Below are 72,089 nucleotides of genomic sequence, written 5' to 3'. Positions count from 1 at the left end.
GCTGCGGTAATGGCCTCCTCTGTACCAAACCCCGTTCAGGTTCGAGTGAGCACACATGTGGTACCACCAGCCCCCCTTTTGGTAATGAGCACAGTTACCTGCAGGAGGATGCACAGGAGATTCGACTCCGTCATTCAATTCAACAACATCAGATCACATACCACAGAAGACATGTACTGTATTTGAGTTTATACTGTATATGGAAATGTGGGTGTGTTTTTGAGTCACATTTGATCTTCATTGCTAACACTAACTAGCCTTCTGATCTAAACTGAATTAAAAGATTACTTAGGTGTAATTTTGAATCAAATTTTACAATGGAATCCAGTGATCAGTACATTTACTGTTAAGAAGGGTTAAGTCTGAGAAGTGAATAAAAAATGCTTGGCTACCTGAGTACGCGTCCTTGTCGCGGTCGAGTGTGGTGAAAGCTTTATTGCTGTGCCAGGAGAGCGAGTCACCAGCCGTGCCCTGGTAGGATCCCAGTCTCAGGCGGTACCAGTCGCTCTCAGGCTCTATGTTGAAGCTGTCGTATTCTGCGAAAGCCTGCCGGCCCTGCCAGTCCTCCATGTGCACGCGGAGCTTGTAGGAAGCCTGTGAGGTCAGCCAGTAGAGATTCTCCAGACCCAGCCAATACTCACCATCCAGATTTCCAAATCCTTGCTGCGTAAAAGCCGGAAATTTCAAACTGTGGTTAAATTTAAACAGGGTATCACCCTGTTTCATAAACTGCCCTCAGATTGTTAAAAGAGCATAAAAGTGAGAGAGAACACAAGGGTAAATAGAAAACGCCCAGAGCCATATAGGTGCTTGTGTTAAGGTATTTGGTGTGCTAAGGTGTCCGGGGAAGCAGACTAATTGTAAAACATTACGTCTTAAACATGTCCACAAACAATAACGTTGAAAGCATCAAGACACTTATATGCTTTCAATTATTCTCTAGTATAAATGTTAAGAGTTTTTATTAGATATGTATATATATGTCTGGCCGTTGCAGGCTAGACCAATGGTTTTCAAAGTGGGGGCCGCCAGGAGGCGCCCGGGGGGCCTCAATAATTTGCTGTGCCCATCCCTCCCACTAGTATGTTTTCTCTTTCTCACTCTCAGACAACCACACACACACACACACACACACACACACACATACACACACACAATCAATTCTTAATTTAATGTCATGTAAAGATGTAAGATGTAATTATTAATTTTAAAAAAGGGGGATATATTCAGAAGTCTATTTTTAATGTGTTTTAAAGACATCTTGCCAAAGCGGGGTCTCGGTCAAATGTTAATGGTAAAGTTTGGGAACCCCTGGGCTAGACCACTAGCATTTATCCACTGACAGGATGGCAAGCCGTAAGGATCTTTTAGAGTTACACCATCTGAAGGTGTTAGTTTAACCAAATATCACTTCCTGTCTTTTAGTGGCAATCCATAGCAATAAATGGATAACATTTAAGCTAATGTCAATCTGAATCCTAAATAAAATTCTTGATAGATTAGTCAGATTATCTCCAAGTAGCATCAGGTTGCACCTACTCAGGTCATTTTGCGTTCAGGTTTCGTGCACATCTTTTCTTTGTTTGTTTATAAACACCAAAGGAGACTATAACATATTGAATATCCCCATTAACTAATTTGCCTGTATAAAACCTGTGTGGCCTGAAAGAAAGTGAGCTGAGCCAACCTTGTACTGATCCCAGTTCCTGAAGAAGTTGACAGAGCCATCCAGTCTTCTCTGGATGACGGTCCAGCCTCCCTGAGCACGGCTCTGGTCACACCATGCCTGGAACAGACGGTTGGAGTTGTGTGGACGCAGCAGATAGATAGCACTGGTGCTTTCTCCTGAGTCCAGTACATGCTGGCAGTCTTGCCATGGCCCTGCAACGATAGAAGACATATTTGCCAAATTAATGATATGATCAGCCCATGAAAGAACTTGACATAGCACTTATACCACAGTGCTGTTGAATTCTCCAATCTGATCGGTTAGAAGGTGTTGATTGCCAACTGCAAGACAAATCCTAGGTTTATATTAATGTACTCGTTCTAATCCATTATCGTTTCTACACTACATATGGTGGACGTCATTATAATGGGACAAATTTAACAGTAGACATATGCAGTGTGGAGACAAGCTTTGTCCTGTCCTGTCAGCAGTGGTGCAGTAAAGGGAGAAAAGCTGGGGATGATTTCACAGGCCCTGAGGGGCTCATGGGTAAAAAGGACCTTAGGTAACAAAAATTGTCAAGGAGAATGAAATCTGTCTATTAACCTGTCAGCGTATTTCTACTGGTGGCTGTGGCTTAAATATGGACATAACACAGGAATCTGGCCTGGTGTGTGACTCACAAATATATTCAGCAGCTTTTGCTTCTCTTGTTGTGGTTTAACAGTGAGCCACTTCATCTCTCAAAGATATCGTTCACAAAAGGCCTAACTGACAACGTTTTATTCCGGAATAAATGATGTGAGCCAGAGAATCAAACTTTTTCTTCACTGAAGCACTAAAGGTAATAGACTGATCTTTGGATTGCATCTCAAACAGCGTGTGTAAATGATTCAGTATTATAATCGGCAGTGTTTTCTTCTCTTTTGGGGGTTTATACATCCTCTTTCTTTCTCTTTTCATTATGGACCAAATTCAAAGTTGCTCAATTGCTTCAAAAAGTATGAATGAGACACTTTCACTGCAATTGCTGCATGAAACTTTGGTTTAATCGAACATTATGGCTTCCACCCTCCTAAACCGAGATCATAAAATCATAATATGTGTGTGTGTGTTGGGGGGGGTTGGGGGTTGGCTATTTTATCATGCTTTTAATCTGCTGTTTTGAGTTGCCGAATTAATGAAATAAGGCCAAGTTTTTTTGTTAATTCCATATGCTCGCTTGTAAAGAAAATGTGCTCGGGGTTTGAAGGATAAGCTGACTAAGCATTCAGCTACTATGCTTACTAAGCTCACTTTACACACAGGACTCCATGAGATAAGCAATGTCTGTAAGAACTTAATTCTAAAGTCATCTTAAAGCATATTATTCAGTAAGAATTATAAATTACTCTGTACCTCTACTGAAACTAATATGAGTCAGGAAGTAATTCTGGATTCACTGATAACTCATGAGGGAGTTAAAGACACTATAAACACCAAATATCCGATTTGGGCCTCGGTATTGCATGATATGTGGATTTAATCCTCTTTTAAATATAAGCTAGTGTTTGGGTTTTTTTTTTTTAGCTCAAAAAGAAATCATTCACATTCTGTACATAACATTAATCATACTGTGAACACTGACCATTCATGGATCGATTGCTGAAGCTAGTTTGCCTAAACGTCTGTCCTAAGGAGGTTGTGAGGAGACTGTCTAATGAGTGGATGGTGTAAAAGAGCCAAGCCACTTAGAATTCTGGGATGTTTATTAAATCCAAGGCAAGGTCGTGCACTGTATACACTCAAGCTATCTCTTAGCCTCTGCTTATCTGTGCACCATGGAGGAATGTTAAACATCGCTCTCCCACAAAGCCAACAATCCCTGATATTGAGCATCATCCATCACCCACAGTATACACACACGGAGAGAGAGAGAGAGATAGAGAGAGAGAGATGCCTGTGTTATCTTCTGGCTCTCCCTTTTAGTTATGCAGTCATAGGTAGACCTTCTAGAGTGCCTGCTTTCCTAATAAACCTAATAAACTGTTAATAAACTCTCTCTCTCTCTCTCTCTCTCTCTCCGCATGTTATTCCCGATCCCTCATGAGATGCCATGACCCTAACTCATTCTCTTCCTGGTCCATCCTGATGCTCTACTTCTACTTGGAGCTTCCTTCACCTAAGAACACTCACTGCTGCTGAAGATGACCCTACATGGATAACCTAAACATTCCTGTGAGATTTGCTGTGGCTTGATGGTTTTCACTTGGATATCCCGAAGATTGCACTTACTGAAAACACTTTACACTCATTCATTACACAATGGATAACTTTACTTGAATACTATAGACGTAAAGCTCAAAGCTCTACTGAAATAAAAAAGACCCCGATGTTCAAACTGAAGATTCTTTCAGCACACTCAGTAGTCCTGTTTGACTTTAAAGCATGCAGTTATTACTACTATCTCACTATCCGGTGTTACCCAGAAGAGGATGGGTTTCCTTTCGAGTCTGGTTCCTCTCAAGGTTTTTTCCATCATGTTTTCTCAGGGATTTTTTTTTTTTTTCGCACTACAGTCACCTCTAGTTTGTTTGTGGATCTGAAATGTACATCTGTACTTCTGTAAAGCTGTAGAGTATAAATTAAAACTAGAATTTAATTGCTTTGAATTATTTATAGATAAAGCACAATAATAATTATTATTATTTTTATTTTTTCATGATTTTTTTTTTTGTACTTATGGAAAATTCAGCCAGACCCCATCCCCATGCATAAAAGCTTGGGGATGGGGTCTGGTCTGGGGTCTATTATTTCTCACACCCATCTCACTGCTGTTGAGTGTCATGTGTGTGGCTGCCAAAATGAACAGCCGTGTTAAACCATCTGCCCTGTAATTTCACAGTGTTTTAACACACGCAAAGTCACATGACTGGTGTCATCAGGTTATAGTACACTGTTTTTGGGTGGATTCTGTTTGTTTATGTGTGGGGGGGGGCTGGGCATGTCTAGGTCACTGACATAAAGGGTTTCTACAGAGCGCATAAGGAGCACTGATACAGCTTTACACACACTCACTCCTTAAATACACCAATTCTAAATTCTCAGTACAGAAATGAAGTATTCATATTTGTACTGATTTGAACAAGAACTGTGATGATAAATATCTGATAGCAACTTACACTCAATATTGACTACCATGAGAGTCGTTAGGAGTTTAGTGTTTAAGGCTCTATGTGATATGTGAGTCCAATATCTACCATATTAATACATGTACATGTCATAATTGTTCCTAAGTATTTGTAATCAAATCTCCCTAAGACCATTTATTACCACAGTCTATACATTGATTGATGAGGTGTTCCCATAATAAATAATAAAATGTCATTCGACTCAGATAAAGGCTCAGAACCTACCCTGAGTAATGTGTGATCACATGATGGGGGGAAAAAAAACATGTGAAGGTGCATTTCAACATGTTATGTAAAGACACACGACATCAATACGTGGACAATTTGCGATCACATGCTTAAAAGAAGTATTGAGGTGAGACAATCAGTGAAAATGAATTAATTGTGCAAATATTATATCGGAAAGCACGTGGAAAATTAACTGTGAGAAATCACACGTGCATGTGCATATTGGAAACTGATTACATCTGATGATGTAATAAATCTTTCACAGTGAAGTTCGCATCTCTCCAATGACGTTTTTGAGTATCATGTATGCGTTTCACAAACCTGGAGACTTAGTGGCAGGGAAACTGATGAACGGTGCGTCTGTAGGGAGATCTGTTGCCATAGTGAGGAGCCCATGTATCTCCTGCAGTTCTTGTTTCTGTTCCAGAGGGGCACTTTGGTCTCTCTGAATGTTCCTGACTTTAGGCTCGGAGCTCTCGTTCTGCACGATGTTGGACTGAACGTGCGCCGATGATTCAGCCTCCTGCATCAAACAGTCTGTCTGACTCCAGTGACATAAGACATACAGTACATATCAAGCTAATTATTACCCTATAATAGAATGATGAAGCTTCTCACCTGCCGTGGTTTGGTGACCATGTTGATCTGACACCTTTTTTCCAATTGTGTCATTAGTTGACTCTGGTTGTTCACCAGAGAAGTGAGCGCCATGTACTTCTTCTCCAGCTCTCTGTAACTGTTGGATATATGCAGCACCTGATGCCAGAGAGATCAGAAAATAAGGGAAACACACACACACACGCACACACACACACACACACACACACAAAGTAAGGGAATTGATGCCAAATTGCTGACCTTGCTAATAGCACAAGATAATAAGGGTTTCTAATTTAATAGTAGAGATCCATGAAGACTGGCCTTAATATTAAATGTGAGGATTAAAATCTAATATCGGTCAATATACTGTATTAGCTCAAGAGTGAGCTACAGGTCTCGTTAATGGTCTCATTAATGGCATAAGAAGTATGGCTAGAATATTGTACACACAAACACTCACACACACACACACACACACACTTAAAGACAGGTTAGGCAGCTGTATTTGTGATTTCAAATGTTTTAAATGTTTCAAGTCTGTAATGCTCGACTGGGTTCATGCCGTCTTTCCTCCGAATACCAAACACAGTAAACTTTTTGTTAAAAAAAAAATAGCACTAAACTTACAATTCTGCCATCTGTGCTTTTGTTGGATTGGTACTTTGATTGAGTCTACAGTGTGTGGCCAAAAGTATGTGGACACCCGACCATCATGGACATACAGTATGTACTTGTTGAACATCTCACTGCTAAACCATGGATAGTAATATGTCCTGCATTGCTTCTGGGAAGGCTTTCGACTAATTTTTGGAGCGTGGCTGTGGGGATTTGTGTTCATTCAGCCACAAGAGCATTAGTCAAGGCACCGATGTTGGGCGAGGAGGCCTGGGATGCAATCGGTGTTCAGTGGGGTTGAGGTCAGGGCTTTGTTTAGATCACTCGAGTTCCTCCACTCCAATCTTAATGTGCCAAGTCTTCATGGAGATCAATTGCACAAGGGCATTGTCATGCTGGAACAGGTTTATGCCTCTTAGTTTCAGTGAAGCAAAAGTGTAATGCTCCAGCATACAAAGACATTCTATACGATTGTGTGCTTCCAAGTTTGTGGCAACAATTTGGTGAAGAACCCCATATGGTTAGGTGTCCACATACTTTTGGCCGTATAGTGTACGTTCTTTTGGTTTCTCCTCCAAAGGAAACTCCGTGTTCATTACACTGATGACAGGATCTCACACGTGCCTTCTTAATCATCTACTGATGACGCTCTGTGAATGTTAGGATGATAAACACGAGCCCAAATGGAGATTAAATCTAGGGGGCGTGTCACTCTGTGTAATCACCCAACACAACTGTCATAGTCTGGGCTGGAAACAAAAATGAGCCCCAGAGATACTCTTTCATACCATTCTGTGTATTTTTCTCATCAGTTCCAAGAAAGTCCCAAAATTCCACCTCAGGACATTCATTAACAGCGAATAATGTAAAGTGCATGCCAAAAATGAAACCGTACACTGAACTGCTCTGATAATTATTGGAAGCGAATAAAGAAATCTACTCAGTGCTTGTTCTGCACTCATAGGGAAGGCTGAGTCTACCTGTAAGGTGGTGTTCAGTAGCAGCTCCTCCAGACGTCGCTGCTCCTCCGCCTGCTCCTGCTTGTTAATGATCTCGTGCAGCAGCTGGGCGTACAGCTGGGTGATGCGGGCGTTCATGGTGCTGCTCTCTCTGCGCAGGGTGCTCACCTCACTTGCCAGCGCCCCGTCCTGCTCCAGGCGCATGCGCAACCTCTCCAGCTGCTCCTGCTGGTTACCGAGTTGAGCACGCAGGTCAGCGGTCTCAGAACCGTTGGCCCGCGCCGTCTCGGTACTCACACACAGAGCCCCTTTCAGTTTCTGCTGGGGAACGATGAAGGTGTACGAGCAACGGCCCGCTTTGGGCTCAGAGGAGCGTGACGGTCGTTTCGGAGCCCCTTCGCTCTTAGAAGTGCCAGGATGAGATCCATCTCTTCCAGCATTTACGCCAAACTTCACTAAGCACACTAACAGCAGGAGGACAAACAGAACACGCCGTATGTGTGCCTCCATTGTTGTGTCCAATGTCTCTTCTTGCTGAAAAAAATAAAAGACATGGAAAAGAGCACTTTGGGTCACAGTTACACTCTCAGCTCAACTCTTTTCTGTTTTAATCCAGAGGCTTTGCAGCTTTGACGCATGCCAGATGTTTCTGTCCGACTCCAGCAGCCAGGAGCTGATTGCGGGGTTAATTAGCATGTCAACATGAACAGAACTGCAGTCAACAAAAAACTGCAGATAACCCTCATCCTCATTCCATGGTCAAAGGTTCACAGTCAATGCACTTCCAATGACACGCCTCGGCATATATGCACAAATACACACTCGGCGCGCTGAATACTGACAGATCACATGATGCATATTCAGCTAAACTGAAGCTTTATGCTGAAGCTAATGAGAAAAGTAAAGATTCCATGTAAATACACTTAGAGATTCCTGTGTGTGGTTTCTCCAGAGATTATAACCTCAATGTACAATGTAAATTATGTGTAATATAAAACAAAAATCTCAGTAGATATATAGGAACAGATATCTAAATACGGCTCAAAGTCGAAAATATCGAGTAATAAACGAATCAGTAAATACATCAAATACATCAGATAAGTACACACATGCACATACGAGTATGTAATATTAAATATATCGTAGGGATTTACTTCACTGTAAAACCGGATAAGTTCATTGAAGTCAAAAAATTTGAGGAAACTAATTACCTCAAAATTTCTAAGTTGATAAATCAATTTCTTCAAGCCAAATACACTTAAATATAACAAGTTTGAGCTAAATTTTTGTTAGATTTCAGTGTATTTGGCTTAAAGAAATTGATTTATCAACTTAAAATCCATCCATCCACCAATCCATCTTCTATACCGCTTATCCTTTTCAGGGTCACGGGGAAACTGGAGCCTATCCCAGGGAGCATGGGGCACAAGGCGGGGTACACCCTGGACAGGGTGCCAATCCATCACAGGGCACAATCACATACACACTCACACACCCATTCATACACTACGGACACGCCAATCAGACTACCATGCATGTGTTTGGACTGGGGGAGGAAACCGGAGTACCCGGAGGAAACCCCCGCAGCACGGGGAGAACATGCAAACTCCACACACGCAGGACCACGGTGGGAATCGAACCCCCGACCCTGGAGGGTATGAGGCAAACGTGCTAACCACTAAGCCACTGTGCACCTCAACTTACAATTGCTGAGGTTTACTCAAATTTTTTGACTTAAATGAACTCATCCGGTTTTACAGTGTGGAATTACATTGCATTGTATATCATATCGTAGTTAGATAAATTCATAATTGTCTATAAAACACATAGCTTTCGGATTCAAATTTGCTCCATATGACTGCAAACGTTTACATCCTGATTAAAAGACAGCTGTGCATCTATATTATGATTTTTTTTTTTTAAATACATTTCAAGAAATTAACCATGAAATGTAAAAATAAAAAAATGAATAAATAGCAAAAAAAAATAAAAAATCTTAAACTTTGGGTGAAATCACTAGAAAGAAAGTTCTAGACCTTCTCAGTCTGCAGACCTGATCTGAAAAATGCAGCTTAAACCATCTAGGAGACTTAGAACAAAGAGAAAGAGTTTAATTTTTACAAAAGGGAGGAACAAAGAACTCTTTAAGGAAATGAAAGAGGTTGTGGGCAGTAATAGATGGGTTAGAGACAGATATACATTACAAATGCAGTCATTGTAGAATATTTACATCGCATACAGAAAGGGAAACGGAAAGTTTTGAGGAGAACCCCCCCCCCCACACACACACACACACACACACACACACACACACTATTTAATATCTTTCTTAAACTATTTGGCCATTTGGTACTTACAGTGATCTGTGAAACCTAACAAATTAACAGTTGTATCGATATAAAGCACAGTTTTATACCGCCTTCTAAATATTGTCATAAGGGTGTGCAAACTTTTGCTCTCAGCTGTAAGGGTATATAAATTCTTACCTTATAACAAGTAAGAAACTCCTGTGAATTTCTGTCCTCAAGGAGCAGGTTAAGATGAGGTTGTGTCACGCTGCACTCTCAATGCAGACCGTAGGTGTTCAAACAAAGTAAACAGCTGGAAGGGGAATCCACTGCAGCGGTAAAGTTCATTCAGAAAAATGAAGAAATAAAGAAAAGTAATAAGGCAAAGCAACAGAAACACGACAGAAGTGACTGCTGGTTTCACTGCACTGTCTAAACTGCAGAGAGATTCATGACTGACGGGCAGGATGGGACACACACACACACACACACACACACACTCAAACACACACAGTCACACACACACACACTCACACACAAAAACACTCACATAGACACACACACACACACACACACACACTCAAACTGACAGTGGGGTCTTAAAGTAATAAAATCACTCCCCTGTCTCGGTCTCTCTAAACAAAGGGCAGAGTAAATTACAAAGCAGCCTGATGGCACATCGTCTCACTCCTCCTGACCTCCCTCTCCATTCCAGGACCAAGAGGATAGATAGATAGATAGATAGATAGATAGATAGATAGATAGATAGATAGATAGACAGACAGACAGACAGACAGACAGATAGACAGATAGATAGATAGATAGATAGATAGATAGATAGATAGACAGACAGACAGATAGATAGATAGATAGATAGACAGACAGACAGACAGATAGACAGATAGATAGATAGATAGACAGACAGATAGATAGATAGATAGATAGATAGATAGATAGATAGATAGATAGATAGATAGATAGATAGATAGATAGATAACTTTAATAATCCCAGAGGGAAATTGACACTGAACACAGAGTGTAGAATAAAGAAGACAGTACATGACCAAGCAAAGTAAAAGTTACAGTACACCAAGGAAGAAGCGTTTAAAGAGGAGGATATGTAGTAGATACGCAGTAGATATGCAGTAGATATGCAGTAGATATGCAGTAGATTATGCAGTAGATATGCAGTAGATATGCAGTAGATATGCAGTAGATTATGCAGTAGATACGCAGTAGATTATGCAGTAGATATGTAGTAGATACACAGTAGATACGCAATAGATATGCAGTAGATACGCAGTAGATACGCAGTAGATTATGCAGTAGATATGTAGTAGATACGCAATAGATATGTAGTAGATATGTAGTAGATTATGCAGTAGATACGCAGTAGATTATGCAGTAGATATGCAGTAGATTATGCAGTAGATACGCAATAGATATGTAGTAGATATGCAGTAGATTATGTAGTAGATATGCAGTAGATTATGTAGTAGATATGCAGTAGATATGTAGTAGATATGCAGTAGATTATGCAGTAGATACGCAATAGATATGTAGTAGATATGTAGTAGATTATGTAGTAGATATGCAGTAGATATGTAGTAGATTATGCAGTAGATACGCAGTAGATTATGCAGTAGATTATGCAGTAGATACGCAGTAGATATGTAGTAGATATGCAGTAGATTATGCAGTAGATATGTAGTAGATATGTAGTAGATATGCAGTAGATACGCAGTAGATTATGCAGTAGATATGCAGTAGATTATGCAGTAGATACGCAATAGATATGTAGTAGATATGTAGTAGATTATGTAGTAGATATGCAGTAGATATGTAGTAGATTATGCAGTAGATACGCAGTAGATTATGCAGTAGATACGCAGTAGATACGCAGTAGATATGTAGTAGATATGCAGTAGATTATGCAGTAGATATGTAGTAGATATGTAGTAGATATGCAGTAGATACGCAGTAGATATGTAGTAGATATGCAGTAGATTATGCAGTAGATATGCAGTAGATACGCAGTAGATATGTAGTAGATATGCAGTAGATTATGCAGTAGATATGTAGTAGATATGTAGTAGATATGCAGTAGATACGCAGTAGATTATGCAGTAGATACGCAGTAGATATGTAGTAGATATGCAGTAGATTATGCAGTAGATATGCAGTAGATTATGCAGTAGATATGTAGTAGATATGTAGTAGATATGTAGTAGATACACAGTAGATACGCAATAGATATGCAGTAGATACGCAGTAGATACGCAGTAGATTATGCAGTAGATATGTAGTAGATACGCAATAGATATGTAGTAGATATGTAGTAGATTATGCAGTAGATACGCAGTAGATTATGCAGTAGATATGCAGTAGATTATGCAGTAGATACGCAATAGATATGTAGTAGATATGCAGTAGATTATGTAGTAGATATGCAGTAGATTATGTAGTAGATATGCAGTAGATATGTAGTAGATATGCAGTAGATTATGCAGTAGATTATGCAGTAGATACGCAATAGATATGTAGTAGATATGTAGTAGATTATGTAGTAGATATGCAGTAGATATGTAGTAGATTATGCAGTAGATACGCAGTAGATTATGCAGTAGATACGCAGTAGATACGCAGTAGATATGTAGTAGATATGCAGTAGATTATGCAGTAGATATGTAGTAGATATGTAGTAGATATGCAGTAGATACGCAGTAGATATGTAGTAGATATGCAGTAGATTATGCAGTAGATACGCAGTAGATATGTAGTAGATATGCAGTAGATTATGCAGTAGATATGTAGTAGATATGTAGTAGATATGCAGTAGATACGCAGTAGATTATGCAGTAGATACGCAGTAGATATGTAGTAGATATGCAGTAGATTATGCAGTAGATATGCAGTAGATACGCAGTAGATATGTAGTAGATATGCAGTAGATTATGCAGTAGATATGTAGTAGATATGTAGTAGATATGCAGTAGATACGCAGTAGATTATGCAGTAGATACGCAGTAGATATGTAGTAGATATGCAGTAGATTATGCAGTAGATATGCAGTAGATATGTAGTAGATATGCAGTAGATACGCAGTAGATATGTAGTAGATATGCAGTAGATTATGCAGTAGATATGCAGTAGATATGTAGTAGATATGCAGTAGATACGCAGTAGATTATGCAGTAGATACGCAGTAGATATGTAGTAGATATGCAGTAGATTATGCAGTAGATATGCAGTAGATATGTAGTAGATATGCAGTAGATACGCAGTAGATATGTAGTAGATATGCAGTAGATTATGCAGTAGATATGCAGTAGATATGTAGTAGATATGTAGTAGATATGTAGTAGATACGCAGTAGATTATGCAGTAGATATGTAGTAGATACGCAGTAGATTATGCAGTAGATATGTAGTAGATACGCAGTAGATTATGCAGTAGATATGTAGTAGATACGCAGTAGATTATGCAGTAGATATGTAGTAGATACGCAGTAGATTATGCAGTAGATATGTAGTAGATATGCAGTAGATACGCAATAGATATGTAGTAGATTATGCAGTAGATATGCAGTAGATTATGCAGTAGATACGCAGTAGATTATGCAGTAGATACGCAGTAGATTATGCAGTAGATATGCAGTAGATATGCAGTAGATATGTAGTAGATACGCAGTAGATTATGCAGTAGTTACGCAATAGATTATGCAGTAGATTATGCAGTAGATATGCAGTAGATATGTAGTAGATACGCAGTAGATTATGCAGTAGATACGCAGTAGATTATGCAGTAGTTACGCAATAGATTATGCAGTAGATTATGCAGTAGATATGCAGTAGATATGTAGTAGTTATGCAATAGATTATGCAGTAGATTATGCAGTAGATATGCAGTAGATATGTAGTAGATACGCAGTAGATTATGCAGTAGATACGCAGTAGATTATGCAGTAGATATGCAGTAGGTACGTAGGAATACCTCCCTCATGTATTTAAGTAAAAGTGTCCTTAGAGACGGGAGCTGCTGTAACCGGCTGCCAGGAGCACGGCACCATCTCGAATACATGAGAATTATGATAAACTCCAGAGTGTTAATGACACTATCAGGAAGACTGCTGCAGCCTATTGGGGATTGAAAATCGGTTTATTTGGGGATCGAAAATTTGTTTACACGGAAATCAGAATGCTTTATTAATACCTTTATGCATTTATTCATGCAAATGTCCAATGTACAGCTTAAACGTTCATGTGATGAAGCATTAATGATGTCTGAATGATAAATCATGCAATTTATAATATACAGAACTGTTTAAAAGTACAAGGCACAAGTATATAAAAATGCTATTAAGCAAAAACACATTTAAAAATAATCAAATTAACTTTTTCTACATACAATCAATCTATATTAAGAGGAGTAAACTGCAACAAACTAATTATTATTATTATTATTATTATTAAATTTGAATGTTCATTTTGGTCTAGAAATTAAATTAAAATATACACTTTTCACACGTGCCATTTTTAAAAAACGTTGAACCCCTTTGGTCCGTCATATTCCGTACTTTCTGACTATTACCAACATTGATATATAAGAGAGGGGCTGTTCTCCTTTTGTCCACCTGGTAGCGATAGAGACAAATGCTCTGGTGATTTCTTCTTCGCTTTCTCCTCCCATTCTGCAGCAAGCATGCGCAGTACACTCCGTAACTCGCAGCGTGGTCGTTCTCGTTATTTTTCGAACCCGTATTCCTGAATATTTAAATACGCGGCTTTACCAGCCAATCAACGAACTTGACTGTTGACTTGAACCAATCGGAATGAAGGAGGCGGACATGAATAACCAATCGTAGAGCAGAAGACCGGGCCTGTCAGAATACGGGTGATGAAACACGCACAGTCGTGCAGCGTGGTTCCTCATGTGTCCTCGTTTTGCCTAACCATGAGGGCTGGCGACGACAAAGCTGTTTATTATCCATTAGAACTTCATGTTATAGTCTGATTTTTTATTTTATTTAACAGTTGTTGTTTAATTTATCAGTTGAAAAGATGGGGAAAAGAAAGGTAAGAGTAACTTAAACAACATGTTTTATCGGAGGAGCAAAGCTGAATGCTAACGCGCTAGCTGAGCTTCTTCAGGCTCGAAAGTTAATTTCCCTCCACGTGGAATTATTTATTACCTTTATAATTATTTTCAAAAAAGTTAAAGATCCTTAGGAATAAGGTGTGTAGTTAATCTTTGCTGTGTGAGTGAACCCTGAGCACTTAGGCTGAGTTTCAAAGGCAAATTAATTATCTTTAAATCCTTAATTAATTGAAATTATTATCTATTATCTAAGGTAAATTATTTAGGTTATTATATTATACATCTAATATATTAGATCATTTAGATTATTATATATATTTATAGGTATATATATGTATATGAGTGTGTGTGTGTGTGTGTGTGTATAGAGATATAGATAGATGTGTGTGTGTGTGTGTGTGTGTGTGTGTGTGTGTGTGTGTGTATAAAAGCTGTATACGTATAGAAATATATAATAATCTGGAAATATGTTTAATAAAAGATGAAACTTTTAAAATAATTTTACTAAGAACTAGTGTCGTTCAGTACAGGTTTTAGTTGCAGTAAAAGTTAATCATCGTGACCAAAGTATTCAGAGAAACAGGACATTTTATATGTATGTATTATACATACGCCTTATATAATCCTAAATGCTTCCTGACTCCGACCTTGAGAGGGAGACCGTTACGTCACATCAGATCAGACAGAGCCGGATTTATTTCATCATCAATGTGATTTTTTAAGGAGCGAGAGAAAAATAAAACAAAGGGTCAGATTAGCAGTTTATTATGGTGTGTAATTACAGACAAATCAGTGTGTACGGGGTTTTAATGCTATGGCTGTTCGTACACTCAGGTAAAAACCTTAATCTTTTAGGAGGTATTAGTAACCTTGTGCAATAATTCATCAGTTAGTCAGATAATTCAAGTTAATCAGGTAGATAAAAACAATTTCCCTTTACAGACAAGCTAAACAACTTGAGCTAAGAAAAATGTTGTGTGTCGTTAAACCAAAATGATAATGGTTTTTTTTTTTTTTTTTTTTTTTTTAAGTTCTTCAGACTTTGACACATCTGTCTGATGTAATATTACTTTTAATCCTGTAGACTAAAAACCAGAAGGCGGCCCGCGTCGCTTCGAATCACGTGGCCGAGGAGAAGTACAACAGCGTGCCGCACTCCTTCGTCTTTCACCGTGGCCAAATCGGGAAGAACGTGGAACAGCTGGTGATGGACATGCGGCGTGTCATGGAGCCGTACACAGCGCAGTCCTTAAAGGTCTTTACTCCAAATCATCACACGTTTAATGTTCAATGTAGTTTTGCTGTGCCTGGTTACTACGGCACGGACGGCGAAGACGGTGTTCATATTGTCCGGTGTGAAAGTGCTTGCTGTAAGTGTTTGTCTTTTTCCTCCGTTATTATGCAGGTTCGAAAGAAAAATGTCTTAAAAGATTTTGTGGCCGCAGCAGGACCGCTGGGAGTCACGCACTTCCTGATCTTCACCAAAACTGACAATAGTGTTAACTTGGTAAGTAGCAGCACAGACTTATTGGATTTTTGTTAAAAAAAATGATGATATGAACCACTCCCCAATGTATGAATAGTTATGTACGGTTTATTCAGATTATATTGATTGTATCTGAGCAGTAAATCTTTTGTGGTACTTTTTTTTTTTTTGGAGAATATTTTGTGATCTCTCAATCTCAAAATAAGACTAACTTTTCATTAAGGTAAAATCACAGTTCTGATTTATTTAGATATATCTGAGAATACTGCGATACTAAACGAGACTCGGAGCTACTTAACTAAGTTATTTGGGATTGCACAAAGATGTGGAGATGTTTGCACGTTGTATTTTAAAGCTCTGGCCTTCTTTATAAGGGTAATGGTGTCAATGTTCCAATGCTTTTTTTTTTTGTAAGCAATATCTTAGGCATATTAAACAATATATTGTTCAGTGTTAATACATTTGATCAGGTGCTGAAATCCCAATGAATGCATATGAAGGTACAATGTCTTGAGTTTAATGAATGTCTAAATGTTTTTAAATCCAATTTCGGATGCATTAAATACACCTTTTGCAATTAAAGTGACCGTTCTTCTCCCTCCTCCCACAGAGACTGGCCCGGCTTCCTAAAGGCCCCACTGTCCATTTCCAGATTTCTAAGGTACGCTCGGCTCTGTTAGTATTTGGGTGCTCTTTGTAAATTTAAAGGCGTTCAGATACAGGTGATGCGATTTTTAGTGTGTTGACTGCGAAGTGATTGTTTTGAAGTAAACGCACTGATGTATCTGCTGATTAAGCGTTTAATAATACACTGGATTTCCTGCCTCTTATTAAATAACGAGCGTGTCTGTTTTTGTTTATTCGTTTTCAGTACACTCTCATTAAGGATGTAGTTTCATCTTTAAAGAGGCACCGGATGCACGAGCAGCAGTTTGCCCACCACCCGCTGCTGGTGCTGAATAATTTTGGGCTGGAGGGCATGCATATCAAAGTGATGGCTACCATGTTTCAGAACATGTTCCCTTCCATCAACGTGCACAGGGTATAAAATCAGGAGTTGAGCAGGAATCTGTGTAATAAAAGTAACATGATGAATGTATAGGTTTCTGAGGTTTCCTCTGATCTGACTTGTATTCTGATATGCTTTCTCAGCTGCCATGTTTACTGTTCATACCCATTCCAGAATAAATATTTTCCTCTCTCTCTTTTTTTTATTTTTATGTACGTATATTTTATTAAGGTCAACCTGAACAGCATAAAGAGGTGTGTGTTGGTGGATTATGATCCTAAGACTCAAGAAATAGAGTTTCGGCATTAGTAAGTAACATTTCTGAGTGGCTCTGTGCGGTCATAGCATATAGATGGTGCACATGATGAAAGATTTACACATGAGAATACAGTGATTTTTCAAAGTAAACGCACTGATGCACCTACTCACTTATATTGCCATTGGATGTGTGATTGACATACACACTCTCCATTAACAGTTTTTTTGTTTGTTTGTTTGTTTTTTTAATTTTTAATTCTCCTCTCTGCCCTGCAGCAGTCTGAAGGTGGTCCCTGTGGGCATGAGCAAGGGTGTGAAGAAGATCCTGCAGGAGAAGTTCCCTAACATGAGCAGACTGGAGGACATCAGTGAGCTACTTCTGAAGTAAGTCATGTGAAAGGAGGGTTTGTGAGCTGGGGAGTCCTTGTTTTTATAGGAGTTGCAATTCTCTTCACAGGCAGCAGGGGGCTCTCTTCTGTCTGGTTTGTACTTCTGTGAATCTACACGTGTTTTTGAGATTATAGCATGATTATGTACGTTAGTGACCGTGACTTTAAAGGTGCTTATTTGTGTGTGTGTGTCTTAAATCACTTTTCATAATAATCCAACAACACATTACACAGTCCCTCTAGGATTAAGTGTTTTCCGATCGCAGAACTTTACTATACTTTACCAATACTTCCAGCACATGGTCCATCAGTTTTCTTCCATTTCAGAACAATAAAACAATTTGCTTGTGAGCATGCACATACATTATTATATGGCCAAAAGTTTGTGGACACCTGATCATCACACCTACATGTGGTTCTGTAGGTGGTTCTGTACACTGTTGCCATAAAGTTGAAAGCATACAGTTGTATTGGATGTCTTTGTATGCTGTAACTTTAAGATATCCTTTGACTGGAACTAAGAGGCCCAAACCTGTTCCAGCATGACAGTGCTCCGTACACAAAGTGGAGTCCATGAATACGTGTTGGCCTGGTTTGCAGTGAAAGAACTCGAGTGACCTGCAAATCAACCTTATTGAACACCTTTGGGATGAACCGGAACACCGGCTGCACCCCAGGCCTCCTCGCCCGACATCGGTGCCTCATCTCACGAATGCTCTTGTTGTTGAATGAGCACAAATCCCCACAGTCGTCTTACATGTTTGCCATTTTCTTTTATGACTGTGTGTGTGAGGTCTTATGAGAATCGGCTGAAAGGACTCTAGGTTAGATTTCTCAACCGTAATGAAAATGACAAAGATTGGTCTAACACTGATTGTGTGATCTGATTGTATGCAGCCACAGATGAAGTGGGATGATGAACGTCACAAACAATAGACAAATTCATACCCCAGTTCTGAGATATCGATGGTGAAATATCAAATTATATTTGAACAGGTCATAAATCCCCTTATATTTGGTCACTAACAATACAAATTTTTCCTAGAGCTAGGCCAGTTCGTTAACAGACACTAGCTAGGACTGGTAAGACTGTTGGTATGGTTACAGTGTGTGAATAAAAACCAGACTAATAATTTCCAGCTCTCTTGTGCAGTGTGATGCAAATGATGACACTTTAAATGTCACTGACTGCTCAGTGATCTTTCAAAGTAAACGCTCTGATGCCTCGGTTATGGAAAATCTAAAACATGACTTCTTTTGAAAATGTACTTTAAGAGCCGGTTTAAAAATGTAAAAAAAAAAAAAAAAAAGAATTTTTTTTTTTTTTTTTTTTTTTTTTTAAACCCTGTAAGGGGTGCAAACCTTTCAGAGAGCGAAGCAGAGCAGGACGGCGAGCACAACATCACCGAGCTGCCTCAGGCGTACTCAGGCCGCGGGAACATGAAGGCGCAGCAGAGCGCCATCCGACTCACTGAGGTGAGGAAGAGGATGGTTGATCAGACTCATTAGAGCCATTCCTTACTTTAAATTTGCGTGACCGATCAAATCTTCTTCTTTTTTAAAATTTTTTTTTTTTTTTTATTTTTTTTTTATAAAGATCGGCCCCAGAATGACCCTGCAGCTGGTGAAGATTGTAGAAGGCCTGGGAGAGGGGAACGTGCTTTATCATTCTATTAGTGAGTTCCATCTTAATATAGGCTGGAGTACATACGGTCTGTGTGTACTTAAGTACTGAATAACTTTTTGTTCTTTGTAGTGACGAAGAGTGAGGAGGAGATTCGGGAGATTCTGAAGAGGAAGGAGGAACGTCTGAAGGAGAAGGAAGACCGCAGGATGAAGCAGGATGAAAACATTGCCCTGAAGAATCAGAAACGAGAAGCGAACAGGTAAATAGCACTAGGGCGTTCAAGTCGTGTATGAGGTTTTGCCAGACTTTTTTGATATATACTTTTCTGAATCAGCAAATGTGCAGGTGTCATGCACGTACTGTGAATATGTCCACTAGGTGGTCAGTGTCACATTTGACAAACCAGAACATACATAAAATGAAAAAATGATCAGAAGGTCATGCATCACTCGGTAGGAAGGAAAATGAACGGAAGACGAGTTACTGGGCGTGAAGAGCTTAGTTGTTTACGTTGTAATAGTGACAATATTGTGCTTAAAATTTCTCTCATTGCCTTCATACACACGTACAGGCTGTAACTCGCTTCCTCCAAAAAATTCATTCATAATTCACATTTCCTCCAACTGATCCTCAGACTGCACCTTTTAGATATTGTGCAAGTACTTGGGTCATCAGATTTTTAAAATATGTATAGCTAAATATTAAGTGGCTTTGATGTTTTCAACTATTCATTAGATTAGCCTTATTATTATTATTATTATTATTATTATTATTATTATTATTATTCGATTTGTAATGCAGCCGTGAGGGGAGGAGGACTGCGATCATAGCATTAATTTATATTCCTAGCGATTAGTGGTCAAAAGATGCTTTGTTAAATTACTCTTATTACCATACCAGTTATCTATATGCAACCATACTTTTGAGCGGTTTGTTTCCTCTGTTGCTGATTGTGTGTATGCCGATGTGATCTTTCTACCTTGCCAGAGAGAGTGAGTTGTACACAGTATTAACCACTGTGGCATTTTTATTCATTTCAAGTTTTCAAAGAATCGTTATCAGTCTGACGCACATTATAATTAGTTCCTGTTTGGGTATTGGGTTTTCGGTGGCATATGTGATTAGGTGTGTGTGTGCGCAGGAAAAAGAGTCTGGAGGGCATGAAGAGGAAATGGCAGCAGGAAGTGGCTGCGTCTGATGACAGTGAAGTGGAGGATCCTGGGATGCAGGAGGACAAGCCTGAGGCTGAGGAGTCCGAAGATGAGGCAGAGTATTACAGACAGGCTGTCGGGGAGGAACCTGATGAAGGTAACATCTCTCATACACTTTGGATAGCCTTTTATTCACACGCTTCACACGTTTCTAAAAGTGTTCGTTTTTGTCAGTTGTCTTAAAGATATCACTAGCTATAGATAACCCTGGATAGTTTCAGTTCACATATTTGATTCCCCTTTAAGACATGCAATGAGACATAACTACAAAAAGATAATGAGAGCAGAGTAATAACTTAATCAGGGCTGTGCAATATGACTATAATATTGATATTGTGATATGTTGTTCTGAGACATCACATGATTTTTATAACAATTACAAACTCTGTGGTGCTTGTAAAACAAATTAGTACAGATTAATGTAAAATTATTGTAATTAGTTCAGATTAATGTAATGTAAGACTGTTGGTTTAATGGCTGTTTGTGAGCAAACCTGTATATCATGATGCATGTTATATGGTAGAAATGTCTTCAGGAAGCTGGTGTGGTTGCAAGTTTTCATTCCAGCCAAGCAGCAAGTCAAGATCAGCTGATTAAATAGGTGTAATTTGTTTGTGGCTCCTGTTTGATTAGAATGAGAACCAGCTCCCACACCAGCCCTTTGCAAATGAGGTCGGAAACTGTGCTCTTTGCAGATGCATCACATACTTTTGACGCTTGTTGTAAGTTCTAGGGACTACCATCTGCTTCTCTTTTCATATTCTTTCAGACATGTTCCCCACCGCAAAGAGGAAACATGGCCCGGGCAAGTCACCTATGCCTTTCAAAAAGAGGAAAATGTCTGCGTCAAAAGCTTCTGATGACGATAAATCAAGATCCAGACCTAGTGGCAAGGTTTCTTTTGGTGCCAAAAACTTTGGTGGTGGGAAGTTTGGTGGGAAGAACATGGGTAAATTCGCAGCAGGAAACAAAAGATTTAGAGCGGGAAAAATAACCGGGGTCAGCAGCCGGTTTGGGAAGAGTAAAGGAGGAAAGCAGTTTGGAGGAAACAAAGGGGAAAGGTTTGGAGGAAACAAAGGGGAAAGGTTTGGAGGAAACAAAGGGGAAAGGTTTGGAGGAAAGAAAAGTGGGACACAAAGTTCAAAGGGGAAAGGACAAAGACCCAAAACCGGCTCTGCATTTAAAGCAGGCCCGAGAGGAGGACAAACAAAGAAGGACTTCAAGAAGAAGAAAGAGAGAAGGTGAAACATGAGCCAGGATCTACACCGCAGTGACTGCACTGGATGAACACATCCAGGTGGTGGCGTTGTTTTCAGTTCGAACTGCTAATCTGCTAAAGCAGCCATGAAAAGACTGCAAAGATCTGTCGAAAGATAAATTTGTGCTTTGTAAAAAAAAAATGTTCATAAATGTTTATTGCATTTATAGCAATAAATGAGTCTTTCATAAAATTGCCATGATTTTCCTGAAATGTGGCCGTGTTGTAATGAGATGAGAAAAGGGTTGTGCAGAGGAAATGAAACTTTTGATCAGTGAGATTTACATGTCACTGGAAAGTCTGTAGTTTGAAGATGTTGGCTAATTGTACAGAATCTGAACATTTTATAAAGTAACATTTAATACTGATAGGTAGACAAATTCAACATCATTGAGCTATTAAAATATTTGTTGGTCAGTTTATGTTAGAGTTTTTATTGAGGAGAAAATGGTTCAAATAAACTGCCCTTTATAAATGCTTCCTGATTTTCATTTTACTTGGTTTTGGATGAACTTATGTTACTGATGGGAAATGTATTTTATTGGTACTGAAGGGATGTGTGAACTGTGCGTTAGTTGCCCCAAGTATGCCTGTGTGTCTGATTTTTGGAGAATTTTCTAATTTGCCTTCAGTAAGTTATTCGGTAAATATGGTATCTAACAGTCTGCCATGGTTATTAAGTAATATAAAGTAACTATATAAAGTATACATTGATAAAATAATATAAAGTAACTTTAGTAATGAAGTTAAAACCACTAGGGCTACAAAAAGAAAAGAAATAAATGTAAAATTGCCTAATGGAATGAACACATTTAGCATGAAGCCTACAATCAAGACAGGAAAACCTACGAGAATTTAAGTATTTTGGAAATGGAGTCTGGTAATATTGCAGATTAAGTAAATAATTGCAGTGTAAGATCTGTATTTCTTTTTGTAACCAAACTCCTTTGCATCACTTAGACATTTTATTTATCAAAGCACAGTGTTAACACTTGTGACCAAACATGTTCAAGTATACATCTTTTAAAAGCATCTGAAAATACACACAATGAATGCTGGGTAACGGATATGGTTACTGGGTAACCACTATTTTGCGATTAAGTTTTAGATTTTCATTTGACAGTTTCTGAAAAATTGAAGCTTTGTAGTCCAGCCTATAAATTGCTCAGTTAATTGGATTCTTCTTTACACCTACGATTTTTGTAGTTTAGATGACAGATACCAATTTAATCAAGTTTAGGAATCTATAAAGGACATTGGGATGCCGAGTAACTTCCTTCTAATTAATTCTACTAACACCACAGGTAGCTGAAAGTAAGCTTTCTAATATGTAGTAAAATTTCAGTTCTATCATGTGCAGCAATGAAAGACCTTGGCGGGATGGAGTTCTGGAGATATGCTCTGGATCCACTGCAGCCCTGACTAATAGAAAAACAGTTACTGAAGATGAATGTGTCATTAAATCAATAAACCGAGGCAATGTATATTGGAAGAACGGTGTTTCATCCCTCCAGTACAGTTCCAGAGATTAGTCGTGAATGCCCCAATTTAAAATTTTATCATAAACCTTAACAGAGACATTTAAGAGATGCAAGACATTACAAAGAGGAAATATCACACACACATCATAAAAAAAAGGGAACCTATGGCCAAAAGCTTCTGGTGAAGAAAAAAAAAAAGAGTCTGCTGGTACAATAAGACTACTTTGAAATGGCAGAAGTCTGCTGTCAAAAAATTTGGAGTGAAGAAAAATGTTTAAAATAGGCCGGAGCAGATACAAGGAACTTTAATAATGAGAAAGGTGAAGAGGAAAAGAGGATGCACTAGCAATGTGTGCACTATTACAACCAGGAAATGAAAAGCCTCTTTTAAACTTCTAGTAGACCACAGACTGTCTTCACAGAATCTGTGAACAGGCTACTGGTGAGTGAGAAGATAAACAGTCATTATTATTATTAAAATAGTGTCATTAAATGTTAAGGTATTGAAAGTTTGTTAATGGGACCGTGTGGGAAAATGTTAGATTCTAAAGTGTCCATTTATTCTTTGAAGGGTCGCATACAACTGGCAATTGTTGAAATAGACTGCACATGGGTAAATGCATTTTTTAGACTCTGACTATTACATTGCTAGTATGACTCTGATCGCAGAGAGTTTTCGGAAACCCACCCTAACATCTTTGAACTATATTCTATCAAGAGAACAATTTAAGACAATATTACATTATTCACAGGGTTAGCATATTTCATTTGTATTTTATTTGTTGGTAAATAAAATTCGATGCACCAAACCTTTGCATCAAGACTAGCTTAAAAAACACTTTCCATATAACAGTGATTTCTGTGCACAGCGGAAAATGCTAATTTAGGGAAAATTCAGAAACGAGAAAAAGATGTGGGGACTGAATCTTTGTTTGCCTGGATGTAGAGTGGTGCAGGTGATTTTTATATTCACACACAAGGAAAAAGGATAATATACCCATACCACTCATTGCTCTTTAAGTGCGATTACTTTATATTATGTGCTGTTTGTATGCACCAGCTCCCCCCCACAGTATGTTCTGCTGTTAACCTTACAGGAGGTCTAGGTGGCATTATTAAGCATTTGGTTTTGTTCTAGTTCACTTCCTTTGCACAGTTTTCAGCCTTCTTCTACATTCACTAACAGTACCTCACTACATAAATAATAGACCTGATCCTGATTTTGACTATTTCCAGTAACTTCCATGTCCTGAAATATTTTATTCCTCCTCTTATACCACAGCAAATTGCCAAAGATTACACTTCTTCGATTTATTAAAGAACATGTCACAATTGATCTGTTTATAGCTATATTTAATGTTGGGGAACGTTCTTACCTACATTATAGTATTACTACTTAATTCTCTGTTTCTCTTTCTTTTTAAGTTAATAAGACAAAAAGCTTGTCATATTAGTTAATGTGCATTCTTTGTGTGTGTGTGTGTGTGTGTGTGTGTGTTTGTGTGTGTGTGTGTGTGTGTGTGTGTGTATTTTGATACTCAGGAGCTAAAAATATGCTATACACTGACCAGATGGAACATATTACATAATACACCAGTAGTTCTATACAATTGTATATATTTCTCTATAGTTTATATATAGATTTTGCAATAGACTGGCCTGTGACCACATATTAGCATCATGCAACTGCATGCTGGAAACATCAGTTTCCTTAACTGAAGTAGCGTTTCTATTTGGCCATCTAAATATTACAATTTACCAGAACAGGTTTGAAAACAGAAATGTAAAATTCTTTTAGAAACTGAAAAAACCTGTAAATGAAATGAAGTTTCTTAAAGCTTAAGTGCTAAGAATACTAAATAAATGGTTCGTTATAACTTCTTAAGTATGTAAACTGCTGTTGTTCAAAATTTTACAATATACAATATTACAATTATAATATTATCACTGTCTCAATACATTTTGGGAAAACAGTGTTATAATTTTGGAGGATTATATGTTTGAATGGTTAACCTGTCTAATTTGTTATAATGGTGCGTTTGGGTTATGACTTGATAATAAACAACGAATGTGGATCCAGAAGCAAGACTAGAAGAAAATGAGTATCATACACTATTCATTTAATTTATTCTAATACAGATGCTTTGTATTGCTGTTTTTAGGAGGCTCAGTAAAATGAAAATGAACTGGTGCTGTAACAGTACGTTTCAAAAAGAACTGTTACCTCCCATCTACGGTGTGGAGATGTGTGTGGCGCTGGTGGGGAACATACTGGCGCTGTGGCTGCTTGTGACTAAGGAGAAGAAGAACTGGCACACGGGAGTGGTGTTCTCCTGCAACCTGGTCATCAGTGACATCTTTTACGCCCTCAGTCTGCCCCTTCTTATGGACTATTATTCAAGAGAACGGCAGTGGATATTTGGTGATGCTGTCTGCAAAATAGAGCGCTTTCTCTTCACCTGTAACCTCTATGTCAGCATTTACTTCATCATGTGCATCAGTGTTAATAGATACCTGGCCATCGTTCATCCCTTCTTCGCACGCCAACACATTCGCCCAAAACACGCCAAGATCATCAGTGTGTTCGTCTGGATCTTTGTGGCAAGCATTTCATCTCCACTTCTCTACTTTTCAGGTGTCTATAGTGACAAATGTTTAATATTTGCAAATCTAGATAAAAAATCAAGCCTAAAGTCTACCTACAGGGTGTTTATGGTTGTTATAGGCTGTTTTGTCCCATTTGTAGTTACTTTTGCATCCTATTTTGGTGTTTTGTGGGTGGTTTTTAGAAATGCAAATATCACCTCACTGGAGAAAAAAAAAGTGGCTCTGATTGTTGGTGTAAGCTGCATCCTGTACACTGTGTCTTTTGTCCCCTATCACATTCTACAAATATGGAACTTTGAACTGAGGGAAAAAAATAAATCTGATTGTTCTGTGCATGATGAATACCAAGTGTCAAAGGCATTAGCTTGCCTGAACATGTGCCTCCATCCCATCCTGTATATGGCTGTGTTTGAAAGTGTCAGGGCAGTGTGCTGTACAAAGAGCTCAAATGTATCAAATGTACAGATCACAAAAGCTGAAGAACAGAACCTTGAATTGAAATCCAGAGACTGAGATTGCAAGCGATTTTGTTTTCCTGCAAACATTTGTGTTGATTTGGATGTATGTCTCAGCTCATTAACATGTTGAAAATTTAATCTATGGCCAAATTTCACCCTTCTGGAAGAGGTAACCAGGTTTCAAGTTAAAAATGTTACTGTAGTTAGTAAAACTGATAATACACTCAGTATTCACAAGCTGTTAAACAGCCCCAAAAGATTCATGTTGCACCTCCATGTTTTATGTTACAGTGGGTTTGGGGAACATGTTGATGACCTGCATGGTCAGTAAATTTATTTTGGTCTCATCAGAACTGATTCAAATTGTAAATCCAGTGATGGGATGCTCTCCAGGAAGTTCTTTTTAGGTTTATTCACAGTTTCCAGATGGGCCCACCATGACACTCTGTAGGTCCATTGTGTCTACATATACCAAAGCTAATCCAATGCTGGACCTACATCTGTTACCATAGTAAATTTCAAAGCCAATACATTACCCCCTTGTGACACATTGAAGAATTTTACAGCATTTTAAATATCATGATACAAGATGGTAATGTATTGGCTTTGCAGTTTTACAGCATGTTAATGCTTTGTCACGACACAATATGATTTTTATTTTAAACAGTTATTGCAAGTTAGTTCAAGAAAATAGGAACATTCTGAGTGTGTACCAAGTCAACGTGTAATATTACTTCCTTCTATTTCGCTATATAACACTATATACTGTATTTCATTATCAATATCCCACGATTGCAATATAACTAAAAAAATAACAGCATATCGATTGTTTGGGACATTTTAAGTTACACAAGCAGCTCAAATTCTCTTGATTGTCTGCCTCCAAACATCCCCCTGATAAATTAACGTCATCTCAATATGGCTCTCGCATAGGAGAATAGGACATGCAGCACCACACAGTCATATGATCAGTCCCCATATACAACATGGTGTCCAAGCGGTCGAAGAGGCACTGGAGTAGAGACTCTTATTTCAGTTCCAGCGACGATTTGTCATGTAAATGTCAAACTTTTACATATGTCATAGCAGAATGCACCACAAACTACAAAAACAGACTTCCTGGACTACAACACCCACACACCATTTTTAATGTCATGTTCTCAGTAACTAGATATTACTCATCACACATCTGGACTCACGTCTCATGTATGTTAAGAAAAGATACGATAAGAAAAACTTTATTGATCCCACACTGGGGAAATTCCCTCGTTACAGCAGCTCAATTACACAAAACAGATAAGAAAGAATACACATTAAATAGGAATAGAATACAAATATATATATATATATATATATATATATATATATATATATATATATATATATATATATATATATATATATATATATATAATGTATATACAGCAGTCTACTGCTGAAGGGACTCCAATGTCTCATACAGGTGGTGAGAGAAGTTGCCCATTATTGACACCAGCTTAGCTAACATCCTCCACTCCCCCACCACCTCTATGCTGTCCAGAGGGCAGACCAGGACAGAGCTAGCCCTCTTAACCAGTTTGTCGAGCTCCAGGAAGTGTCTTAACCAGTTTGTACATAATGTTAGCACACTCCAAACACACACAGATGCTGTGAAGTATCTGCTCAGCTCTGTTTTTGCAATGATGTACCAAGCTTTTAATTCTGATTGTTGTTCATGTTTTGTGATTCTGGATTGTCTTTCTCAATTGTGATTTTGTCTTGATTTTTTGTTTGCTGTTTGTTCAACGCCTGACCACACACCTGTCTCTCCCCCTTGATAACGTCTGGTGTTTTGGATCTGTTTTTTGTTCTTTTTAATAAACGCATTTACCGCAACTGTCACCATCTCGGGTGCTTGTCAACTATTTGCTACTTACTGTTAAAAGACTGTTTGGATTTGCTGTCAATTATGCATTTCATTATATAAATAATGTTTAAAGTGGCGATCATTACCGGAAATGATGGCACACTCAGAAAGATTTGTTCAATTGGAAAAAAAAAAAAAAAATAGATGGATAAAAAAATAGACTTGCTTTTTTGCAATCCTGCCCATCAATGTGACAGATAATGATTTACAGTGATGCAACCCGTGCTCTATGCATACGTCCATACTTTTGAAGTTTGTTTTAAATTCTAAGAACTGGCATTTATCTGCTTCATTTTTCATGTTCTTTCATACATGTTTCCCACCGCAAAGAGGAAATATGACCCAGGCAAGTTGCTCATGCCTTCCAAGAAGAGGAAACTGTGTATGTCAAAATCTTCTCGTGAAGCAAGGTTAAGATCCAGACCTACTGGCAAGTCTTCTTTTGGTGCTAAAAACTTTGCTGGTAAGACATTTGGGAGGAAGAAATGTGTAAAATCGAAGAAAGAAACAGACTTTAGAGTGGGAAAAATGGCAGGGGTCAGCAGCAGTTTTTGGAAGAGTAAAGGAGGAAAGAGTTTTGGAGGAAACAAAGGGGAAAGGTTTCTGGGGAAAAAGTAGGGCACAAAATTTTGGTGCAATTAAAGCAAGCCCTATAGGAGGACAAGCAACGAAGGACTTCAAGAAGAAAAGTGAGAAATGGTGAAGAGAAAACAGGATTCAAGATCTACACATCTTGGTGGTGGCGATGCTGCAAGTTGTTGTTAATGCTTAACTGCTAATCTGCTAAAGCAGCTTTGAAAAGACTGCAATCTGTCTGAAGATAATTTTGTACTTTGTAAAAAAAAACATGTTCACAAAAAGGTTTATTGCATTTACAGCAATAAATAATGGATCCTTACATAAAATTGTTTCATATGAAACTTGGCTGTGTCATAATGAACAGTTGATGCGGTGGGAAAGGATTGTGCACAGGAAATGAAACTTTGATCAGTGAGATGTGGACATATCACAACAAAATCTGTAGTAAGGGAATATCAGCTGTCTGTACAGAATCTTAAGAAACTTTGGACCAAGTGACACGACTATTGGTAAGTAGACAAATTCAACAAATCATTAAATGATTAAAATGTGTGGTTTTTAAGGATAATTTATGATTGTGAATTGCTATTGGGTTCCACCCCCACACATCATTGCCCTAACCCTAGTATACAGTTTTCTGAATACTAGATGTTAGGAGAAGATTGAATTAGGACTAAATTATTTTATTGATGGGTTTCTTTCATTTCTTTTCCACAGAATTATTCCTGGTTTATTCTTTTAGACTAGCCCCTAGAATACCATTATTTTAACTGATTTTGGAGAATTTTCGTGTATATATAACTTGATTAGGAATAAATATGGGTCTAACAGTCTGCGACGGTTGTAAAGAGACTTTGGTAGTGACATTAAAATCATCAGGGCTAGTATTCCCCCTAAATGTCTTTTGAAAGAATGATGTTTCATCGGTTCAGTACAGTTCCAGAGACTTGTGGAATCCATGTGAAGGCACGTTGAAGCTGTTCTGGGGGCTTGTGATGGTCTCAATTTCTTTATTCATTTTTACGTAGACCTTAACTACACAAAAAAGAAAGACAACTAAGACATTTTCCACATAATAAAGAGGGAATATAGAAACACATTGATTATCTAAAAGGAGGAAACCTTCTATTTCATAAGTCTCTGATGAAGAAAAAACACACAACTCTATTGGTAAGACAACTTTTATGTGCTGAAATTCTGGAAAGTTGTGAAAAGCAGGCCAAAGAAGATGCGAATGACTTTAGAAGAATAAGAAAAGAGGATGAAGGAGCTGCACATGCTATAACGGAGCACTTACACCACAATGACATCAGGAAACAGGAAATGAAATCTTAAAACTTTTGATCAGATTAGACTTGGTGAGTTAATTTACACATAGAGGACGCAGGCTGTTTGTATGAAATTTGTGCGCAGGCTACTCTGGTGAGTGATGAGATAATCTCAGTAATTTTTATCAAGGTTTTTTATTTATTTTTTTTTTAGGATGTTGAAATTTTCTTAATGGCACTGTGTGTAAAAATGGTGTCAAGTGCCCAAATCTATTCTTAGTAAAGTAGCATACAACTGGCAATTGTTTAAATAGACTGCAGTTTGGTAAATGTCTTGGGCTCTGTGATTGAAATCGAAAATGATTTTAATGTTTACTTTGACTGTTAGACTGCCAGTATGACTCTGATCTCAGAGAGTTTTAGGATACCTACCATAAAATCTTTCAACCGTATTTTATTACAATATTTCATTATTCATATGGTTATGACATTTCCTTTGTAATCAACTTGTTCGGTAGATAAAATTTGGTGCACCGAATCTTTGCAGTTAAGACTAACTTTAAAAACATCTTTCATATAACAATGAATTATGAGGTCTTGGTTTCACAGAGAAAAATGCCAATGTAAGGAAAGATTTAGAAATGAGAAAAAGATGTGGAGACTGAATTTTTGTTCGCTTGGAGGTACATGACAAGCAGTTTGTATATTCACGCACAAGGAAAAAGGAAATTTAATGATACACCTACTGTCATGTGAAAAAATAAGTACCCCATGGAAATTGTTGGCTTTTTTTGACATGTTTGGACAAGCAAACATTTGATTGTCTCTGACATCGGCTTGCTGAAATTTTTGACCACTCTTCCATGCATTATTCTTTGAGGGTTTTCTTGCATGTTCTGCCCGTTTTAATCCCCCCCAACATTTCAATGTAATTCAAAGCCGAGCTTTGACTAGGCCACTCCATAACCCTCCATTTCTTCTTTTTGAGCCATTACTTGGTGGATTTTCTAGTGTGCTTAGGATCATTATCCTGCTGAAAAGTCCATTTTAAGTTCAACTTCAACTTTCGGACAGATGGCCTCACATTATCTTCAAGCACTCTTTGATACGATGCAGAATTTATAGTTGAATCAATGAATGTAAGCTGTCCAGTCCCTGAGGCAGCGAAGCAAACCCAGACCATAACATTTCCACCACCATGCTTCACAGTTGGTATGAGGTGCTTCTCCTGAAAAGCTGTCTTTGGTCTGCACCAAATATGACTGCTGTTACTGTGGCCAAACAACTCTATCTTTAATTTGTCTGTCCAGAGCACATTTTTCCAAAAGGCCTAGTCTTGCAAAGGCTTCTTTTTTGGAATGCGTCCCATGTAGGGAAAATTTGTGCAATCTCTTTCAGATTGTAGAAGCATGCACTTTAACACCAACAGTTGCAAGATTTACTAGTAGATCCTGTGATGAAATTTTGGGGTTCTTGGATAGTTATTTTTTTGCATCAGACAGTCTGCTCTTGGGCTGAAGTTCCCGGGACGGCCAGTCCTGGACAAACTGTCATTTAAAATCTGTGCAATTTGTAGATTATTTTCCTTACAGTGAAATGATGTATTTCAAATAATTTGGAGATCTTTTTAAATACCTTTCCAGAATCATAGCCATCCACAACATTTTTTCTGAAGGCCTTACAGAAATCTTTAGATCTTGGCATGATGACACCACACACCTCAATAGCAAAGGAAACACCAGACACTCCCTAAGCAGATCCTAATCACTGGCACCCAATCTTGAACACCTGATTCTAATTTTATGTATTTTAAGGTGTGATAAATGTAGGCGTGTACTTACTTATTCCATGTGACTGATCTGTATTTTCTTTATTAATTTAAATTATGAAAATTACTTCAAAATGTTAATTTTATGTGTCATTTTGACAGAGTGTATCAAATTAATTAATAGGCATTAATAGGAACTGAGGATTCAAAGAGGATCAAATGGTTTTTTGTTTAAATATGTCAAAAAAATCCAACAATTACCATGGGGTGTTCCATGGGGGATCATGGAACTGGATGCAAAGAACATAAATTTTTTTAACTCACATAGCATTTCTGTTTGTCCATCATAATATTACAAATTACCCTAACATATCTGAATAAAGAATGTAAAGTTATTTAAAAAACTTAAGTGTTTAGAGTAAACCTTGAAATGAAAATATGAAACTGACTACATTGATGACAGGGCAGGACTGGATATTACAATGTCATTTAGCAATTAATGTGTAAAGAACACATTAAAAATAGTTCATTATGACTTCTTAAGCATGTGAAACTGAGTTGTAATTGTGTATCAAGATTTAATCTAACGTTTGAATGCAAATATAGGTCTGGAGGCAAGACTAGCTGCAAATGACTGTTCTATACTACCCCTAATTTATTCTAATACTGGTGCTTTGCATTGCTGTTTTTAGAAGTCTCAATAAAATGGTAGGAAACGGGAGCTGTAACGATATGTTTCAAAAAGTCCTTATTCTTGTGATATATAATAATATAAGACTAATCTACCGGTTTGGGACAAGTTACCTTTACCACCCGAAAGTTGATTCATTTCATTTATTTTGAAATTAGTTTTGGGTTGTGACTTGATAAACAACACATATGGGTCTGGAGGCAAGACTAGCTGAAAATGACTGTCCTATACTATTCCTGATTTATTCTAATACAGATGCTTTGTATTGCTTTTTTAGGAGGCTCGGTAAAATGGTAGGAAACTGGAACTGGAGCTGTAACAGTACGTTTCAAAAAGAAGTGTTACCTCCCATCTACGGTGTGGAGATGTGTGTGGCGCTGGTGGGGAACATACTGGCGCTGTGGCTGCTTGTGACTAAGGAGAGGAAGAACTGGCACACGGGAGTGGTGTTCTCCTGCAACCTGGTCATCAGTGATATCTTTTACGCCCTCACTCTGCCCCTTCTTATCGACAACTATTCAAGAGGACGACAGTGGATATTTGGTGATACTGTCTGCAAAATAGAGCGCTTTCTCTTCACCTGTAACCTTTACGTCAGCATTTACTTCATCATGTGCATCAGTGTTAATAGATACCTGGCCATCGTTCATCCGTTTTTCACACGCAAACACATTCGCCCAAAACACGCCAAGATCATCAGTGTGTTCGTCTGGATCTTTGTGGCAAGCATTTCATCTCCACTTCTCTACTTTTCAGGTCTCAATAAGGAGAGATGTTCCTTATTTGCAAATCTAGATAATAAATCAAGCCTAAAGTCTACCTACAGGGTGTTTATGGGTGTTATAGGCTGCTTTGTCCCATTTGTAGTTACTTTTGCATCATATTTTGGTGTTTTGTGGGTGGTTTTTAAAAATGCAAATATCACCTCATTGGAGAAGAAAAAAGTGGCTCTGATTGTTGGATTAGTCTGTGTCTTGTACACTGTGTCTTTTGTCCCCTATCACATTCTACAGATAGTGAACTTTGAACTGAGAGAAAAAGGCAAGCCTAATTGTTATCTGCGTAATGGATTCCAAGTGTCAAAGGCATTAGCTTGCCTGAACATGTGCCTCCATCCCATTTTGTATATGGCTGTGTTTGACAGTATCAGGGCAGTGTGCTGTAGAAGGAGCTCTAATGTATCAAACGTACAGATCACAGTTGGAGAAAACTTTTCAAAGAACTTTGAATTGAAATCCAGAGACTGAGATTACAAATTATTTTCCTGCAAACATTTGTGTTGATTTGGATGTATGTTTTGGGCCATTATCATGTAGAGTTTCAGAGGAAAAGGGATCTAAGTTTTGGGCTAAAAGTTTCTGTATTTAGTAAAATTGATAATAAACTCAGTATGCACGATCTGTTAAACAGCCCCAAAAGTCAATGTTGCAACTCCATATTTTATTTTACAGTGATTTTGGGGGATTGTGCTTGTATGCATTTGCTATTGTCAACAAACCTTTATTTTGGTCTAATCTAAACTGATTCCAGTTGTGTATCCAGGAATGAGAAGCTCTCAGGAAAAGCTTTTTTTGTGCAACTCATTCAAGCAGTTTCTCGTGTTTAATAGGTTTGTTTGAAACTCGACAACTCTCTTGTTTCAGAAATTAAAACTAAATCTAAGATAAAATAAAGGCAACCTGAATAAACACAAAATATACTTTTTAAATGATAATGTTATTTATTGAAGCTAAAATTTTTTCCAATACCATCTGGGCCTGTGTGTACATGTATTTGCCCTTGTAGTTACTAATTCCCTCAATCTTTGAAACTGCGTTCATAATGGGGTTCAGCTGGACTAGACACAACCAGACCTGATTACTGCAAATCCTGTTCAATCAAATCAAGACTTAAATAGAAGTTTTTCAACAGCATGTAGTTGGTTAAAAGGTCTTACCCAGTAACACACAATGTGAAAATTGAAAGAAATTCCAGAAGATAATTGAAATACATCAGTCTGGGAAGGGTCACAAAGCTATTTCAAAGGCTCTGGCACTCCAGAGAACCACAGTGAGAGCCGTTAGCTACAAATAGGAAAAACTTGATGATCCCCAAAGCTTGAGGAGAATGTTCTGTGGATTGATGAGTCGAAAGTTGATGAGTGGAAATGTTTGGAAGACAGTGGTCCTGTTACATCTGGCGTAATCCAAACACAGAATTCCACAAAAAAAAATCATCATACCTACAGTCAAGCATGGTGGTGGGAGTGTGATGGTGTGGGGATGCTTTGCTGCTTCAGGGCCTGGGCAACCTGCATTAATTTAGGGAAACATGAATTCTGCTCTCTACCAGAAAATCCTAAAGGAGAATGTCCAGTTTTCAGTCCATAAATTGAAACTCAAGCGCAACTGCATTGTGCAGCAAGACAATGATCCAAAGCATAGGAGTAAGTCCTAGTCCTAGAAGTAAATGATTAACTGATCTCCAGTTATCGGAAGCCTTTGGTTGCAGTTATTGCTGCTAAAGGTGGCATGACCAGATTTTAAGTTTAAGGTGGCAATTAGTTTTTCACATTGGTGATAGGTATTTGTTTGTTTGTTTTTTATTTCAATAATTTTTTTTTTCAATAAAACCTGTATTGTGTGTTTACTCAGGTCTCAGGTTGACTTTGTTTTATGTTGTATTTCATTTGAAGATCTAAAACTATTTAATGTTTGATATATAATTAAACAGAAGAAATCGTTTTTCGCAGCACTGTACAATATATATTTATATACATAAAATAGGCAGCAAGTGAACAGTCAGTTCTCGAAGTTGTGTTGGAAGCAGGAAAAATGGGCATGAGTAAGGATCTGAGTGACTTTGTACAGTAAACCAATTCATTACTTAGTCTCTCAATTCTCAGTAGATCTTCAGATGGCTTTAATGTTATGGCTGATCGGTGTGTGTGTGTGTGTGTGTGTGTGTGTGTGTGTGTGTGTGTGTGTGTGTGTGTGTGTGTGTGAGAGAGAGAGAGAGAGAGAGAGAGAGAGAGAGAGAGAGAGAGAGAGAGAGAGTGTGTATAACTAGTAAATTATTTATTAATTTCTAATATAGAAATAGATAAATGGGGTGTCCAGCGTTAGTGTTAAACCTCAACTTCAAGAACCGGCTGCAAGCCAATATATGTGCTCTTGTGTCACGGAAGTAATTTACAGCATTTTAAATATCATGACAACACGATTTCTTTTTGAAGCAGTTAAAGAAAATCTGAATTTTTTGAGTGCTTTACGAAGCCGCAACTGGGTTACTGGGTCTTTTTAAAAACCTCAATGTCACTGCTTGGTTGAAAATATGTTAATTAATATGTTAATTACTCTGGGATTCAAAACAAAACGTGATAGTTTTTACAAAAAGGTGCATCGCTAAATAAATATGAAGATTTTCGCTTATTTTTCCAAGCAGACAAAGATCACTTTGTAATTGGGGCAGCTTATGTGGTTTAACATGTTGGTTGCTCATCATTTATAATTAGCCTGCTTCATACCACAATATTCTTGTACAACTTAAAAATTGCCTCAAATGTTGTCTCGTTGCTTCAGATGTTACTTTTTTCAGTAGAGAGGCTCATGACCACATTATATTTGGCCATTAAAATATTCCATAACATTATATTAGTGTAAAATTAATCAATTAAAAAAAGTTACACACGGGTCCATAGAGGACAAAAATGTCTATGTCCAAAAACTGTCATAAAAAATATTATATATTAATATTTTTTTTAAATTTTCACTGATGTCAGTTTTTTTTTTGCCAGCATCAGTTCTGATCATAATTACCAAATCAGTTCTGATCATAATGACCATAATTCATTCATTTTCAGAACTGTAACCCTTTTTTTTTTATGAAAAAAAGAAAAATAGCATTCAAAACAGTGTTACTATGAATGCAGATTTTAACACACTGAAAAAGACACACTATTAGCACTATTTAGCATCACATAATAAAAAAAATAATAAAATAAAAAATAAATAGATAGATAAAAATTACTCTGGCACTTACACCTCTACTCTGCACACTTTGCTTCTTCTAGAACTCAATTAATCAATTAATTCTCTGCTTGATATATCACTTTGCTTGTATTTTCTCATTTGTAAGTCGCGTTGGATAAAAGCCTCTGCTAAACGAATAAATTGAAATGTAAACATAAATATATACAAATTCATACATTCTTTTGGATGTCGATGGAATAAAATAAAATATCAGATGCCAGGAATGTACCTTCTTATATCATTTCTATCATTTACACATTTGAATGACCATGTAATACGAAACAATGTGATAACGAAATTAAAAATGACCTAATGTAGCCATGGGCGTTGTTTCGACTCGGGACAGCTCTCATTTGCTGCTATTGTCAAGGAACTGCTTGATGCCGTACACAACAGCGCTTTGCTGTTCGCTGAGAGTAGGCTAACGGTTGAGAGGCAAGAATTTGGCCAACAGTTGCTGCAAGCCTTTTATAATCGTGTAATTGTTGTGTGAGAAGGCTGGATTTATAGAGAGGGGTTAAAGCAACGCAAATATGCACGCACATGATGCAGTATCAGCTGTCTGTACAGAATCTTAAGAAACTTTGGACCAAGTGACACGACTATTGGTAAGTAGACAAATTCAACAAATCATTAAATGATTAAAATGTGTGGTTTTTAAGGATAATTTATGATTGTGAATTGCTATTGGGTTCCACCCCCCACATCATTGCCCTAACCCTAGTATACAGTTTTCTGAATACTAGATATTAGGAGAAGATTGAATTAGGACTAAATTATTTTATTGATGGGTTTCTTTCATTTCTTTTCCACAGAATTATTCCTGGTTTATTCTTTTAGACTAGCCCCTAGAATACCATTATTTTAACTGATTTTGGAGAATTTTCGTGTATATATAACTTGATTAGGAATAAATATGCGTCTAACAGTCTGCGACGGTTGTAAAGAGACTTTGGTAGTGACATTAAAATCATCAGGGCTAGTATTCCCCCTAAATGTCTTTTGAAAGAATGATGTTTCATCGGTTCAGTACAGTTCCAGAGACTTGTGGAATCCATGTGAAGGCACGTTGAAGCTGTTCTGGGGGCTTGTGATGGTCTCAATTTCTTTATTCATTTTTACGTAGACCTTAACTACACAAAAAAGAAAGACAACTAAGACATTTTCCACATAATAAAGAGGGAATATAGAAACACATTGATTATCTAAAAGGAGGAAACCTTCTATTTCATAAGTCTCTGATGAAGAAAAAACACACAACTCTATTGGTAAGACAACTTTTATGTGCTGAAATTCTGGAAAGTTGTGAAAAGCAGGCCAAAGAAGATGCGAATGACTTTAGAAGAATAAGAAAAGAGGATGAAGGAGCTGCACATGCTATACCAGAGCACTTACACCACAATGACGTCAGGAAACAGGAAATGAAAAGCATAAAACTTTTGATCAGATTAGACTTGGTGAGTTGATGTACACATAGAGGACGCAGGCTGTTTGTACGAAATTTGTGTGCAGACTACTCTGGTGAGTGACGAGATAATCTCAGTAATTTTTATCAAGGTTTTTTATTTATTTTTTTTTTAGGATGTTGAAATTTTCTTAATGGCACTGTGTGTAAAAATGGTGTCAAGTGCCCAAATCTATTCTTAGTAAAGTAGCATACAACTGGCAATTGTTTAAATAGACTGCAGTTTGGTAAATGTCTTGGGCTCTGTGATTGAAATCGAAAATGATTTTAATGTTTACTTTGACTGTTAGACTGCCAGTATGACTCTGATCTCAGAGAGTTTTAGGATACCTACCATAAAATCTTTCAACTGTATTTTATTACAATATTTCATTATTCATACGGTTATGACATTTCCTTTGTAATCAACTTGTTCGGTAGATAAAATTTGGTGCACCGAATCTTTGCAGTTAAGACTAACTTTAAAAACATCTTTCATATAACAATGAATTATGAGGTCTTGGTTTCACAGAGAAAAATGCCAATTTAAGGAAAGATTTAGAAATGAGAAAAAGATGTGGAGACTGAATTTTTGTTCGCTTGGAGGTACATGACAAGCAATTTTTATATTCACGCACAAGGAAAAAGGAAATTTAATGATACACCTACTGTCATGTGAAAAAATAAGTACCCCATGGAAATTGTTGGCTTTTTTGACATGTTTGAACAAGCAAACATTTGATTGTCTCTGACATCGGCTTGCTGAAATTTTGACCACTCTTCCATGCATTATTCTTTGAGGGTTTTCTTGCATGTTCTGCCCGTTTTAATCCACCCCCCCCCCCCCCACCCCCCCCCTTTGGTCTGCACCAAATATGACTGCTGTTACTGTGGCCAAACAACTCTATCTTTAATTTGTCTGTCCAGAGCACATTTTTCCAAAAGGCCTAGTCTTGCAAAGGCTTTTTTTTTGGAATGCGTCCCATGTAGGGAAAATTTGTGCAATCTCTTTCAGATTGTAGAAGCATGCACTTTAACACCAACAGTTGCAAGACTTACTAAAATTTTCTAAAATAAGAAACATATTGTCACTACATGATGCGGAAATACTAATTCATGCATTCGTCACCTCTAGATTAGATTACTGTAATGCCTTACTGTCTGGATGTTCCAGTAAGAATATAAATAAGCTCCAATTAGTCCAGAATGCAGCTGCTAGAGTCCTAACTAGAACTAGAAGATACGACCATATCACACCGATATTATCAATACTGCATTGGCTCCCAGTAAAATCTCGCATTAATTATAAAATACTTTTATTAACCTATATAGCACTAAATGGTCTCGGGCCACAATATCTAAGCGACCTTTTGATTTTATATGATCCGCCACGCCTACTTAGATCAAAAGATGCAGGCTATTTGACGGTACCTCGAATAGTGAAGGCTACAGCAGGGGGAAGAGCTTTCTCTTATAGAGCCCCACTGTTATGGAACAGTCTTCCTATTAGTGTTCGGGACTCAGACACAGTCTCAGTGTTTAAGTCTAAGCTTAAAACATGTTTGTTTACTCAAGCCTACCCTGACTAGATTCTGTTCTACTACTTCGCAGTCATAATTATATTTTTTCTCCCTCTCTCCTTTCGCCCAGCCCCACATGAATTTATGGAGATACTAGAGATCCAGATCCTTTCTGCCTCTGGATGGAGCTCAAATCTTCTTTAATTCCAGACTGCTGGGACTACGGCTGCTCCTAACGCCATACAGACTTCATATAAATCCATAATGAACTTTTTCACACTATCTGTTGTTACCCAGATGAGGATGGGTTCCCTTCTGAGTCGGGTTCCTCTCAAGGTTTCTTCCTCTTAAAACATCTTAGGGAGTTTTTCCTTGCCACCGTCGCCACTCAGTGGCTTGCTCAGTTGGGATAAATTCGCACCTTTAATATCTGTATACCGTGTTGATATTTCTGTAAAGCTGCTTTGAGACAATGTCTACTGTAAAAAGCGCTATACAAATAAAATTGAATTGAATTGAATTGAATTACTAGTAGATCCTGTGATGAAATTTTGGGGTTCTTGGATAGTTATTTTTTTACATCAGACGGTCTGCTCTTGGGCTGAAGTTCCCGGGACGGCCCGTCCTGGACAAACTGTCATTTAAAATCTGTGCAATTTGTAGATTATTTTCCTTACAGTGAAATGATGTATTTCAAATAATTTGGAGATCTTTTTAATACATTTCCAGAATCATAGCCATCCACAACATTTTTCTGAAGGCCTTACAGAAATCTTTAGATCTTGGCATGATGACACCACACACCTCAATAGCAAAGGAAACACCAGACACTCCCTAAGCAGATCCTAATCACTGGCACCCAATCTTGAACACCTGATTCTGATCTGATGTATTTTAAGGTGTGATAAATGTAGGCGTGTACTTACTTATTCCATGTGACTGATCTGCATTTTCTTTATTAATTTCAATTGTGAAAATTACTTCAAAATGTTAATTTTATGTGTCATTTTGACAGAGTGTAACAAATTAATTAATAGGCATTAATAGGAACTGACGATTCAAAGAGGATCAAATGGTTTTTTGTTCCATGGGGGATCATGGAACTGGATGCAAAAAACATAAATTTTCTTAACTCACATAGCATTTCTGTTTGTCCATCATAATATTACAAATTACCCTAACATATCTGAATAAAGAATGTAAACTTATTTTAAAAACTTAAGTGTTTAGAGTAAACCTTGAAATGAAAATATGAAACTGACTACATTGATGACGGGGCAGGACTGGATATTACAATGTCATTTAGCAATTAATGTGTTAAGAACACATTAAAAATAGTTCATTATGACTTCTTAAGCATGTGAAACTAAGTTGTAATTGTGTATCAAGATTTAATCTAACGTTTGAATGCAAATATAGGTCTGGAGGCAAGACTAGCTGCAAATGACTGTTCTATACTACCCCTAATTTATTCTAATACTGGTGCTTTGCATTGCTGTTTTTAGGAGGCTCAATAAAATGGTAGGAAACAGGAGCTGTAACAATATGTTTCAAAAAGTCCTTATTCTTGTGATATATAATAATATAAGACTAATCTACCGGTTTGGGACAAGTTACCTTTACCACCCGAAAGTTGATTCATTTCATTTATTTTGAAATTAGTTTTGGGTTGTGACTTGATAAACAACACATATGGGTCTGGAGGCAAGTCTAGCTGAAAATGACTGTCCTATACTATTCCTGATTTATTCTAATACAGATGCTTTGTATTGCTTTTTTAGGAGGCTCGGTAAAATGGTAGGAAACTGGAACAGGAGCTGTAACAGTACGTTTCAAAAAGAAGTGTTACCTCCCATCTACGGTGTGGAGATGTGTGTGGCGCTGGTGGGGAACATACTGGTGCTGTGGCTGCTTGTGACTAAGGAGAGGAAGAACTGGCACACGGGAGTGGTGTTCTCCTGCAACCTGGTCATCAGTGATATCTTTTACGCCCTCACTCTGCCCCTTCTTATCAACTATTATTCAAGAGGACGACAGTGGATGTTTGGTGATGCTGTCTGCAAAATAGAGCGCTTTCTCTTCACCTGTAACCTTTACGTCAGCATTTACTTCATCATGTGCATCAGTGTTAATAGATACCTGGCCATCGTTCATCCGTTTTTCACACGCAAACACATTCGCCCAAAACACGCCAAGATCATCAGTGTGTTCGTCTGGATCTTTGTGGCAAGCATTTCATCTCCACTTCTCTACTTTTCAGGTGTCTATAGGAACAAATGTTTCATATTTGCAAATCTAGATAATAAATCAAGCCTAAAGTCTACCTACAGGGTGTTTATGGGTGTTATAGGCTGCTTTGTCCCATTTGTAGTTACTTTTGCATCATATTTTGGTGTTTTGTGGGTGGTTTTTAAAAATGCAAATATCACCTCATTGGAGAAGAAAAAAGTGGCTCTGATTATTGGATTAGTCTGTGTCTTGTACACTGTGTCTTTTGTCCCCTATCACATTCTACAGATAGTGAACTTTGAACTGAGAGAAGAAGGCAAGACTAATTGTTATGTACATAATGGATACCAAGTGTCAAAGGTATTAGCTTGCCTGAACATGTGCCTCCATCCCATTTTGTATATGGCTGTGTTTGACAGTATCAGGGCAGTGTGCTGTAGAAGGAGCTCTAATGTATCAAACGTACAAATCACAGTTGGAGAAAACTTTTCAAAGAACTTTGAATTGAAATCCAGAGACTGAGATTACAAATATTTTCCTGCAAACATTTGTGTTGATTTGGATGTATGTTTTGGGCCATTATCATGTAGAGTTTCAGAGGAAAAGTTTTGGGCTAAAAGTTTCTGTATTTAGTAAAATTGATAATAAACTCAGTATGCACGATCTGTTAAACAGCCCCAAAAGTCAATGTTGCAACTCCATATTTTATTTTACAGTGGGTTTGGGGGATTGTGCTTGTATGCGTTTGCTATTGTCAACAAACCTTTATTTTGGTCTAATCTAAACTGATTCCAGTTGTGGATCCAGGAATGAGAAGCTCTCAGGAAAAGCTTTTTTTGTGCAACTCATTCAAGCAGTTTCTTGTGTTTAATATATTTGTTTGAAACTCGACAACTCTCTTGTTTCAGAAATTAAAACTAAATCTAAGATAAAATAAAGGCAACCTGAATAAACGCAAAATATACTTTTTAAATGATAATGTTATTTATTGAAGCTAAATTTTTTTCCAATACCATCTGGGCCTGTGTGTAAATGTATTTACTAATTCCCTCAATCTTTGAAACTGCGTTCATAATGGGGTTCAGCTGGACTAGACACAACCAGACCTGATTACTGCAAATCCTGTTCAATCAAATCAAGACATAAATAGAAGTTTTTTAACAGCATGTGGTTGGTTAAAAGGTCTTACCCAGTAACACAAAATGTGAAAATTGAAAGAAATTCCAGAAGATAATTGAAATACATCAGTCTGGGAAGGGTCACAAAGCTATTTCAAAGGCTCTGGCACTCCAGAGAACCACAGTGAGAGCCGTTAGCTACAAATAGGAAAAACTTGATGATCCTCAAAGCTTGAGGAGAATGTTCTGTGGATTGATGAGTCGAAAGTTGATGAGTGGAAATGTTTGGAAGACAGTGGTCCTGTTACATCTGGCGTAATCCAAACACAGAATTCCACAAAAAAAAATCATCATACCTACAGTCAAGCATGGTGGTGGCAGTGTGATGGTGTGGGGATGCTTTGCTGCTTCAGGGCCTGGGCAACCTGCATTAATTTAGGGAAACATGAATTCTGCTCTCTACCAGAAAATCCTAAAGGAGAATGTCCAGTTTTCAGTCCGTAAATTGAAACTCAAGCGCAACTGGATTGTGCAGCAAGACAATGATCCAAAGCATAGGAGTAGGTCCTAGTCCTAGAAGTAAATGATTAACTGATCTCCAGTTATCGGAAGCCTTTGGTTGCAGTTATTGCTGCTAAAGGTGGCACGACCAGATTTTAAGTTTAAGGTGGCAATTAGTTTTTCACATTGGTGATAGGTATTTGTTTGTTTGTTTTTTGCTTCAATAATTTTTTTTTTCAATAAAACCTGTATTGTGTGTTTACTCAGGTCTCAGGTTGACTTTGTATTATGTTGTATTTCATTTGAAGATCTAAAACTATTTAATGTTTGATATATAATTAAACAGAACAAATCGTTTTTCACAGCACTGTACAATATATATTTATATACATAAAATAGGCAGCAAGTGAACAGTCAGTTCTCGAAGTTGTGTTGGAAGCAGGAAAAATGGGCATGAGTAAGGATCTGAGTGACTTTGTACAGTAAACCAATTCATTACTTTGTCTCTCAATTCTCAGTAGATCTTCAGATGGCTTTAATGTTATGGCTGATCGGTGTGTGTGTGTGTGTGTGTGAGAGAGAGAGAGAGAGAGAGAGAGAGAGAGAGAGAGAGAGAGAGAGAGAGAGAGAGTGTATAACTAGTAAATTATTTATTAATTTCTAATATAGAAATAGATAAATGGGGTGTCCAGCGTTAGTGTTAAACCTCAACTTCAAGAACCGGCTGCAAGCCAATATATGTGCTCTTGTGTCACGGAAGTAATTTACAGCATTTTAAATATCATTTTGAAGCAGTTAAAGAAAATCTGAATTTTTTGAGTGCTGTACGAAGCCGCAACTGGGTTACTGGGTCTTTTTAAAAACCTCAATGTCACTGCTTGGTTGAAAATATGTTAATTAATATGTTAATTACTCTGGGATTCAAAACAAAACGTGATAGTTTTTACAAAAAGGTGCATCACTAAATAAATATGAAGATTTTCGCTTATTTTTCCAAGCAGACAAAGATCACTTTGTAATTGGGGCAGCTTATGTGGTTTAACATGTTGGTTGCTCATCATTTATAATTAGCCTGCTTCATACCACAATATTCTTGTAAAACAACTCATATCTAGACCATATGGCATGCAGTTAAACTTTATTTCCAGGAAGGCTCAGTTATAATAGTACAAATATGTGGTTATTTGTTCTTGACTACTCCTCTGTTGTCTTCTTTCACATTCATTGTTTGACACTAGGAGATCTATTACGGCAAAATTACATACATAACAGGCCAGATGGCGTGTGCTATGAGTTCCAAAATACACACGTCGCTCTGCATAAATAGATCAGGGCAAGACTATGCTTAAAGGAATATTTTAAAAAATTGCCTCAAATGTTGTCTCGTTGCTTCAGATGTTACTTTTTCAGTAGAGAGGCTCATGACCACATTATATTTGGCCATTAAAATATTCCATAACATTATATTAGTGTAAAATTAATCAATTAAAAAAAGTTACACACGGGTCCATAGAGGACAAAAATGTCCATGTCCAAAAACTGTCATAAAAACATTACATATTAATTTTTTTTTTTAATTTTCACTGATGTCAGTTTTTTTTTTGCCAGCATCAGTTCTGATCATAATTACCAAATCAGTTCTGATCATAATGACCATAATTCATTCATTTTCAGAACTGTAACCCTTTTTTTTTTATGAAAAAAGGAAAAATAGCATTCAAAACAGTGTTACTATGAATACAGATTTTAACACACTGAAAAAGACACACTATTAGCACTGTTTAGCATCACATAATAAAAATAAAATAAAAATAAATAAATAAATAGATAGATAAAAATTACTCTGGCACTTACACCTCTACTCTGCACACTTTGCTTCTTCTAGAACTCAATTAATCAATTAATTCACTGCTTGATATACCACTTTGCTTGTATTTTCTCATTTGTAAGTCGCGTTGGATAAAAGCCTCTGCTAAACGAATAAATTGAAATGTAAACATAAATATATATAAATTCTTACATTCTTTTGGATGTCGATGGAATAAAATAAAATATCAGATGCCAGGAATGTACCTTCTTATATCATTTCTATCATTTACACATTTGAATGACCATGTAATACGAAACAATGTGATAACAAAATTAAAAATGACCTAATGTAGCCATGGGCGTTGTTTCGACTCGGGACAGCTCTCATTTGCTGCTATTGTCAAGGAACTGCTTGATGCCGTACACAACAGCGCTTTGCTGTTCGCTGAGAGTAGGCTAACGGTTGAGAGGCAAGAATTTGGCCAACAGTTGCTGCAAGCCTTTTATAATCGTGTAATTGTTGTGTGAGAAGGCCGGAATTACAGAGAGGGGTTAAAGCAACTCAAATATGCACGCACATGATGCAGTATTAGACCATAAACACACCATAATGAAACTAAATTAAAATCCCGGACATATTCTCAAGTTTAGAAATCCCGGCCGGACGCTTTAATATCAGTTATGAATATTGCCTATACATGCTGATGAAGAAAAACACTTCTTGTTGAGAAAGTAATTTAATAAAATCTGAATTGTACATATCCCCTGAGATATGTTGCCTGATTAGGGGAAGGAAAAAGTTTGGAGGTGAAGCTTGTCTAGGGCATCAACTGTAAAATACACATATTCTCAATATTGTGGGTTGCCTTTTTTATTAGATCTAGCAGAAATCAGAATTTAGGCTGCCAAAAAATACAACAAAAAGCATAAATGACTTCCTGTCTTTTAGGATACACCTTTGTTGTTGTTTTTTTTACTTAAAGTATGTACATGTCCATGGTTTTGGAATGGTATGTCCAACAAGCTCATATAGGTGTGGTGGTCAGGGCATACAGTGTATTTGCATAGGATTCACATCCATTAAATATTTCCATCAGAATTTAGGACTAATAACATTTCTGAGACACCATTAAGTAAAGTATTAGTCTAAACGACCTGCTGCTGGAGTTTTCTCATTGTGTACATTGTGTACAGCATTGTGTCCCCTTTTTTGTGTTGTTTAATAGGGTTGAGGTCAGGGGTCTGTGCAGGCCACTGGGGTACATCCACACCAAACTCACCAATGCATATCGTTAAGGTCCTTGCTTTGTGCACAGGGGCATTGGCATGCTGAAACAGGAACGCACCATCCCCCAAATTGTTGCCACAAAGTTAGAAACATACAATTGTCTTAAATGTCTTTTAGATGTTGTATCAGTAACATTACTCTTCACTGGAACTAAGAGTCCAAGCCCTGGAAAAACAGCCTCAGGAACAGCATATACGCTTTGTAAATATATAGTAGTAACTCTGGATGGTGTGATCATTGATTCCAGTGTCCAGTCCATGATGTGTTCCCACACACAGTGTTCCCAGAGTAAGGGAATATCTTTTGGAAGAATGGTGTTTCATCCCTCCAGTACACTTCCAGAGACTTTTGGAACCCATGTGAAGGCACATTGAACCTGTTCTGGAGGCTGTTGATGGCCCCATGTTTTCTTTATTAATTTTTAATTAAACCTTAACCATACAGAGACATACAGTATAAGACAGTAGTGGCTGCAACAGTAAAAACAAGAAATGAAATACCACTATTGATCAGAATAGATGTGGTGACTTGAACACATACATATAGACGACACGGGCTATCTGGGCAGAATCCGTGAACAGACTACAAAGTCAGTACCAAGTAGAAAACATCTTACCAGGGCAGATTCAAGGTATGTAAGGTATCACTTTATACTACAATATTATGGACTACGCGGTAGCTTTTTCCTCACTGTATGGTCTGCTATTAAGATTATAGGACGTATAGATTGTATTACTTAGTATTTGGTTTTGTTCTTGTTCACTTCCTTTGCACAAATTTCAACCTTCTTCTAGCTTCAATAACAGTACCTCAATAAATAAATAACAGACCTGATTCTGATTATGATTAATAGCACACACACTACCAAAAGAAGAATATTGTTTTGCTTTAAATCTTCAGTGTTATCCGTTATCGTTAGTGATGATTGACTGTAAATTTAACTTCTCTCATAATGTGGATCATATTTGAAAGAAAGCAAATCAGAGGTTATTCCTGCTAAGGAAACTGGAGAGAATTTACTGTAAGTCAGGTTGTTTTACAAAGCATCTATACTAGTTTAATTGAGACTGTTTTAGGGTATAAAATAACTGTGTGGTTTGGAAGAATTACATTTGTGAATAAAGTAAAATTAAACAGAGTGACAAGAGTGGCAGGTAAAATCATAGGATCCAAGCAAAAGTGAGTTGATTAATTATATGAAATTGCTGTGCAGAGGAAAGGTTTAGCAATAACGAGAGACACAACACACCCTTTGAAACACGTTTTTAAATTATTACCATCTCTTCATCGTTATAGAACACCAAAAGCAATATATAAGCAAACTTTTGTGTCAAATGCAATAGGTCTTCTGAATAAGGGGTAGGAAATGTGAATATTTTTAGCTTTTGATCTTCAATGTAAATCTTCAGTGTTATTCGTTATCATTAGTGATGATTGACTGTAAATTTAATTTCTCTCATAATGTGGATCATATTTGTAAGAAAGCAAATTACAGGTTATTCCGCTTTTGATGTTAAAGTGGATGTTGTGTATTGTTATATGTATTGTGATAGTATAGCGAGGCCAAATTTTTCAGCCAAGGCTGAATATTAAAGTACAATTAACTAACTAACTAACTTCATGAGATACACACATTATATATATATATATATATATATATATATATATATATATATATATATATATATATATATATATATATGTGTGTGTGTGTGTGTGTGTGTGTGTGTGTTGTTTCATCAACATTCAGACCACTGAAGCGTATCGCGAGACTCGAGACCTCATTATCATTAACATTTAACAGTAAAGGAGGAACTATATATAGATATAGTATGTAGTGTGTAATTTTCAATATAATAATCTATATAATAGAGTGTATTTATGTTGTGGCTATTTTTTGATGACACTGAAATGCAAGCATATATTCTAAGTGATCGATTTAATACTTTCAGTGTTGTTTTCTACACTAAATAGCATTGTTTTTTATTTGTCTCTTCCCTGAAAATATGCAAATGATAATCCACTGATTGATAGTCCACTATATTTATTTTGCACTTGGGATACATATGTATATAAGTATTTTTCATCTCTTATTTTTAACCTCTTATTCAAAATTGCGAAGTGCCCCATTATTGTATTATCATACTGACCACGAAAAAGACTATTCATAGTCAACACTTCACCAATATGCAGGAACATTAACATTTTTAGGCACAACAATAGTTGTCTTATACCCACCCACCCGCTCCCAAATTTTTTTTTGACAAAAAATAAATCAATAAATAAACAAATACTACTACTACTACTACTACTACTACTACTACTAATAATAATAATAATAATAATAGGTCTTCCCATAAGTATGTGAATGCGGTGACTTTGATATAATTCAAATCAGTACTTATTTACAAAGAGTATGCTGTTTAAAAGTAGAACTTTAAGGGTTTAAATTTAAAGAAGGGGGCTATTTGCTGCAGTGGCCAAATCACCAAATTAATGACATTTCAGAAATGTGCGTATGTTCTTTAACCTGTTCGCAAAAAGTGTACGAACGGCTTAAATACTGTCTCTCTTCTTCTTCCCAGTGATAAGTGGGTGTCAGAAACGGAAAGTTGTGCAGCGCCACCTTGTGTACCGGAGTATTTCTGCTTTTCAAAACCCGCCATCTACTGTCAGGGAGTGAATTTGCACTTTCATTCTGCGCATCGCCCGCATTTAATGTCTGGATGTGAACACACACACACACAAAAAAGAATAATAATAATAATAATAATAATAATAATAATAATTATAATTATATATATATATATATATATATATATATATATATATATATATATATATATATATATATATATATATATATATAATAACAGCCCAGTGTGAAAACGCCCTAATGCGTCAGGCCTCAGGAAAAACTATCGAGTGTCAGGTCTCGTTAGTGTAGGTATAGTTGGGTATCGAGCAAAACGGACTCAACCGGAAGCCCACACGTGATGTCAATTCTGCATGCGATACAGAACGGTGGATGCAGTGATTTTATTTTATAAGCGCGCGCGCACACACACACACACACACACACACACACACGTAGGTGAGAATCATTTACCTGCAAGTGTTTTGTGTCTGATTCAGTTCCCCCATCGCGCGTCCCCCAAAGCGCGCGTGCACGAAAAACTCTCCCCCGACATGCTGTGCTCGTGCCACTGAGGTACCATGGAAAGCCCCAAGGCTCAAAACTAACATTTTTAACGACTTTTATCTGTAGAATGTTGTATTCCAGAAGTAAAAGGCATATTCGATGACTGTCTAATGTAACAGAACTTATGTTTGTTGCATTTTTATATCTTTATTAACACAAACACCTACTGTTATTTCTTTCAATAAATAAAGTGATATTTGTGAGAGAGTTTTCATTTTGAATGTTGTAGACTTCTGGAAGAAATGTGTGCTCACTCACATAACTGTCATTTCCCAGGCTAAATATTTGACTGTTCTCAAAAGGCACAATGCCTGGACATATTGATCATATTTCTCTTTTTTCCTGCTTAGTACAGTTTTTTTTTTTTTTTTTTTTTTTTAAAGAAATGCAATTGTGTGATTTGACCACAAGAGAGCGCTAGTGTCCACTTTAGTTCAGCTGTTTAGAGCGAACTAAATACGATGGTTTTGTCCCAAGTACACTTTCACTGCAATTTACTGAGAAAAGGTCAAAAGAAATTCAAGATCTTACAAAAAAAAGATCTTCCCCTACAAGTTTTAGCTTTTATCTTTTTGTCTTAACACCACCTCCATCCTAGCAAATTATATTTGTATTATCAGATACTGTTCCATAAGAAAGAAAGCTAATACATGTGCCAAATTCATACTGCTGACCTGTTTACCCACACCAGGTAAGTCTTGTGATTTTCAGCCTGCTAGTCCTATATTTGTCCATCATAGCAGGGGGAACACATCCTGACAGGTGGGAACGTTACTGTTAGATACTGTCCCCCCTGTGTTCAATAAGAAACTAAGCAAAAGTACAACAAAATTATTCCATGGAAGACTTTAATAACATAATAATAATAAATAATAAATCATGTATACTCACCTTTTAGAATATACAATACAGTTCACTTTAGTTGAAACCAGCATGGTAGCAACTTGCCTTGCTGTCTACATGTTTTTCACACAATTTATAGATGGTCAAGGTGAGAATCACAGGGGAGTGAGGGGGAACTTGGCTCCTCTTAATAAACTATGAGCTCCTCTTAAAACCCGATTTGTGAAATTCTGGGGGCTCTCTAAAATATTGACAATATGCTATTTCATACTGTGATGTCTGGTTTTGATATCTGTTTGGAGGTTTGATGTGACATAAGCCTACATGCTTGCAGCTATATGTTTCTTTGCACCAAGCATCACATTCAGTAAGCAACTTGGTTTTCCTTCTCGGCATTGTAAAACCAAAAATAAAAGTTAACTAATGTATGAACCAAAGCACTCAGGAAGCAATGTGGGAACCCATCAGCTATTGTCTGATGACTTAGCATATTCATACAGATTACTCAGGAAGGTGTAGGTTTATGGATTCCACACAGGAGGAGCCATTTGCCTTGCAGGACAAGAGGAGGGTAGATTAGTAAAATGTTCTCTCGCCCTCTCTCTCAGCAATAAAGTAAAAAATAAACTACTACTGATATTACTCTCTCCACGCCACTCTCCAAGCCTCCACGGTGCTGAAAGATGGACAGCAGGCAGCAGTAACTACTTTTGAACTGTTTTCTTATTCCTATTATTCATATTCTTATTAATAGGAATAATGATAGGCCAAATAAAAGCTAAATCAAGTGCTTTATAATTGATGTGTGTCATTTTTGAGCACAAACAATGAAGAAAGTGAGCTCCACCGAAAGCCATGGTAGCCTATAGTTCACACACCGTCCTGTATCTTTGGCCTTCCAACACACATTTGACCACCTTCCGCAGTCATCGCAGAATATCTGTAGTGTGAAAACATTTTTAAAAATTGTGTTATAATGTAACCATCAATGTTAATTCCTTCACCAATATTAGCCTGGGGGTATGTTTTTGCTTTTAAATCAAAACTTCAGCGCTTGTCACTTAGGGGGACTATTTACTTTCAGCCAATAAAGAAAATATGGAAAAAAAGAAAAAAAGAGGACTGAAGCCTAATTTATTATGTCTAAGAAAATGTAAACTAGTAAACCACAATCATGCTGCAAAAGATTTACATGTATATTAACAGCAAAACACTAGTGTCATGATTCGTGATGTAACGGAGATAAGGTAGGATGGTAAGGTAAGAAACAATAGCCAATGACAGAACGGGGAGGAGACATAACAGAAACATAAACAAATGCATGTGTCGAAATGTCACGATTGTCCACAAGGGAAAAGCAGGTGCTCGTGCACGCGCGCTCACATGCTCCACAGCGCGCTGCTTAAAAGCGAACTCGTGACAGAACCCCCACAAGGGCACTCCTCCCGGAGTGCCATGAAACATCCATCTCCATTGGTGGCCCCGGCCCCCTGAGCAGAATGTCCCAAGCAGAGCCTGGAGACCGCATGGCGTTCTTGGCGAAACAAAAAAGCAGAGCGACGTACACGGCAGAGCAGAAAAGCAGAACAACATCCTCAGCGGAGCAGGGAAGCAGAGCGACGTCCTCGGCGGAGCAGGGAAGCAGAGCGACGTCCTCAGCAGAGCAGGAAAGTGGAGCGACATTCACAGCAGGGCAGGCAGGCTGAGCGAAGTCCTCGGCGGAGCATGAAGGCAGAGCAACGTCCTCGGCGGAGCAGGAAAGCAGAGCGACGTCCTCGGCTGAACAGGGAAACAGAGCGCTGTACTCAGGAGTGCAGGAATGCGAAGCGAAGTCCCCTGTAAGGCCAGGGAGAGGAGCGTGGGTCTCCGTGAGGCCAGGGAGAGGAGCGTGGGTCTCTGTGAGGCCAGGGAGAGGAGCGTGGCTCTCCTTGAAGCAGGAGGGGGGAACGATGTTCGCCATGGAGCAGGAAGACTGAGTGACGACCTCAGCCAAGCAAGGAGACTGAGCGACATCCACAGCTGAACAGGGAGGCTGAGCGACGTCCACAGCTGAACAGGGAGGCTGAGCAACGTCCACCGCTGAGCAGGGAGGCTGCAGATCTGGAGTTGAGATCTCCTCTTAGATCTCAGGCTGGGGCTCTGAGGTCACCAGGTGAACCCTGGGCATGGGCAGAACTTGGGCGGCTGTGTTGGTAGACTCGGGCGTGAGCAGAACTTGGCTGTGCGTGTCAGCAGACTCGGGCGTGAGCAGAACATGGCTGTGCGTGTCAGCAGACTCGGGCGTGAGCAGAACTTGGCTGTGCGTGTCAGCAGACTCGGGCGTGAGCAGAACTTGGGCGACCGGGTCAGTAGACTCGGGCGTGAGCTGAACTTGGGAGACCGGGTCGGTAGACTTGGGCGTGGGCTGAACTTGGGCGACCAGGTCGGTAGACTCAGGCGTGGGCTGAAATTGGGCGACCGGGTCGGTAGACTTGGGCGTGGGCTGAGCCCGGGTGACCAGGTCGGTAGACTCGGGCGTGGGCTGAACTTGGGCGACTGGGTCGGTAGACTTGGGCGTGGGCTGTACTGGGGCAACCGGGTCGGTAAACTTGGGTGTGGGCTGTACTGGGGCGACCGGGTCGGTAGGCTTGGACGTGTTTTGAGAATAGTCAAATATTTAGCCTGGAAAATGACAGTTATGTGAGTGAGCACATATTTCTTCCAGAAGTCTACAACATTCAAAATGAAAACTCTCTCACAAATATAACTTTATTTATTGAAAGAAATAACAGTAGGTGTTTATGTTAATAAAGACATAAAAAACGCATCTAACATAAGTTCTGTTACCTCATATAGCTAGCTATCATTTGTTTAGCCAACTTTTTAAACATGCAAATAAAATTCGCAAATAATACTAAATATTGCAGAATAAAGTATCTAATGTACGGCTTCCGTCTCTACCTGTCTGTCTGCATGTACTGTCCTGTACTGCGTCTGAACCGCGTGCAGACATGAAGTCACGTGGAAGCGGTGCAATGCGAACCTCAGTCTGAGGCCATTTTGCTGACAACATGTTAGCATCATGGAACTGGATGCACAAAACATAAATTTTCTTAACTCACATAGCATTTCTGTTTGTCCATCATAATATTACAAATTACCCTAACATATCTGAATAAAGAATGTAAAGTTATTTTAAAAGCTTAAGTGTTTAGAGTAAACCTTGAAATGAAAATATGAAACTGACTACATTGATGACAGGGCAGGACTGGATATTACAATGTCATTTAGCAATTAATGTGTAAAGAACACATTAAAAATAGTTCATTATGACTTCTTAAGCATGTGAAACTGAGTTGTAATTGTGTATCAAGATTTAATCTAACGTTTGAATGCAAATATAGGTCTGGAGGCAAGACTAGCTGCAAATGACTGTTCTATACTATCCCTAATTTATTCTAATACTGGTGCTTTGCATTGCTGTTTTTAGGAGGCTCAATAAAATGGTAGGAAACGGGAGCTGTAACGATATGTTTCAAAAAGTACTTATTCTTGTGATATATAATAATATAAGACTAATCTGCCAGTTTGGGACAAGTTACTATTACCACCCCAAAGTTGATTCATTTCATTTATTTTGAAATTAGTTTTGGGTTGTGACTTGCTAAACAACACATATGGGTCTGGAGGCAAGACTAGCTGAAAATGACTGTCCTATACTATTCCTGATTTATTCTAATACAGATGTTTTGTATTGCTTTTTTAGGAGGCTCGGTAAAATGGTAGGAAACTGGAACAGGAGCTGTAACAGTACGTTTCAACAAGAAGTGTTACCTCCCATCTACGGTGTGGAGATGTGTGTGGCGCTGGTGGGGAACATACTGGCGCTGTGGCTGCTTGTGACTAAGGAGAAGAACTGGCACATGGGAGTGGTGTTCTCCTGCAACCTGGTCATCAGTGACATCTTTTACGCCCTCACTCTGCCCCTTCTTATCGACTACTATTCAAGAGGTCGACAGTGGATATTTGGTGATGCTGTCTGCAAAATAGAGCGCTTTCTCTTCTCCTGTAACCTCTACGTCAGCATTTACTTCATCATGTGCATCAGTGTTCATCGATACCTGGCCATCGTTCAACCAATCTTCATGCGCAAACACATTCGCCCAAAACACGCCAAGATCATCAGTGTGTTCGTCTGGATCTTTGTGGCAAGCATTTCATCTCCACTTCTCTACTTTTCAGATGTCTATAATGCCAAATGTTTCGTATATGCAAATCTAGATAAAAAATCAAGCCTAAAGTCTACCTACAGGGTGTTTATGGGTGTTATAGGCTGCTTTGTCCCATTTGTAATTACTTTTTCATCATATTTTGGTGTAACAATGGCTGTTTATAAAAATGCAAATATCACCTCACTCCAGAAGAAAAAAGTGGCTCTGATTATTGGATTAGTCTGTGTCTTGTACACTCTGTCTTTTGTCCCCTATCACATTTTACAGATAGTGAATTTTAAACTGAGAGAAAAAGGCAAGACTAATTGTTATGTGCGTAATGGATACCAAGTGTCAATGGCATTAGTTTGTCTGAACATGTGCCTCCATCCCATCCTGTATATGGCTGTGTCTGACAGTATCAGGGCAGTGTGCTGTAGAAGGAGCTCAAATGTATCAAACTTATAAATCACAGTTGGAGAACACTCGTCAAAGAACCTTGAATTGAAATCCAGAAACTGAGATTGCAAACTATTTTCTTTTCCTTCAAACATTTGTGTTGATTTGGATGTCTGTTTGGGGTCATTATCATATTGAAAAATTAATCTATGGCCAAATTTTACCCTTCTGGAAGAGGCAACCATGTTTTGGGCTGATAATGTTTCTGTAGTTAATAAAACTGATAATACACTCAACACTCACATGTTGTTAAACAGCCCCAAAAGATTAATGATGCGACTCCTTATTTTATTTTACAGTGGGTTTGGGGGATTGTGCTTGTATGCAGTTGCTATTGTCACCAAACCTTTATTTTGGTCTAATCTAAACTGATTCCAGTCCTATATATATTTTTTACTTAGGCATAAAATAAAATAATTCAATAAGTTTATTAGTGCATGCTGAGGGATTTATTTTATGTTCTAAATACAACAGTTTAATTGTATTTCTCAACATCTAGTTTAAGGGAGCAGCAAGAGAAAAAGTTCCTTCTAACTTATTTATTATTTATTATTATTTCAATTATTAATTCAATAATCAGTGGTAAAAAATAATAACAACAACAACAATAATAATAATAATAATAAAAATAAAAATAATAATAATAATAATAGTTCTATGTATTATTATTTACCTATCGGAAGTATCAATTATTCAAGTATGACAAACTCATCCTTATTATCCATTATGAAGCGGGAGATGGTGACTGAGTCAGATAATGAGAAACCCCATTATTCGTGGCCTTATTTGTAAAAGTTCATGTGTCTTAAGGAATCAAATAATAAATCTAACACCTTTTGTATGTAATCTTTGCAAACCAAAGATTAAAATAATTCATCCAGTACTTCGATTATAAGGGGACGTTATACCCAAGAGTTGAAGCACAAATTTAAGGACTTATATAGAGATGAACACGATTGTCATGTTAAATTGATAAGCAGCCTAATGTGCACATTATATATTCATAACGGTTCTGAATTATTTTTGAATTGTCTTTAATTTCTTTATGCAAAATGATACACAGTTATTCCTAAACTGATTCACAATCATGACATACTAACAATGATGCCCATTTAAGTAGCTTCACTGTAGTTATCTACTTTTTGTTAGTAACTTGTAGTGTCACTAACTACTTTTATAAAAGGGTAGCTTCACTGTTGCTTAAATACTTCAAGATATGCGTATCTTATAGCTTGAAAAGCTACAGTATCAGTAGCTTGGTACAGTACAGTATCAGTAGTTGTAACCATCCACGGGTTCAAGTTTGCAGCAAACACTGCAGCTTACAAATATGGCTACCGTGGACTTCACTACTCAGAACACACACACACAGACACACACTTCCCTGCTCGCAATCACTCAGATTCCAACACATCACACCTAGGTTCAATCAGTCTCACACTTCACAAGCACACTGGATTAGGGCTTTCCCTCACTGTACTCTTTGGATGTATACACTCAGTTACCTTGTGTTCTGTCATTACCAATCCTTCAAAATATCATGTTTGCTTTTTCTGTTTTGACCTCACTTCTGCCCAGTTTCTTGTGTTGCCTAGTTAAGTCTGTTTGTTCAACGCCTGACCATTTTCCTGTTTATTGTTTGTGATTTTTAACTGCCCTTTAGATTGTCTGCCTGGTTATTTAATAAATTACTAACCGTACCTGCAATTGCATCCGTATCAACTCACTTATGTGACAATATACAGTTAAACTTTATTTCCAGGAAGGCTTCGTGATAATAATACAAACGTAGTTATTTGTTCTTGACTTCACTTCCGTTGTGCAACTCTAAGCCTTCTTCCACATTCATTCTTTGACAGTAGCAGCACTATTACACCAAAATTAAATGTGTAACAGACTAGATGGTGTGTGCTATGAGTTTCAAAATACACAATAGTTTTACAATTTAGGTCAGGACAAGACTATGTCTAGAGACTAAATGTCTCAAATTTTGTCTCATTGCCTCAAATGTTAGAGACGCTCATGACCATATATTATATTTGGGCATCAAAATATTCCAACGCAACAGAACGTCTGAATATAGAATGTAACATTATTCTAAACACTTAAACCTTTAGTGTAAGCCTTGAAATGGTAATGTGACACTGAATACATTAATGACAGGGATCCATAGGAACATAATGAAAACCTGTGGGGTGAACTGAAGAGAGTCCACCAGCGTGGACCTCGAAATGTGATGGATCTGGAAAGATTCTGTATGGACGAATGGTCTCTGATCCCTTTCCATGTGTTCTCCAACCTCATCAGGCATTATAGGAGAAGACTCAAAGCTGTTATCTTGGCAAAGGGAGGTATAGCACAAAGTACTGACTAAATGCCAATGTTACTAAACAGTGCAATTTGATGAATAAGTGAAATATTCTTCCATATTCAATATTCTTCCACCCTATGGAAATTGCTGGCTGTTTTGACATATTTGGACAAGCAAACATTTGATCATCTTTGAAACAGTGTGTATTAATGAAGCTGTTTTGCATAATTGTACACCAGGCTTGCTGGAATTTCTGACCACTCTTCCATGCAATATTCTTTCAAATATTCAATTATATAAGTGCAGACTATTTACCATTTACCATAACACCAGACACTAGATAAGAGAGGGTTATAAATAAGACAGATTCCACCTGCACTCCCTAAGCAAGTTCTAATCACTGGCACCCAATCCTTGTCATTGTCATGCTGAAACAGGAACGCACCATTCCCCAAATTGTTGTGACAATGTTAGAAACATACAATTGTCTTAAATGTCTTTGTATGTTGTATCAGTAACATTACTCTTCACTGGAACTAAGAGTCCTAGCTCAAGCCCTGGAAAAACAGCCTCAGGAACAGCATATACGCTTTGTAAATATATAGTAGTAACTCTGGATGGTGTGATCATTGATTCCAGCGTCCAGTCCATGATGTGTTCCCACACACATTGTTCCCAGAGTAAGGGAATATCTTTTGAAAGAATGGTGTTTCATCCCTCCAGTACACTTCCAGAGACTTTTGGAACCCATGTGAAGGCACATTGAACCTGTTCTGGAGGCTGTTGATGGCCCCATGTTTTCTTTAATAATTTTTCAGTAAACCTTAACCATACAGAGACATACAGTATAAGACAGTAGTGGCTGCAACAGTAAAAACAGGAAATGAAATGCCACTATTGATCAGAATAGATGTGGTGACTTGAACACATACATATAGACGACACGGGCTATCTGGGCAGAATCCGTGAACAGACTACAAACTCAGTACCAAGTAGAAAACATCTTACCAGGGCAGATTCAAGGTATGTAAGGTATCACTTTATACTAAAATATCATGCACTATGCGGTAGCTTTTTCCTCACTGTATGGTCTGCTATTAAGATTATAGGGTGTATAGATTGTATTACTTAGTATTTGGTTTGTTCCTGTTCACTTTCTTTGCACAAATTCAACCTTCTTCTAGATTCAATATCAGTACCTCAATAAATAAATAACAGACCTGATTCTGATTATGATTAATAGCACACACACTACCAAAAGAAGAATATTGTTTTGCTTTAAATCTTCAGTGTTATCCGTTATCGTTAGTGATGATTGACTGTAAATTTAATTTCTCTCATAATGTGGATCATATTTGAAAGAAAGCAAATCAGAGGTTATTCCTGCTAAGGAAACTGAGAGAATTTACTGTAAGTCAGGTTGTTTTACAAAGCATCTATACTAGTTTAATTGAGAGGGTTTTAGGGTATAAAATAACTGTGTGGTTTGGAAGAATTACATTTGCGAATAAAGTAAAATTAAACAGACTGACAAGAGTGGCAGGTAAAATCATAGGATCCAAGCAAAAGTGAGTCGATTAATTATATGAAATTGCTGTGCAGAGGAAAGCTTTAGCTATAATGAGAGACACAACACACCCTTTGAAACACGTTTTTCAATTATTGCCATCTCTTCATCGTTATAGAACACCAAAAGCAATATATAAGCAAACTTTTGTGTCAAATGCTATAGGTCTTCTGAATAAGGGGTAGGAAATGTGAATATTTTTAGCTTTTGATCTTCAATGTAAATCTTCAGTGTCATTCGTTATCGTTAGTGATGATTGACTGTAAATTTAATTTCTCTCATAATGTGGATCATATTTGTAAGAAAGCAAATTACAGGTTATTCCTGCTTTTGATGTTAAAGTGGATGTTGTGTATTGTTATATGTATTGTGATTGAGGCCAAAGACCAATTTTTCAGCCAAGGCTGAATATTAAAGTACAATTAACTAACTAACTAACTTCATGAGATACACACATTATATATATATATATATGTGTGTGTGTGTGTGTGTGTGTGTGTGTTGTCTCATCAACATTCAGACCACTGAAGCGTATCACGAGACTCGAGACCTCATTATGCATGATATAAACAAATTATTGAAACTACACATACTCATTAACATTTAACAGTAACGGAGGAACTCCGCCGAATGTCGCGAAGTAAAAGTACATTTCTCTAATTAAAAATGAACTTGACTAAGAGTATAAGCATGGCCAGTTAAACCTACTCTTAAAAGTACATTTTTTTTCAAAAGGTTACTAAAGTAAACATAACGAAGTAAATGTAACACGTTACTGCCCATGCCTGGGAACTAAGTAACTCTTGAACGTTCCACAATTTAAAATCTAACACATATGTGGCACAAGCTTGACTGTGGTTAAACTGAATATCGACATCAGCTATTTCAGCCACAGCCACAAAGCCACAGGCTGAGAAGTGTAGCTGATCACAAATTGCAAGTGAAATACTAAGCTACGCTCACTTTATAGCACTTCAGTTATAACTGGCTAGCTCACATTGATTTGAACACTCCTGTTAAAGAGGTTTCTGGTAAAACAGACTTCTCTTCTTCTTTTTCATCTTCATCTGATGACCTTTCATATTTTAAATAAAAAAATTATATTCATGACAAATGTATGGTTTGCCATGTCCGCTGATGATATCGCTAACTCTACAGTAGTAACTGTTTCAAAATAGGAAGTGGAATTTTCTGTGGTTGTTAGGATTTGAAACTAGAGAAACTCCGGGTTACAATTCTTAAGAAGAGAGAAAACGAAGGCCTTGGAAGAGTTTGCCAAATGACACACAGACACACACAATTCAAATTGCAAGATCTCTCATTTATTCCAAGAAAAACAAAGTATATATCATGCTTGATACACAACAGAGACAATGGGTTAACTATTGATTGGCTAGGTGGAAGGTGTGTAAATGCGCAGATGGTGAGGAGACAAAGAACTGCATAAATGGTGACGGGCTTCATCCATCCGCATCCGAGTCAACAGAGAAACAAAGAGAAAAGATGTCAACACAGGAGCCAGGAAAAAGAGAGGGGGGCGTGCTCACAGTAAACTTATAAGTGGTGAACACAGACGAGTGGAGTGATACACATAGTGAAGTGTCCCAGTGCGGTTCTATTAGTGGACTGGAACTAACTGTTGTATAATAATAAATTAAAATGTGCATGTCTGTGAAAGTCTGTATGTGTATGTGCCCTGAACCTTTGCAATTGGGCCTGCTTATGTGGTTTAGCATGGTGACTGCTCATCAGCTGTACGGTGTACGTATTGGACATCCTCAGACCTCAACATCAGCTCTCAGCCAAAACGGCATCATGCCTAAAGCCATGTTCACACCAGGACGATTTTGCAGTGCGATAAACGGTCCATTTAATGCCCCAATGGCTGTCCAGAGTGTTCACACCCAGGTGTAAAATGTGTGGCATCAAAGCGTAATTTTTTTTTAACGTCGAGGGGTTTGTTCTTTTTTGGGGATTTTTTGACACGCCGCGTCAAAACTTGCACGACCAATGAGATTCGCACTTTTGTTCAGGTGCCTGTAGCCGCTGAAGTTACATAAAAGTATGACTTGATGGCACTCAAGTACAAAACTGTCTTACAGACGAAGAAGACGAAAAAGAAGACGAAGAAGATTTTAGTGAGTGTGCATAAGTGACATACCCGAAATAAAATGCTAACTGCTAATAAATCCTTCTGCCTACAGCACAAGATTCAAAATTACCCACTAAATACTAATACATACATATATATATATATATATATATATATATATATATATATATATATATATATATATATATATATATATATATATATATGTATTTATGTTGTGGCTATTTTTTGATGACACTGAAATGCAAGCATATATTCTAAGTGATCGATTTAATACTTTCAGTGTTATTTTCTACACTAAATAGCATTGTTTTTTTATTTGTCTCTTCCCTACACATACTCATAATAATGGGTCTTCCCATAAGTATGTGAATGCTATTGCTGTGACTTTGATATAATTCAAATCAGTACTTATTTACAAAGAGTATACTGTTTAAAAGTAGAACTTTAAGGGTTTAAATTTAAAGAAGGGGGCTATTTGCTGCAGTGGCCAAATCACCAAACTAATGACATTTCAGAAAAGTGCGTATATTCTTAAATCAATTTGCAAAAAGTGTATGAACGGCTTAAATACTGTCTCTCTTCTTCTTCCTAGTGATAAGTGGGTGTCAGAAACGGAAAGTTGTGCAGCGCCACCTTGTGTACCGGAGTATTTCCGCTTTTCAAAACGCGCCATCTACTGTCAGGGAAGGAATTTGCACTTTCATTCAGCGTATCGCCCGCATTTAATGTCTGGATGTGAACACCAAAAAAAAAAAATGAATAAAAAAATATAAATAAATAAATAAATAAATAAATAAATAAAATAACGTCCCAGTGTGAAAGCGCCCTAATGCGTCAGGCCTCAGGAAAAACTATCGAGTGTCAGGTCTCGTTAGTGTAGGTATAGTTGGGCATCGAGCAAAACGGACTCAACCGGAAGCCCGCACGTGATGTCAACTCTGCGTGCGATACAGAACGGTGGATACAGTGGTTTTATTTTATAAGCGCGCGCGCACACACACACACACACACACACACACACACACACACACGTAGGTGAGAATCATTTACCTGCAAGTGTTTTGTGTCTGATTCAGTTCCCCCATTCGCGCGTCCCCCAAAGCGCGCGTGCACGAAAAACTCTCCCCCGACATGCTGTGCTCGTGCCACTGAGGTACCATGGAAAACCCTAAGGCTCAAAACTAATATTTTTAACGACTTTTATATGTAGAATGTTGTATTCCAGAAGTAAAAGGCATATTCGATGACTGTCTAATGTAACAGAACTTATGTTTGTTGCATTTTTATGTCTTTATATAAAGACATAAAAATATGTCTTTATATTTGTGAGAGAGTTTTCATTTTGAATGTTGTAGACTTCTGGAAGAAATGTGTGCTCACTCACATAACTGTCATTTTTCAGGCTAAATATTTGACTGTTCTCAAAAGGCACAATACCTGGACATATTGATCATATTTCTCTTTTTTTCCTGCTTAGTACAGTTTTTTTTTTTTAAAAAAAAGAAATGCAATTTGACCACAAGAGAGCGCTAGTGTCCACTTTAGTTCAGCTGTTTAGAGTGAACTAAATACGATGGTTTTCTGTCCCAACAAGTACACTTTCACTGCAATTTACTGAGAAAAGGTCAAAAGAAATTCAAGATCTTACAAAAAAAAGATCTTCCCCTACAAGTTTTAGCTTTTATCTTTTTGTCTTAACACCACCTCCATCCTAGCAAATTATATTTGTATTATCAGATACTGTTCAATAAGAAAGAAAGCTAATACATGTGCCAAATTCATACTGCTGACCTGTTTACCCACACCAGGTAAGTCCTCTGATTTTCAGCCTGCTAGTCCTATATTTGTCCATCATAGCAGGGGGAACACATCCTGACAGGTGGGAACGTTACTGTTAGATACTGTCCCCCCTGTGTTCAATAAGAAACAAAGCAAAAGTACAACAAAATTATTCCATGGAAGACTTTAATAACATAATAATAAATAATAAATCATGTATACTCACCTTTTAGAATATACAATACAGTTCTCTTCAGTTGAAACCAGCATGGTAGCAACTTGCCTTGCTGTCTACATGTTTTTCACACAATTTATAGATGGTCAAGGTGAGAATCACAGGGGAGTGAGGGGGAACTTGGCTCCTCTTAATAAACTATGAGCTCCTCTTAAAACCCGATTTGTGAAATTCTGGGGGCTCTCTAAAATATTGACAATATGCTATTTCATACTGTGATGGCTGGTTTTGATATCTGTTTGGAGGTTTGATGTGACATAAGCCTACATGCTTGCAGCTATATGTTTCTTTGCTCCAAGCATCACATTCAGTCAGGCAGGCGTAAGCAACTTGGTTTTCCTTCTCGGCATTGTAAAACCGAAAATAAAAGTTAACTAATGTATGAACCAAAGCACTCAGGAAGCAATGTGGGAACCCATGAGCTATTGTCTGAAGACTTAGCATATTCATACAGATTACTCAGGAAGGTGTAGGTTTATGGATTCCACACAGGAGGAGCCATTTGCCTTGCAGGACAAGAGGAGGGTAGATTAGTAAAATGTTCTCTCGCCCTCTCTCTCAGCAATAAAGTAAAAAATAAGTTACTACTGATATTACTCTCTCCACGCCACTCTCCACGCCTCCACGGTGCTGAAAGATGGACAGCAGGCAGCAGCAACTACTTTTGAACTGTTTTCGTATTCCTATTATTCATATTCTTATTAATAGGAATAATGATAGGCCAAATAAAAGCTAAATCAAGTGCTTTAAAATTGATGTGTGTCATTTTTGAGCACAAACAATGAAGAAAGTGAGCTCCACCGAAAGCCATGGTAGCCTATAGTTCACACACTGTCCTGTATCTTTGGCCTTCCAACACACATATGACCACCTTCCGCAGTCATCGCAGAATATCTGTAGTGTGAAAACATTTTTAAAAATTGTGTTATAATGTAACCATCAATGTTAATTCCTTCAACAATATTAGCTTGGGGGTATGTTTTTGTTTTTAAATCTTAACTTCAGCACTTGCCACTTAGGGGGACTATTTACTTTCAGCCAATAAAGAAAATATGGAAAAAAAAGAAAAAAAAGAGGACTGAAGCCTAATTTATTATGTCTAAGAAAATGTAAACTAGTACACCACAATCATGCTGCAAAAGATTGACATGTAAATTAACAGCAAAACACTAGTGTCACCATTCGTGATGTAATGGAGATAAGGTAGGATGCAATCGCAGTATGAACAGGTTTATTTAAGGAGAGACAGGCTGACAAATGCAAAACGTGATCCACAAACGTAATCCAGTAACATGCAAAGTTCAGGCGATCGGCAAACAGGCATAAAGGGGCGAGGCAGGAATCAAGGTCACGGTCACGGAAATACAGGGTCGAGAAACAAAACAAGAAACATGAACTATAGCGCGGGACTGGTAGCGGAGAAACCAGCGTGAATAAAACTAACAAACCTAAACATGAACCATGAACTATGACATGAACTATGACTATAGTTCTCTATCGTAAGGACTCTAAACTAAGTGACTATAACTCATTCAATATTCCGCGCTGTGTGCTGGGAGGCGTGCGGTATTTATACAAACATACTCAGCGTTGTAATAGCTGACGGCTGAGGGCAATTCAGACACACGTGAAACAATAGCCAATGACAGAACGGGGAGGATACATAACAGAAACATAAACAAATGCACGTGTCGAAATGTCACGATTGTCCACAAGGGAAAAGCAGGTGCTCGTGCACCTGCTCGTGCACGCGCGCTCACATGCTCCACAGCGCGCTGCTTAAAAGCGAACTCGTGACAGAACCCCCCCCAAGGGCACTCCTCCCGGAGTGCCATGAAACATCCATCTCCATTGGCGGCCCCGGCCCCCTGGGCAGAATGTCCCAAGCAGAGCCTGGAGACCGCATGGCGTTCTTGGCGAAACAAAAAAGCAGAGCGACGTACACGGCAGAGCAGAAAAGCAGAACAACATCCTCGGCGGAGCAGGGAAGCAGAGCGACGTCCTCGGCAGAGCAGGGAAGCAGAGTGACGTCCTCAGCAGAGCAGGAAAGCGGAGCGACATTCACAGCAGGGCAGGCAGGCTGAGCGATGTCCTCAGCGGAGCATGAAGGCAGAGCAACGTCCTCGGCGGAGCAGGAAAGCAGAGCGACGTCCTCGGCGGAGCAGGAAAGCAGAGCAACGTCCTCGGCGGAGCAGGAAAGCAGAGCGACGTCCTCGGCGGAGCAGGAAAGCAGAGCAACGTCCTCGGCGGAGCAGGAAAGCATAGCGACGTCCTCGGCGGAGCAGGAAAGCAGAGCGACGTCCTCGGCGGAGCAGGAAAGCAGAGCGACGTCCTTGGCGGAGCAGGGAAACAGAGCGCTGTACTCACGAGTGCAGGAAAGCGAAGCGAAGTCCCCTGTAAGGCCAGGGAGAGGAGCGTGGGTCTCCGTGAGGCCAGGGAGAGGAGCGTGGGTCTCCGTGAGGCCAGGGAGAGGAGCGTGGCTCTCCTTGAAGCAGGAGGGGGGAACGATGTTTGCCATGCAGCAGGAAGACTGAGTGACGACCTCAGCTGAACAGAGAGACTGAGCGACGTCCACAGCTGAACAGGGAGGCTGAGCAACGTCCACCGCTGAGCAGGGAGGCTGCAGCTCTGGAGTTGAGATCTCCTCTTAGATCTCAGGCTGGGGCTCTGAGGTCAGCAGGTGAACCCTGGGCATGGGCAGAACTTGGGCGGCTGTGTTGGTAGACTCGGGCGTGAGCAGAACTTGGCTGTGCGTGTCAGCAGACTCGGGCGTGAGCAGAACTTGGCTGTGCGTGTCATCAGACTCAGGCGTGAGCAGAACTTGGGTGACCAGATCGGTAGACTCAGGTGTGGGCTGAACTTGGGCGACCGGGTCGGTAGACTTGGGCGTGGGCTGAACTTGGGCGACCGGGTCGGTAGACTTGGGCGTGGGCTGTACTGGGGCGACTGGGTCGGTAGACTTGGGCGTGGGCTGTACTGGGGCGACCGGGTCGGTAGGCTTGAACGTATTTTGAGAACAGTCAAATATTTAGCCTGGAAAATGACAGTTATGTGAGTGAGCACACATTTCTTCCAGAAGTCTACAACATTCAAAATGAAAACTCTCTCACAAATATAACTTTATTTATTGAAAGAAATAACAGTAGGTGTTTATGTTTATAAAGACATAAAAAACGCAACTAACATAAGTTCTGTTACCCCATATAGCTAGCTATAATTTGTTTAGCTAACTTTTTGAACATGCAAATAAAATTCGCAAGTAACACTATATACTTGCAGAATAAAGTATCTAATGTACGGCTTCCGTCTCTACCTGTCTGTCTGCATGTACTGTTATCTACTGCGTCCAAACCGCGTGCAGACATGAAGTCACGTGGGGGCGGTGCAATGCGAACCTCAGTCTGAGGCCATTTTGCTGACAACATGTTAGCATCATGGAACTGGATGCACAAAACATAAATTTTCTTAACTCACATAGCATTTCTGTTTGTCCATCATAATATTACAAATTACCCTAACATATCTGAATAAAGAATGTAAAGTTATTTTAAAAGCTTAAGTGTTTAGAGTAAACCTTGAAATGAAAATATGAAACTGACTACATTGATGACAGGGCAGGACTGGATATTACAATGTCATTTAGCAATTAATGTGTAAAGAACACATTAAAAATAGTTCATTATGACTTTTTAAGCATGTGAAACTGAGTTGTAATTGTGTATCAAGATTTAATCTAACATTTGAACCCAAATATAGGTCTGGAGGCAAGACTAGCTGCAAATGACTGTTCTATACTACCCCTAATTTATTCTAATACTGGTGCTTTGCATTGCTGTTTTTAGAAGTCTCAATAAAATGGTAGGAAACGGGAGCTGTAACGATATGTTTCAAAAAGTCCTTATTCTTGTGATATATAATAATATAAGACTAATCTACCGGTTTGGGACAAGTTACCTTTACCACCCCAAAGTTGATTCATTTCATTTATTTTGAAATTAGTTTTGGGTTGTGACTTGATAAACAACACATATGGGTCTGGAGGCAAGACTAGCTGAAAATGACTGTCCTATACTATTCCTGATTTATTCTAATACAGATGCTTTGTATTGCTTTTTTAGGAGGCTCGGTAAAATGGTAGGAAACTGGAACAGGAGCTGTAACAGTACGTTTCAAAAAGAAGTGTTACCTCCCATCTACGGTGTGGAGATGTGTGTGGCGCTGGTAGGGAACATACTGGCGCTGTGGCTGCTTGTGACTAAGGAGAGGAAGAACTGGCACACGGGAGTGGTGTTCTCCTGCAACCTGGTCATCAGTGACATCTTTTACGCCCTCACTCTGCCCCATCTTATCGACTACTATTCAAGAGGTCGACAGTGGATATTTCATGATGCTGTCTGCAAAATAGAGCGCTTTCTCTTCACCTGTAACCTTTACGTCAGCATTTACTTCATCATGTGCATCAGTGTTAATAGATACCTGGCCATCGTTCATCCGTTTTTCACACGCAAACACATTCACCCAAAACACGCCAAGATCATCAGTGTGTTCGTCTGGATCTTTGTGGCAAGCATTTCATCTCCACTTCTCTACTTTTCAGGTGTCTATAATAAGGAGAGATGTTTCTTATTTGCAAATATAGATAAAAAATCAAGCCTAAAGTCTACCTACAGGGTGTTTATGGGTGTTATAGGCTGCTTTGTCCCATTTGTAGTTACTTTTGCATCATATTTTGGTGTTTTGTGGGTGGTTTTTAAAAATGCAAATATCACCTCATTGGAGAAGAAAAAAGTGGCTCTGATTGTTGGATTAGTCTGTGTCTTGTACACTGTGTCTTTTGTCCCCTATCACATTCTACAGATAGTGAACTTTGAACTGAGAGAAGAAGGCAAGACTAATTGTTATGTACATAATGGATACCAAGTGTCAAAGGTATTAGCTTGCCTGAACATGTGCCTCCATCCCATTTTGTATATGGCTGTGTCTGACAGTATCAGGGCAGTGTGCTGTAGAAGGAGCTCTAATGTATCAAACATACAGATCACAGTTGGAGAACACTCGTCAAAGAACTTTGAATTGAAATCCAGAGACTGAGATTACAAATTATTTTCCTGCAAACATTTGTGTTGATTTGGATGTATGTTTTGGGCCATTATCATGTAGAGTTTCAGAGGAAAAGGGATCTAAGTTTTGGGCTAAAAGTTTCTGTATTTAGTAAAATTGATAATAAACTCACTATGCACGATCTGTTAAACAGCCCCAAAAGTCAATGTTGCAACTCCATATTTTATTTTACAGTGGGTTTGGGGGATTGTGCTTGTATGCATTTGCTATTGTCAACAAACCTTTATTTTGGTCTAATCTAAACTGATTCCAGTTGTGGATCCAGGAATGAGAAGCTCTCAGGAAAAGCTTTTTTTGTGCAACTCATCCAAGCAGTTTCTCGTGTTTAATAGGTTTGTTTGAAACTCGACAACTCTCTTGTTTCAGAAATGAAAACTAAATCTAAGATAAAATAAAGGCAACCTGAATAAACGCAAAATATACTTTTTAAATGATAATGTTATTTATTGAAGCTAAAATTTTTTCCAATACCATCTGGGCCTGTGTGTAAATGTATTTGCCCTTGTAGTTACTAATTCCCCAAATTTTTGAAACTGCGTTCATAATGGGGTTCAGCTGGACTAGACACAACCAGACCTGATTACTGCAAATCCTGTTCAATCAAATCAAGACTTAAATAGAAGTTTTTCAAGAGCATGTAGTTGGTTAAAAGGTCTTACCCAGTAACACATAATGTGAAAATTGAAAGAAATTCCAGAAGATAATTGAAATACATCAGTCTGGGAAGGGTCACAATGCTATTTCAAAGGCTCTGGCACTCCAGAGAACCACAGTGAGAGCCGTTAGCTACAAATAGGAAAAACTTGATGATCCCCAAAGCTTGAGGAGAATGTTCTGTGGATTGATGAGTCGAAAGTTGATGAGTGGAAATGTTTGGAAGACAGTGGTCCTGTTACATCTGGCGTAATCCAAACACAGAATTCCACAAAAAAAAATCATCATACCTGCAGTCAAGCATGGTGGTGGAAGTGTGATGGTGTGGGGATGCTTTGCTGCTTCAGGGCCTGGGCAACCTGCATTAATTTACGGAAACATGAATTCTGCTCTCTACCAGAAAATCCTAAAGGAGAATGTCCAGTTTTCAGTCCGTAAATTGAAACTCAAGCGCAACTGGATTGCTGCACGCAAGACAATGATCCAAAGCATAGGAGTAAGTCCTAGTCCTAGAAGTAAATGATTAACTGATCTCCAGTTATCGGAAGCCTTTGGTTGCAGTTATTGCTGCTAAAGGTGGCACGACCAGATTTGAAGTTTAAGGTGGCAATTAGTTTTTCACGTTGGTGATAGGTATTTGTTTGTTTGTTTTTTGCTTCAATAATTTTTTTTTTCAATAAAACCTGTATTGTGTGTTTACTCAGGTCTCAGGTTGACTTTGTATTATGTTGTATTTCATTTGAAGATCTAAAACTATTTAATGTTTGATATATAATTAAACAGAACAAATCGTTTTTCGCAGCACTGTACAATATATATTTATATACATAAAATAGGCAGCAAGTGAACAGTCAGTTCTCGAAGTTGTGTTGGAAGCAGGAAAAATGGGCATGAGTAAGGATCTGAGTGACTTTGTACAGTAAACCAATTCATTACTTTGTCTCTCAATTCTCAGTAGATCTTCAGATGGCTTTAATGTTATGGCTGATCGGTGTGTGTGTGTGTGTGAGAGAGAGAGAGAGAGAGAGAGAGAGAGAGAGAGAGAGAGAGAGTGTATAACTAGTAAATTATTTATTAATTTCTAACATAGAAATAGATAAATGGGGTGTCCAGTACAAAGATCACTTTGTAATTGGGGCAGCTTATGTGGTTTAACATGTTGGTTGCTCATCATTTATAATTAGCCTGCTTCATACCACAATATTCTTGTAAAACAACTCATATCTAGACCATATGGCATGCAGTTAAACTTTATTTCCAGGAAGGCTCAGTTATAATAGTACAAATATCTGGTTATTTGTTCTTGACTACTCCTCTGTTGTCTTCTTTCACATTCATTCTTTGACACTAGGAGAACTATTACAGCAAAATTACATACATAACAGGCCAGATGGCATGTGCTATGAGTTCCAAAATACACACGTCGCTCTGCATAAATAGATCAGGGCAAGACTATGCTTAAAGGAATATTTTAAAAAATTGCCTCAAATGTTGTCTCATTGCTTCAGATGTTACTTTTTCAGTAGAGAGGCTCATGACCACATTATATTTGGCCATTAAAATATTCCATAACATTATATTAGTGTAAAATGAATCAATTAAAAAAAGTTACACACGGGTCCATAGAGGACAAAAATGTCCATGTCCAAAAACTGTCATAAAAACATTATATATTAATTTATTTTTTTTTAATTTTCACTGATGTCAGTTTTTTTTTTTTGCCAGCATCAGTTCTGATCATAATTACCAAATCAGTTCTGATCATAATGACCATAATTCATTCATTTTCAGAACTGTAACCCTTTTTTTTTATGAAAAAAGGAAAAATAGCATTCAAAACAGTGTTACTATGAATACAGATTTTAACTCACTGAAAAAGACACACTATTAGCACTGTTTAGCATCACATAATAAAAATAAAATAAAAATAAATAAATAAATAGATAGATAAAAATTACTCTGGCACTTACACCTCTACTCTGCACACTTTGCTTCTTCTAGAACTCAATTAATCAATTAATTCACTGCTTGATATATCACTTTGCTTGTATTTTCTCATTTGTAAGTCGCGTTGGATAAAAGCCTCTGCTAAACGAATAAATTGAAATGTAAACATAAATATATATATAAATTCTTACATTCTTTTGGATGTCGATGGAATAAAATAAAATATCAGATGCCAGGAATGTACCTTCTTATATCATTTCTATCATTTACACATTTGAATGACCATGTAATACGAAACAATGTGATAACAAAATTAAAAATGACCTAATGTAGCCATGGGCGTTGTTTCGACTCGGGACAGCTCTCATTTGCTGCTATTGTCAAGGAACTGCTTGATGCCGTACACAACAGCGCTTTGCTGTTCGCTGAGAGTAGGCTAACGGTTGAGAGGCAAGAATTTGGCCAACAGTTGCTGCAAGCCTTTTATAATCGTGTAATTGTTGTGTGAGAAGGCCGGAATTACAGAGTGGGGTTAAAGCAACTCAAATATGCACGCACATGATGCAGTATTAGACCATAAACACACCATAATGAAACTAAATTAAAATCCCGGACATATTCTCAAGTTTAGAAATCCCGGCCGGACGCTTTAATATCAGTTATGAATATTGCCTATACATGCTGATGAAGAAAAACACTTGTTGTTGAGAAAGTAATTTAATAAATTCTGAATTGTACATATCCCCTGAGATATGTTGCCTGATTAGGGGAAGGAAAAAGTTTGGGGGTGAAGCTTGTCTAGGGCATCAACTGTAAAATACACATATTCTCAATATTGTGGGTTGCCTTTTTTATTAGATCTAGCAGAAATCAGAATTTAGGCTGCCAAAAAATACAACAAAAAGCATAAATGACTTCCTGTCTTTTAGGATACACCTTTGTTGTTGTTTTTTTTACTTAAAGTATGTACATGTCCATGGTTTTGGAATGGTATGTCCAACAAGCTCATATAGATGTGGTGGTCAGGGCATACAGTGTATTTGCATAGGATTCACATCCATTAAATATTTCCATCAGAATTTAGGACTAATAACATTTCTGAGACACCATTAAGTAAAGTATTA

General features: G+C 38.0%; 6 protein-coding genes across 8 annotated transcripts in view; 5 read left to right on the top strand and 1 right to left on the bottom strand.

The window, feature by feature from the left end:
- The window catches only part of angptl6 (angiopoietin-like 6), a 10,826-nt gene extending 767 nt beyond the window's left edge, over positions 1-10,059 (bottom strand). Inside the window, exons 1-7 of one of the 2 annotated variants that reach the window (XM_047150593.2) lie at positions 9,728-10,059; positions 7,263-7,771; positions 5,686-5,823; positions 5,389-5,590; positions 1,688-1,881; positions 393-663; positions 1-98 (exon numbers count right to left, since the gene is read on the bottom strand). The exon at positions 1-98 is cut by the window's left edge and continues 767 nt beyond it. In XM_047150593.2, coding sequence (XP_047006549.1) covers positions 1-98; positions 393-663; positions 1,688-1,881; positions 5,389-5,590; positions 5,686-5,823; positions 7,263-7,751 — 1,392 coding nt within the window. In that variant the 5' untranslated portion in view covers positions 7,752-7,771; positions 9,728-10,059. Of the gene's footprint in view, positions 99-392; positions 664-1,687; positions 1,882-5,388; positions 5,591-5,685; positions 5,824-7,262; positions 7,776-9,727 lie in introns of both variants that reach the window. The other variant, XM_017453988.3, reaches the window with a different exon arrangement.
- Positions 10,060-14,411: 4,352 nt separating this feature from the next.
- ppan (peter pan homolog) lies at positions 14,412-26,480 on the top strand. The gene is made up of 13 exons (XM_017454760.3): positions 14,412-14,604; positions 15,711-15,881; positions 16,032-16,133; positions 16,723-16,773; positions 16,984-17,154; positions 17,353-17,429; positions 17,656-17,763; positions 19,121-19,244; positions 19,366-19,444; positions 19,525-19,654; positions 20,537-20,703; positions 21,376-21,847; positions 25,508-26,480. Exons 1-13 carry the CDS (start codon positions 14,590-14,592, stop codon positions 26,463-26,465), a joined length of 2,625 nt encoding a protein of 874 aa, XP_017310249.2. The 5' UTR covers positions 14,412-14,589; the 3' UTR covers positions 26,466-26,480.
- A 2,191-nt stretch (positions 26,481-28,671) lies between these two features.
- LOC108257204 (P2Y purinoceptor 11) lies at positions 28,672-35,250 on the top strand. Of its 2 annotated transcripts, none has more exons than XM_053675335.1 (2): positions 28,672-29,404; positions 32,900-35,250. In XM_053675335.1, exon 2 carries the CDS (start codon positions 32,913-32,915, stop codon positions 33,867-33,869), a length of 957 nt encoding a protein of 318 aa, XP_053531310.1. In that variant the 5' UTR covers positions 28,672-29,404; positions 32,900-32,912; the 3' UTR covers positions 33,870-35,250. The 2 variants fall into 2 exon arrangements, with proteins under 2 accessions (XP_053531310.1, XP_053531309.1); XM_053675334.1 differs by lacking the exon at positions 28,672-29,404 and adding an exon at positions 29,418-30,317.
- Positions 35,251-36,859: 1,609 nt separating this feature from the next.
- On the top strand, positions 36,860-43,706 carry LOC128628633 (P2Y purinoceptor 11). The gene is made up of 2 exons (XM_047150438.2): positions 36,860-37,240; positions 41,378-43,706. Exon 2 carries the CDS (start codon positions 41,391-41,393, stop codon positions 42,345-42,347), a length of 957 nt encoding a protein of 318 aa, XP_047006394.2. The 5' UTR covers positions 36,860-37,240; positions 41,378-41,390; the 3' UTR covers positions 42,348-43,706.
- Positions 43,707-54,325: 10,619 nt separating this feature from the next.
- LOC108261875 (P2Y purinoceptor 11-like) lies at positions 54,326-55,244 on the top strand. The gene has a single exon (XM_017462638.3). The coding sequence runs from the start codon at positions 54,345-54,347 to the stop codon at positions 55,242-55,244; it is 900 nt and encodes a 299-aa protein (XP_017318127.3). The 5' UTR covers positions 54,326-54,344.
- A 3,233-nt stretch (positions 55,245-58,477) lies between these two features.
- Positions 58,478-69,695, top strand: LOC108257205 (P2Y purinoceptor 11). Its single transcript, XM_053675409.1, has 2 exons — positions 58,478-58,569; positions 67,362-69,695. Exon 2 carries the CDS (start codon positions 67,375-67,377, stop codon positions 68,332-68,334), a length of 960 nt encoding a protein of 319 aa, XP_053531384.1. The 5' UTR covers positions 58,478-58,569; positions 67,362-67,374; the 3' UTR covers positions 68,335-69,695.
- Positions 69,696-72,089: the final 2,394 nt, after the last annotated feature.

The sequence above is a fragment of the Ictalurus punctatus genome, chromosome 24, assembly GCF_001660625.3.
Source record: "Ictalurus punctatus breed USDA103 chromosome 24, Coco_2.0, whole genome shotgun sequence".
Classification (NCBI taxonomy): Eukaryota; Metazoa; Chordata; class Actinopteri; order Siluriformes; family Ictaluridae; genus Ictalurus; species Ictalurus punctatus.
The sequence above is the reverse complement of the archived record's forward strand: the minus strand, read 5'-3'. Positions and strand labels throughout refer to the sequence as shown.

Excerpts from the sequence above, each read along its gene's own strand:
- ppan (XM_017454760.3), top strand. Across the intron at positions 15,882-16,031 it reads ACACAGCGCAGTCCTTAAAG|GTTCGAAAGAAAAATGTCTT; the intron begins GTCTTTACTCCA and ends GTTATTATGCAG. Across the intron at positions 16,774-16,983 it reads TCCATTTCCAGATTTCTAAG|TACACTCTCATTAAGGATGT; the intron begins GTACGCTCGGCT and ends ATTCGTTTTCAG.
- LOC108257204 (XM_053675334.1), top strand. The coding sequence starts at position 30,292 with ATGAAATTTGTGCGCAGGCTACTCTG. Across the intron at positions 30,318-32,899 it reads TTTGTGCGCAGGCTACTCTG|GAGGCTCGGTAAAATGGTAG; the intron begins GTGAGTGATGAG and ends TTGCTTTTTTAG.
- LOC128628633 (XM_047150438.2), top strand. The coding sequence starts at position 41,391 with ATGGTAGGAAACTGGAACAGGAGCTGTAACAGTACGTTTCAAAAAGAA.
- LOC108261875 (XM_017462638.3), top strand. The coding sequence starts at position 54,345 with ATGGTAGGAAACTGGAACAGGAGCTGTAACAGTACGTTTCAACAAGAA.
- LOC108257205 (XM_053675409.1), top strand. The coding sequence starts at position 67,375 with ATGGTAGGAAACTGGAACAGGAGCTGTAACAGTACGTTTCAAAAAGAA.